The sequence below is a fragment of the Rosa chinensis genome, chromosome 2, assembly GCF_002994745.2.
Source record: "Rosa chinensis cultivar Old Blush chromosome 2, RchiOBHm-V2, whole genome shotgun sequence".
Taxonomy (NCBI): domain Eukaryota; kingdom Viridiplantae; phylum Streptophyta; class Magnoliopsida; order Rosales; family Rosaceae; genus Rosa; species Rosa chinensis.
In genome coordinates, this window is record NC_037089.1 from 13670581 (window position 1) to 13740754 (window position 70174).

Genomic DNA, 70174 nt, shown 5'->3' on the forward strand with positions numbered 1-70174 from the left:
AACAACATCATCATTTGTATCTGATGCATATCCAAGAGGAAAACCCATGTATACTTCTTCAGTTAACTCCCCATGAAGGAAAGCATTTTTTACATCAAATTGATGAAGTAGCTAATTCAGATTAGCTGCAAGTGACAACAATACCCGAACAATATTCATCTTGGATACCGGAGCAAAAGTCTCATCATAGTCAATCCCATATGTTTGAGTGAACCCCTTAGCCATCAACCTCGCCTTATACCTACTTACTGTGCCATCTGCATTATGTTTAACAGTGAAAATCCATCTACAACCAACAATCTTTTTACCACGAGGAAGTGGTACAAGTTCCCAGGTGTGATTCTTTTCTAATGCCTCCATTTCTTCCTCCATTTCCTTGGCCCACTTTGGGTCTCCCAAAGCCTCCTGCACTTTGTTAGAAACAGATACAGAGGATATTTGATTCACAAATGATGCATAAGGTTTAGATAACCTATGGTGTGACACAAAGTTAGCTACTGGATATTTGGCTTTAGCAGTTATGGAAGGTTCATACTTTTTTGTTGGTTGACCACCGGTAGTCCTACTAGGTAACACATATGTAGAAGATACAAACTCTACAGGGTTATCAGGTGAAGATACTGGACATACCTGAGATGGAGCTTCTTGACTAGAAAGTTCAGCATTAGGGGGTGAAGTATCAGATGAGGGGGAAGCTGGAATAGAGTCCTCTTCAGAAATCGACTGGTCGAGAATTTCCTTCGATTGGTCTAGTAAACTTCTGCCCATTTCGCCGGTTTCCTCATTCGACTGGTCGATTTGGAAAATTTGACTAATCAACTTCGGGATGTCAGTACTCTCTTCTTTTGCGTCTTTATTCATCTTCAACTTTCTACCAACAAATATCTCTTCAAAAAACTCATTCTCCCCCTGAAGAGTGGTGTTGTTGGGGGAGAAATAACACATATCTTCATAAAATGACACGTCTATGGTGACATAGAACTTTCGTGTAGGTGGGTGATAACATTTATAGCCTTTTTGATGAGAACCATAACCTACAAAGACGCATTTGAGAGCTCGGGCATCCAACTTTGACCTTTGATTTTTTGGTATATGGACAAAGGCAACACAACCAAAGACACGAGCAGGAAGATTATGGAAGGAAGGAATAGAAACATGGGTTGACAGGACTTCAAAGGGAATGTGCTCCTGAAGAACACTGGAAGGAAGACCATTAATAAGATGTGAGGCAGTCTGAACCGCCTCACCCCAAATAGCAATGCTTGTGCTATGTCTAAAAGATGACGATTTTTACGCTCAGACACATGCACCATTTTGTTCAGGTGTTTAAGGACAAGTGGTTTGATGGATTATACCTTTTTCTTGGAAATATTCCTGAAAATCACGATTAACAAACTCCCCCCCCCCCCCCCCCCCCAATTATCATAACGAAGAACTTTGATATGACCATTGAACTGTGTTTGAATCAATTTTTGAAAGGCTTGAAAAGCAGAAAACACATCATCCTTAGATTTAAGCAATGCTACCCATGATAATCGAGTGCAATCATCAATAAACAAGACAAAATAACGCACTCCAAAAACAGTGGGTTCTCTAGAAGGTCCCCGCACATCAGAGTGAATAATCTCAAAAGGCATAGAACTTTTATTAGAAAGACTCAATGTGTAGTTGACTCTATGGCTTTTCGCCAAAACACAAGTTTCACAATGTAAAGACGACTCATCAATGCCAACAAATAAAGAGGGCATAGCTTTACGCATTACACTGAATGAAGGATGCCCTAAGCGTCTATGCCATAACCAAACTTCATTAAGCTCTCTAGAAGTCAAATTCAAAGCAACTGGGACATTCTTCCTTGGTCTCTCCCCGGCATAAGATTGATCCAGATGAAACAGTCTCCCCCTCATATACCCCTTGCCAATGACTTCCCTGGTCAGAAGATCCTGAAACACCACATACATGGGAAAAAATGTCACATAGCACAAGGATTGAGTATTCAATTGGGGAACTGAGATTAAGTGGTGAGACAAGTCTGGTACATACAATACATCATGCAATACTAAGGTAGGTGTGACTCTTATGGACCCAATACCTAAGACAGGAAATGATTCACTATTGGCATTTGTAACATATGACATATTAGGTGTGGATAAGGTAATGAAATACTTCTTATCATAGGTCATATGATCTGAAGCACCAGAATCAATAATCCAAGTATCTGAACCTACAAAGTTAGAAATTTTTAAAGCCATACCAATCATACCAGTACCTCTAGCAACCATTGAGACTGAGGGAGGGCCATCACTGCCTGTGGTATGATCTTGCCCAGCGACTCCAAAGTACTCTGAACTCTGAACAAGATGAACAGCTGCCTTTCCTCTACCTCCAGGTTCAGTTGGTTTGGGTTTGCTGAAGTATCCAGCAGGGTACCCAATCAACTTATAACAAGTCTCCTTAGTGTGTCCAGTCAGTTTGCAATGTTGACATACAGACCTGCTTGGAGAAGAACCCTGAGTCATGGGATGTAATCCTGATTATGGTGTACTGAAGCCATAAAGTGGACCTTGAGCCTGAGGGGGCTTAGTTTGGATTTTTAGGCTGGAGATTTCAGAATGAGCTACCTTTGTGCTACCTTGCTGAGACTCATCCTTGCGGATGTAGGTAAAAGCCTCAGTAAGGGAAGGAGGCTCTTGCCGACACAACAACTCTCCCTTGGCACTGTCATGTCTAGCATCTAATCCACTCATAAACTAGTGCACACGCTCCAACTCCTTCTCCTTCTAATACCAAGTAATATCCTTAGCATTCTTCAATTTATTTGGTCGCCGTTGATCAATCTCGGCCCAAATATTTTTCAGCTGGGTGTAGAACACTGAAACTGCTTTCCCATCCTGCTTCATCCTTGTTGCCTTGCATAACAATTCATAGATCTGGGAAAAATCAGATTCATTCAGATAGAGATCATTGAGCATCTTCGAAACTTCTGCAGCAGTATCACATCCAATGATCAATTGGATCACCTTATCAGTCATGGCCCTGTACAGAATTGACAGTACAAGTCCATCAACATCTTCCCACTTGACATACTCTTAACTTTCCTCATTCGCCGATGCCTTAATGGTACCAGTGACATGACCCATCTTATGGATTCCACGAAGGTGAGCTGAAATCATCTTCTTCCATGTCCTATAATTCCCAGGTCCATTCAGTTTTGCTCCTCCGAATGAACCTGATGAAGAATCTGGGTTTTGAACTGAGACTTCAACTTTTTGAATACCGGAATTGCTGGTATTCCCTCCTTCTAGAAGTGGAGCATCAGGGCCAGCCATTGGAATACCGACGAAAAAATAATATGCAGCAGAATTGAGACAGAAGGTATGTTTGACAAGTTGAGAGGGATTAATCGACTAGTCAAGAAGTAGCAGTACTTCCTAAGTAAAGAGAAAATAAATCTTTTCCTTGGGTGTTGCCTATCGCGCAACCTTTCGATAACTCCTTTTAATGCGACCAGATACGGAGGGTTAAGATTTTGGTGGAGCAATACTCACTTTTCAACCTTTCGGTTACCTTTCTCTTATTCGATCCTTGGCCTAGACATCGCATTAATTGGATGGACCTAGTGGTGTTGGGGGAGTAAGTTCGACGTTACAAGGATAAAATTCACCTTCTAAAAGATAGAGAACAATCCTAACCTCCGAATTAGAGGAAGGAACAATCTTACCCCAGAATGTGAGGAAAGAAGAATGAAGGAAAAACAAAGAGACAAAGTCCCCTCGGATCTTAGCTCTGATACCAAGTCAAAATATGAAATGGAAAGGAAGAGATATTTGTGAGTGATGAATTTTCTCATATTGATTCAATGGTGTAAATGGAGTTATATATACAAGCCCTACACTACTACATTACACATCTCGATCTCCAAGTAAACTTGTTCTCCAAGTGTACTTGTCCTCCAAGTTTCCTTCTTCTACAAGATTATATGCAAGCAAACTTGTTCTACACAACATGACTCACAAGTCAACATGGACTTAGTGAGAGGTTTTGGAAATACAAACGACATTGGTAATGGAAGTCCTAAGAAAGGGTTTTAGTTTTCTTTCTTTTTTGGTTTGGTGTAGATGGATTGAGGAAAGCTCGTGGTCGTTAAATACAAGTACAAAAGCAGAATGTGAACGATCCTGTAAATGGAGTTATATATACAAGCCCTACACTACTACATTACACATCTCGATCTCCAAGTAAACTTGTTCTCCAAGTGTACTTGTCCTCCAAGTTTCCTTCTTCTACAAGATTATATGCAAGCAAACTTGTTCTACACAACATGACTCACAAGTCAACATGGACTTGGTGAGAGGTTTTGGAAATACAAACGACATTGGTAATGGAAGTCCTAAGAAAGGGTTTTAGTTTTCTTTCTTTTTTGGTTTGGTGTAGATGGATTGAGGAAAGCTCGTGGTCGTTAAATACAAGTACAAAAGCAGAATGTGAACGATCCTGAGGTTTCTCGTAAGTCAACGAGAGTTGAGGAAATTTTGGAGTGCTTATAAGTGATTATTGGTCGATGTTTGCATACCATGGTTTTTCTATCAAAGTAAAGATCAAGGATGAAAATTGGGAGTGCGTACAAAAATACCTAGGTGATTCTTTCATCCTCAAGGCAGTAAAACTAAAATCGATCTTTTTACTATTGTGGATATTAAATAGAAAATTTCCAAATACCGAATGCTTGGAAAGTTTGCTGGAATGCGAGATTACGATACAATATTTTACATCTCATCTTGTTGGTTGTCAGAGGCCAGTGTGATCACAAGATCATATATAATCTTGTTTAAGAATTCATTTAGACGGTTAGCACTATAAGTCTTCTCGATAATATACTATTATTAAGAGAAGATAATTTGCTCTCCGGCCGAAACTGAATTTTTTTACCAATTTAACCCTTATATATTAAAAAACTATGAAATATAATTAATCTATAGGGATAATATAGTAAATTGTAAAATAAAAAACAAAAGAAAAAAAAATAGCAAAAAACGTGGTAGTTGTATGAAAAGTTTCCCCAATATCACAATTGGTCACTGAACTATTACATGTTCGACAATTTGGTCACTCAACTTTAACATACATGTATGCACATCATATCATCTTTATGTATTTCCTCTCATGGAGTCATTAATTCATTTCAACATTAATAGCAATTCATTGTTTAAGATTCCTCCTTCTTTATTTTTTTCGTTTGGAAATATCACTTTAGTCACTCAACTTACACTTCGTCTATCACTTTAGTCACTACCTTTAGATTTACTGTTACAAGTCCTTAATTTGAGACAAAATTTGTCCAATCACTATTTTTTATTTATAAGAAAGGAAAAAAAAATTCTAAATTATCCGTGGTCTTTGAGCTTTTCTAAAAAAAGCCATGGTTGTTATGATCGATTTCCCTCTCTCCCATTTGAATCTCAGAATCTCAATTTGCTTATCAATGAACCATGCTAGCTAGGGCTGCATCACCAATTTCACAAGCCCTAAAACTCCATCTCCAACTCTAACAATGGTGTTCGAGGGGAGGTTCTTCTCCTCCAAGAAATCAGACTCCTCCAACAATATTGATGGCTCCACCAACAACCCCCCATCGCTAGGCTTCTCCTCCCCAAGCAGATCTGATAAGAAGAAATCCAAATCCTCGCCAAAGATGATTCCAAAGTCGAGACTACAAGCTCCGACAACAGTAGCTGTGGAGGATTTGGCAAAAGGGACCCGGTTTAGGGGAGACAAAGGCACTGTGTTGGGGTCTAGTAATTTATCAAGGCCTGTCACTGGTGACGGTAATGCAGGGTTGAAGAAGAAGGAGGCTGCGACGGCGAATCTGAGCAGGACGGGGTTGTCACACTCTCATGGTTTCAGATAGTATGTCAACTGGAAGTGTGCCTTCCAGAGAGTCTCTGATAGAGACCAAAGTCCAAACATGCCTGCGTTGTAAATCTTATCTCATGGTTGATAGTAAATCTTATCAACCATGACTAAACCATTTTTTTCCCCTCTTTTCTGGCCTGTCAATGATTATTTCCAGATCTTGTTCATTGCCTAAATCTGGACATGAGATAATTTTGGTATTTTATTTAACTTCTGTCACCGATGTTAATTTATTCCTTCTTTTTGCACTCACCCTTGGTCGATCACCAAATTTCTTATAGTTATCACCATGGCTGATAATCTGATATGCTTGATTGAGGTGTGTGGTCCACTAATTATTATTGTCATTACATCAATTTTGAATTTGAAATTTGAATACAAAGATGTAATACAAATCGGTTTGGGCCTTCACTTGTGTGCTTCTTTGGTTTTGGGTCTCGGACTTCTTGCTATTAGGCCAAGTTGACTTGGTTGACCCGATGGTCAATCAGTTGACTTTTCGTCCTTTTGTCATAAACCTCATTTTGCTCCAATTTCGCACAACTTCTTCCGAAATCCACAACTCCGCTTATTTACTACAATATAAATAAAAATATATTAATTACATAATAATTACTTTGGAGATTAGCTTAATTTTAATGTTTAGAACGTAATTACGCACATAAAAATGTGTGTAATCAATTCTCTCCACACCCACCAATCGGACCAACTGAGGCTAAAGGCACGTTGGCGACTACAAGACTGATCGAACCCGACCAGTGCCGGAGGTGACCTGACGGCGGAGTTCTGATTAGGTCACCTTTTTGGAGCTTCGCTGGTTTTGCAAGTTGGTGGTGTTGATGGTTTTAGTTCTATGATTAATCATGCTGGCACCAAATGTGGGTCAAGGCATTCAATAGCATAAACCAGGCTTGATGAGTGCAGGACTCTTAAAGAAATTAAGACGGGGTAACACAATCCCCCCTAACAAACGTACCCATAGTGTAGTAGTGTACAAAGAACAACGCATCAATACTTTGTATACAAAGCATCTGCGTTTTTTAGTACCGAAAGCTTTGGCTTGATGTACTATGCTATACCTCTTTATTCAGACTCTGCAACCATGTACGAGTGATGTCCTTAATTATATTGCTTGAATTTTAAATATTCCTTTGGAAAATTTCATCCTCTGATATTTTGATAGCTCAAAATCGATTTTATTTTCATATTTTGGATAAAGGCTCAAGATTGAGCTTTCAATCACATTAAAATTCCAAATATTTACGTAAATATCTCTAAACTTAGTCATTGCAATTGTATAGCTTCTGCAGATGAGGATGAGAGGCTACGCTTGTGTGGGTCTCAAAATTCTCAACCATGTCTGAAAGAACTCAAACTATATTTCCAACCAAATTAAAATAGCCGAAAAAATTCAAGTACACCAGACATCAAAGCGTGAGTATTCTTCAAGTGACGTAATGATGGACAGTACATCTATAGCATAGCTTCATATGTCAATAAATAGGTTATTTGAGTGAAAGTATTACGTGTCCATGGGACCTAATTGAACAGAGAAAAAGGAACGTACACCTTGCTCATTTGTGAAGATGAAAAATCAGGTTCCAAATCGATTGGGATGCTTTTTCCTGTATGTTTTTGGTAGCCGCAAAAGGGCAAAAACAAGTACAAGGAGGTTAACAAGAGCCAAAGTAATGCTCCCAAGTCATACTTTGTTGGCATGAATCAGTTAATTAGGCAGGTGTTTACTTATTGAGAGATGTTAACGTTCGCAATTAGCAAAAATATAGTAAATTAACTTGTGTATGTCTTATCTTCTTCATAATAAAGACATATTGTAAGCATTGGTAAGCCATGCACAAGTCCAACATGAACATTTGTTTAAGAGCTTAATTAAGGAACTGAAGTGACTAAATCAACTCATACATTTCTAGTCAAAACGCAAAAGTTGTTAATGTTAATAATAATAATAATAATAATTACATTAATCTCCAAATTCCTAGTCAAGCACACTAAGCACGTACTAGTACATAGAGGAAGAAAACGATTTACATTAGCTAGGCCGTCACTATCTACAAATTCTAAATTAATAACTAATTAAGTTCACATATACTGGTTCATCCATTCCATGCCATTAATGTAGTTGTTTTGGGGCATGTAGAAAACACCATCATACTCCTCCACCCCAAATTCTCCGAAAAAAGGAGGATCAATATTCGCTTCCATCGACAGCGAGGAGCTCGGGCTGTTGCTCGAACCACCGCCTTCAGCACGCTCTGACAGCCTGTGGATCTCCTTCTCCGCCTCCGAGAGTTGCTCCTTCAGCTTTTCCATCTGCATCATCAAAATGAACTACTGTGTGTTGAGAATATACTCCCAAAAGATCAAAGATATGCTGCTCATATGTCACGTGGACCATTTAAAATCACGTGGTGTTAGCTGAGTGAGTCTGGGCAAGTCCCAACAGGGCCAGCCCCAACCACCTTAAATTACATCAACATTGTACGGAAACGCATATGCATTTTGCTGTCTAAAATGAGGTGGCAAGAAGCTATTGTTTGTTAAAATTTTCCCCACATTAAAAGTGTCTTTTCTTCGAGCCCAGAGCCTCATGCACGTTCATATGTGCTTAAGTGGTGGGTTGTATTGTCCTTTTGTTTTTCTTTCTCAGAGGATAAGGCATATTAGAGCCATTAATAATAGCTAGGTTAAAGTCTCTGTGATATACTTGACAAAAAAAAAAAAAAAAAAGTCTCTGTGATATATTCTTCGATAAGTTACGGATACTTAACTATATCAAGCTCTATATATTATGACGTTTGAAGGATTTAAAAGTAGTGAAAAACTGAGTAAAAAAGAAATGCCCATCAAACCTTACAGAAAAATCATTGACTTTTAACCCACACCCTTGTTAGCCTCAGTTGGTTTTGAATTAAACCTGGAAATTTCCACTTTTGCTTGTTTCCCTTAAAAACTAAACTAAACCAAACCCAATAAAGTCAAAGGTGTAAAACCCACGTTAAGCAAAGGAGTTATCCAAAGTTCCATACAGAGAGAGAGAGAGAGATTAAGCTATGAACCTCGGATTCAAGCTTGCATTTCTCAAGGACGACGTTTTCATGATCCTTCTTCAAGATAGAGTACTCTTCCTCCAGCTTCTTGTTCTTCCATCGAGCCCTTCGGTTCTGAAACCAAACAGCCACTTGACGAGGGTCGAGTCCAAGCTCGGAAGCGAGCCGGTCCTTCTTCTCAGACTCCAGTTTATGCTCGTTGCCGAAATTGAGCTCTAGAAGAGTCACTTGTTCCTCAGTGAGCTTCCTCTTCTTGGCTCCGGCTCCACCAGCTTCTCCGCTCTTGCTCTTCTTACGGCGGCGTCGCGGTTTAGTCGCTGCTCCTGAGAATAAGAGAAAGCGAGTCCACGTTAGATGAAACAAGCATGGGAGTTTCGGATGGAAAAAGATTATGCGCTTTTGGAGTACAAACCTTGCGGGGGTACAATTTGGGTGTAAACATCAGGGTACAACTGAGAGATGAGTAGCATATGATCTTGATCAACTTGGTGGTTAATGGGGGTTGTTGTTGTCATGGTCAGTTACTCTCTCTCACTCTGTCTTTCTCTTCCAAGTTCCAACTCTCTCTTTCTGTACCTCTCACTTTCTCTCAAAAACAGATGAGGCTCAATGGCTTGGGGGGGACAACGCATGGTTCCTTATTTATAGGGGAAAATTTTTCTATTGGTTTTTTTTTTTTAAAGAGAACGGGTGTTACAATAATGCCCCTGCTTTGCAGAAAAGTATAAACATGAGGGTGAAACAGAGTTAATTATTTTAAGTGCACCAATTCCAGTGTATTTTGTATGTCTAAGGTATATGGTGTATAACTTTGTATATTGCAAAAACCAACAAGTTAGAATGGATCAACAAGAGCATAAAATTATGTCATGCGATTAAATTTGTACCATAATCACCCTACTAATGTGATGATGGTGAAGGTTTTTTCTTAGCCATGACCCAATTTGGAACAATATATAAAGTAGGATAGAACACCAAATTCAATTTGATGATTCCCCATTTGGTTAAAATCACTCTGTGGAGAAGTAAGGTTGGGTTAGACTTTCCTAATTCGGTTATTAACAAAACATAGATAGGGTAATTATGGTATGCACTAAAAGCTAAAAACCCCTCGAGCACGCACAAAGTCACAACATTGTAAGCTTGGGATCCAAACCTGACTACCTCGAAGTCAATAAAAAATGAGGTGTGGTTGGCCTCTGGATTTGGACATGAAGCTCACTTTTGTTGTCCAATTAGGTGGTACTCTCCTCTTTCTAAGCCAATTAGCCAAGCCACACTCAATCAAGCTCAACTTTGTTGGCTTTATACTATAGGGCCATGCGTGGCTCGAGATGGGTGAAAATACAAGCATCTCAGTGGTGTTTGAGTTTGCTTAGCAAGTATGTAACAACATAGAAAAAATTTAGAGCCCCTTTCTTTTACCAAGTTTTAAATCATAAAGTATTGTGGTAGGTGTTGATATAAAAATTGAAGAGGTTGGAGGAAATTGAGGGTCACTGGAGATGTCGTCATTGTTGACGTTCTCCCTTGCCACTTTGCCTCAAGGGGAATCCAAATGCTTTCTAGGCCTAAGATAAAACCCTTCGGCGCATGTGAAATGCTCCAATTGTGCATTGTAGCATAGTACCTGACCACTTTGACAGCTTCGGGATTCGAACTTAGGTTTGAGAGCACACTCAACTAGGCAAGAACCATTAGACCACTTGCAGTGGTTGCATAAAACACATAATCCATCTTAAGATATACGCTTATGGAATAGTGGCAAGATCTTAAACTAGGGGCCTTCACATCATAAAACCAATTTTAGATCCCTCTAATTTTTCCTATTTCTTTCGCTTTTCATAATTTTTTTATCTAGATTTTAAGTAAAACCTCCATGTGCTATGTATTTAAGTCACACTTGTGAGGAAATTAAGATTTTTTTTCTATTTTCTTTTTTTCTTTATTGAGTATAAATTTTTCACTTAAAAGTTGAAATTTTATTTTTGACCCCTCTTATTATAAATTTTGGTTACGCCACTAGAAATAAGTGACGCAGAATGACGATTAAAACTTTTGTATGACTGACTGATTATCTATATTGATCCGTAATTAAATGTAGGTTGAACATGCATATATATGTCGGTAAAAAATTCATTTCCAATATCTCACTCAAATAATGTCCTTATAATATTCCTCTAAAGTGAATAATGACAACAATTTAATAGTGTATAAAAAGTAAAATTAAACATGCTAAGAAAAAAAAAAGGGAGGGGAAAAACACTGGAAGAGACAATTTAACAAAGGAAAATTAAAAACGTGATTCAATTTTGTGCCTCTTTTCAGGTTCACTGATTTTAGTTATGTTTGATACTGAACTACAAACAGATAGCACCAACATTTTTCCTTGTCTTCCGGGCAATCAAACAACACAGAGTCGCTTTCTCCTCTCTTACCTTTCTTTAGGGTTTTGCACCTTTATTAGGAAGTAGTACTAGCTAGCTCGAATGGATGAGGAAATGATGCTAGTATGGTCACATATCAAATGCATAATGGGAATACGTGGCAGCTCAACTCCGGGAAAATTCATGTATGTAGTACAAGAAAATTGCCCTATCACTCCAGGCCACTATGTCTGTTCTCGAAAGGTTCTGTTAGTTGGAATCCATGGGAAAGCTTAAAGCAAACTGTCTGGATAAAAAAACATAGAGGTCCTAGCCAGTGTCCTACCACCAAAGGAAGCCTTCTTGATTGATATTTTGTTTGTTCCTCGTTGTCTACTTGATATTTTTGTTTCATGATGAGAACGTACAAATGAAAATATTCATCACTAATTTAAATGTAATAGGAAAATGATTTACATCATTGAGATGATCATCCGTCTAGGTACAAAGATAATTAGGGTTCTATATGATTTTTGTTTAAGCACTCGTTTATTTGAATATGTATTTCATAGGATATCGTTCTCTAACGCATGTATACAATTCTATATATACACACACACACACATGTGAATATATACTATATATGTATTGTAATTTTGAGAAATTAGACACGAAAGAGAGCTCAATCATTTTACTATTTTCACAATCTTATTCATTTTAGCATCGAATTCATAGAGGAAACATTCAAACTACATGGAATGTTGCCTAGTAAAAAAAAAACTACATGGAATGTCTCGATTAATTGATTAAACCCGAAACTAACATTGTAGAGCACATACTTGAACTAATGCTCACTCTCGAGGGTCAGAATATTCACTAAAAGTCTAGAATACATTTACAGAATCTTGAGCTTATGCATCCATTGATATTATAGGCTACTATAACTTTTACGACGGAACATTTCATGATAAATCGAACTCTTTTAACCACAAATTTTTTGAAAATATGATATATTATTGAGTATCACAAAAAGTTAATCTCATTCTAGATATATAGATTATTAGAACTATACTATATGGTTTTGAGTATTCCACATAAGTTTTATATGTAAATTTGAAAAATATAATATATTACAGAGTATTATGAAAAGTCAATCTCGTTCTATATACATAAATTATCATAATTAAATTATATGATATTTAGTATTTCACGTGAATTTAATACGTTCAGAATGTTATAACTTTACCGCGATAAAAGAAAAGAGAGAAAGATGGAGCCGGAAGTGATGGTCCGATATAGTCAAGAAGACAGTGATACCCATCCGTATAGCTCGGCTGAGGGCCACGGCCAATGGCGATGACTTCCATTGCTGCAGCAGCTTTGAACTGAAAGAAAGTGGGTGAAAGGGATTGTTCCAGTCGCACATGGGGAACAATAAGCCCCACTTACGCGTGTCAAAACCCTATTACTTAATTAGGGTTTCATGGGAGGACCACATATTCTATCCATCCACGTGTAGCCTTCTCGTGGATAGAGAAACCTAACTAAAACCTGCCCTCCAATCAGGGATCAGTTGTCCACGTTACCCTCTTCCTATAATTAGCTAGCCGCCATATTATACCACACTAATCTTCTTCACCAGCCGCAACGTGTTAATCACTAATTAATTACAATCATTGACCCTAATTCCTTGCCTTGCTTTCCCACGAGTCTTCATAGACTTATCTTCTTTTACTTCTTAATCAGTTAATCCAATGGAATCGTCACGTCGTCGTCTTTGCCCTAAACGTGAAAGGTTCTTCGTTTTAATTAGGATACAGTGCACCTAGGGTTTCTTTTCTTTCGGGTCAAAACAACCCAGAAAGTGCGAGTCACTTACCCTAAAGTTCGATTTGAGGGTGATACTGTTGCGAGACACGTGTAGGGTTGTTCTGAAGCTGCTCAGACCCCACTGGAAAGGGCTTTGTATGGTAGTTGGAGGAGAAGTAATGGATGAATCAGAAAGTCAAGAGGTTCATCGATTGGGTTTGTTTTTTGTGAATGCTTCTGTTGATGCATGCAGGGTTTTGTTGCTATCTGGTTTTTTAGGGTAAAGTTTTTTGTGTGTTGGCCAACAGAGACGTGACATGTATGACTTAGTCTCATGTGCGTTGCTTAGCAAAGAGTGAAGACTGGGTTTGCAATCATAAAAAAAAAAAGACTGGGTTTGCCAAGAAAGGGTGGGAAACGATAAGCATGCGAACTTCTTTAAGTTTACTAGGGTTAACATTCGGATTAAAGTAAAGAAGAGGTTAGTAAGGATAAGGATGAAAAGCAAGCGATCGATCAAGAATGAAGTAGAAAGAGAGATACAGCAGATTCTTGTGAGCTGGCATGCGCGTGATCTGGAACGGATTCCTTTGTATATATATATGCTAAGCTTTTGAGTTGTTTAAACATGGGTTTGATAAATTAATTGATTGGTTAGTACTAGTAGTCATCAGAGTTTTTAATATTATAGCTAAACAAATGAACAACGGCTACTAAACAAATGGGTGTCATGTTTATTCCGACAAAGCACACCGTTGTTTCCCATCTTCAAACTCTGAGTTGGATGCTAAACAGCTAATCAATTGCATGCCGCAGTGACCAAGATTTTTCAGGTTTTTAATTATGAATTAGGCCAGTCAGATCAAATATATTCCCCTTGTTTAAGGGGAAAGTTCATATAATGATAAATGTGATCGATCTAACCCGCATTTAGAGAGCCATCTTTGATTTACACCTGTCTGAACACAACTTTTAAGTTTATTAATCCCTTCAGAAAAGAATATGCAGTACTGGTCCCTGCCCTCCTGGGTTTAGGAAGCCTCAGTTAGTAGAGACGGATCTTATAGGTATATGATTCATTTTAAAATAAAATCACCAGATGTAACTGTACTAATGCATGTAATGAAGCCTCTGATCGATCTAATGCCTATTTTTTTTATATTATTTTGCATCAATGGCATGCACATTGAGGTTTCCAGCATTTTCTGCTGGATTATTTGATGAACATTAGGGATCATTAACAGAATTTGACGATGGATTGTGACTTGATTATATCAGCTAATGCTGTGGCCCAGAAAAATACTAAAGTTACTTACACTAGGATTTGACAATGTAGGCTTTATTTCCAAAAATTTAGTGATCACTAACACCTATCATTTTCAGATTCAAGATACACTTTAGAATTTTGTCCACTATAAAACTATAAATCATAGACCCTTTGCTAACCCCCAGGCGCCTCTCTTTACCTAGCTAAGCCTATCAATTTCCATTATCTCATCTTCTTAAAATATCTAAAGAACATAGGGTTATGTACACCATGTCTTAGCTAGCCAATTAACTACTAAGCTATTGCTATAGCTTTGCTTAAATGGGATAGGATGTGTTCGATTATATTGATAGTGTCATCAAGATCAAGGTCTCTCTTCTAGCTTGCTCCTCCAAAGTCAAGATTGTTTGTGTTGTATATGCCACACACAGTATTCGTCCATGTTTCCCTCTTCCCATACTAATACCCTAGCCCTCTCTCTCCCTCAAAGTGCGTGCTCAATTGCATTTCCTAATTAAAACTTTAACTTACATGACATAAACAATAACATTGATTTCAACAACCCTTGAATTACGCCTTAATTTAGGCCATTATTAGGTGGATTATGACTTAAGTGGAAATTTATTATCTTAAGAGGCTCTAAACCCATGGTTTGGAGCATTTGGCCAATGGCAGATTGTTACCTAACTTGCATCTTACCCATTGGTGAAAAAGCCATTAGTTAAATACTTATGAAAAGGAAATCCTTAAAGACATTAAAGAGAAAGCTACCTTTAATCTTTGCTATCGGAAGCAAAACCTTTGGCTTTGTCACTTTAATTAGTTTTTAAAGCTCAATTTAGGACCACAGCAGCCACACGTATACAAAACAGCAAGTAGGATTAGTCCCCATACTTAAAAGCAAGAAATCTTCCCAACAGCTCAGTCAGTATCTTTGAGGGGGTTTAATTAATGAGACCAAAAGATTCTAAACTTAATCAACACCTTAATTAATCAAACACCACATAGTTAAACAATGAAGAAACGTCCAGAAACTGTACGAAAATGAATTGATGGAGAAGAGGGCTACGTGGCATTCCTTCATCCCTTCCTTAAGCCTTTTCCTTCACTTTTTTCATGGATTCTAAAGCTGGCTTTTCCTCTCTGCCTTATGAAAGAACTACAGAACTACCTCTGGCTTTTGCACATGGTGTCCACTGGTGTATGTGTATTCTTGCTAGGGCTTTCATTGGTCCTTGCCCCTGATAATCTGAGGGTTTGAAACACGTGTTGCGATGTGGAAGCGGCCGTGTGTACTGTTGGTGCAGCTGGTAGGGATTCTCGGAGCATCAACTTAGTGTTTTCTGGATCACACCTCAGGTGTCTTTAGATACGAAGACAGTGGTATGGAACGACTGCTATACGTACAATGCAATATGTTATTTGATCGGCATATATTATTGCTAATCTTTAACCCTAGAGTTCATCAGTGTCAGTTATGTGTTTCATCATTGATGCATATTAGCATTAACAACGCAATAATTAAGTTGGAGCAAATGGCTCAGATTGAAGTTGTAATCTCACATTCCAAAAACGAAGAGCAATGGATAGTTATGCATTACGAATGAAATCATACACCCGAATATGTTTAAATCTTTTAATAAAACTTATGCTGGTTGTCCAACGTTGGTGCTAAAAGCAGAGAAATCATTAACATGTTGGATATTGAGTAAGTCTGTTGAGGTGCATGTTCGGAGTTGTCAACTGACGCTTCAAGGTACATCAGGTTGAGCTACACTTTGGATTTGGGTCTGTTGTATCAATTCATAAATATAGAGGAAAATAGTTAAACATAGATAACAAGATGATCGGATCATAATATATGAGATGATTTTTAAATACGATGACTCGAATCCCTCCAATATGGCTTGTATAGAGTTGCATATATAATCTCACATGAGAAAACGTCTATTACTATGTCAGGTTTGAACCAACTAACACAATAATAGTTAAAACATTTTTCGCAGAAACACTGTACCAGTTGAATGTGTAAGAGGACTGTGTAACAAGTGAAAGTGTGAAACTTGTAGTGCTCCCGCGCGCCGATACGCATCAGTAGAGAAAGAATAAGGTTTGTTAATTTAACAACTGGTCAGATGAGCACTATTATATATCAATTGTGCTTCTACTGTTCGACATAGAGTCTAATAAAAGCGTTTACTGCATGTTTACACAAGACAGAGATATGAATGGTTATTGGTTCGGAGAGATGGATCGTATCCCTTACTGTTTGCTTTGAAATGTATGAAATTAAGTCTTGATTTGCCAAAAGCCTAAAAAGATAGCTAATTACTTTGCCATTCAAAACGTTGCATCGATCTAATTGTACTTTTTTCTATGTTAAAACCAATAAACTCTAGAGAAAGGTAAAATATAAAACTACAGGCCTGATTGGATGATTTGTACTCGCACCGAATAATTAATTATAGGCAGTTCTAGCAGCTTCCACACTCTATAGTTTGTTATATGTCATTACTATATGGTATCTGGTCGTATATACCTACGAGTTTAGTAATATTATTAGCTAGGTTTTGTCTGAAGAGACGATTAGATAGCCACATGCATGATCCGAAAAACTTGCAATACATAGGAACTCGAATTCGTTCGATCATTACAAACTTCAAACTGTTATAAGATTACAAATCTAATTAGCGTTTATATATGATCGATCATTGTAGAGAAATTTGACAACTAGTTGTCTAAATCAATTATTTAGAGTTTGAAATTCGAGTGCACCACAATTGACTCGAAATGACACCTAAATCAAAGTCATGCACAAGATCGTGTGTAACGAAACTGGAACAATATCCTTAAAAAGGTGAAAGTCTCGTGAATTTCAAAGTTGAAATGCATCTTTGATAAATCAAGGTGAAGTTACTACGTAAACATATAAACTTGAGCTATTGACAAGGACCGCTGAACATGCATGTTTGATATTTATAATCTTCTAATTCTCAGTTAACTGTTCATCGGCTTATGAATGGTACCGGCTGGAGCCGAGCTGACACTGTGAAATTACGGTTTTGCCCTCCATTCTTTGCTTAATTGCGGTTTGCTGTTTGGCCTAGGTATAAAAGGCGCTGAGGTGACAGAAGCGATCCTTTTTCCCTTTCTTCATTCTTGGCTGACCTCTACGTTTCTGTTGTTGATAGAGTGAAAGAGAGGGAGAGAATAGGTGTTGTGTGTTCTAATCATGTTTGTTTTCCTTTTATGGTTTGTTTCAGTGGACGCGACCTTTTTTCTTTCTCTTCGTTTTTGCCTCAGCTCTGCGTTCTTGGGAGAGAGTTGCGGAGAATAGGTTCTGCATGTTGTGATCGTGTTTGTTTTCTTTCCATTTAGAGTTTGTTTGTTCCTTGCATGTGACTGATTTGGGGTTTCGGTGATGCAGGAGCTCATGTTAGCAACGAGATGGAAGACGAAGATTGGAATTATATAGAGGAAACCAGGAGAGTACTTTCTTTGGCGATTTTGTTTTGTTGGCGATTTCGGGTTTGTTGGAAACTCAGGTGCATATGATTTGCTTCAATGGATTAATGTTTTCTACCTGTTGTAATCGGTGTTTGTTTTGTTTTTGTTTTTGTTTTTTTGGCTGGGTTCTTAGCATGTAGAGCAGTAGAGGTATGTAGTTGTTGGGTCATGGGTTTTTTTGTTTTTTTGTTTTTTTGTTTTTCCACCATTTGTTCCATCCAATTGTATTACAAGGTTTCCATTTGCAGATTCTCAAAATCAGTTTCCATGCATTGACAACTACTCTGCAGAAAAGTTGATTTTTTTTTTTTTTTTTTTTTGCTGATTGTTAAACATTTGAAAATTTTGATTTGATTTGAAAATGGTTTTGAAGTTCGAAATGCTTGCTTATATAGGAGGGCGAGAGTGAACACTGGGCAGAAAAGAGTGCCTAAAACTACATGTAAAACCTGATTTTCATCTTTTTATACCTATAGTTATGAATAACTATGATCTGGAGGTAAGGACTAGGAGGTGGGTAAGCTATTGATTCTGCATATTGGCTTCGATTCTACATATTGGATTCCTCTAACTTGCTTATGAATGATCGTATTATATGATTTGGTTTGTGAGTGATGTGGTTGATTTGTGGGGTAATCGTTTATTGTGTAGGTTTTGTTGGATGCTTTACAGAGTATACGATCTTGGGTGAGATTTTTTTTTGGTTGGAAAATTGATATGGGTCTGTTATTGATTAGGATTGGTAATTTTGGTTTAGGGTTTATAGAGTTTGGGATTGTTTTGGGACCTGATCAAATCTGTTTTTGTTTTGGGGTTTTGCTGTTTGTCAAACACAAAGGAAAGCAGCTCTTGCTTGCTTGAAAGAAGGAAAGGGAAAGGAGAGGGGTTGTTGCTTGGTTGAAAGAACAGAGGTGTAAGGTATTTGATCTGATCTGTTGGTTTATTTATTTATTTATTTATTTTACTCTGAGCTTTTGTGATTTATCTTTCAATTTTTTGTTTTCATTGTAGTAACATGATATTATCTGCATTTGCTAGAGATTTGAATGAATGGGAATGGGAGGTGGCAGTATTGCTTTTTCCTCTAATTTTTGGACTGTTGTTCTGTGTTTGCTTGATGTGGTTGTTTTTTTCTTGAGGTATAGTGTGTCATAATTGTTATCTCTTGCTCTTTTTACTTTGCATGGTTATTTATGTTCCAACCTTTTGCTATGTGTTTACACCTGTCCTATTTGCAGGAATAGTGTTGGCTTAAGGGAGTGATTACATAACCTGGATATTTGCTTTTTAGTTTATTTGAAGGGTAGGTGGGTTAGGACAGTGCCTTGCTCATTGTTATTAGTTCTGCATATGCACACATGTGTTATTTGTCATGATTTTTAAAAGAATTAAATACTGTTTAGTCATTAAGCTTTTGACCAAAAAACACTTCAGTCCTTGGCCTTTTAATTTCACACGTTTAGTCTTTGTACTTCAAAATTTCGGACCAATAGGTCATTTCCGTTACTCTCCGTCCAAAAGCACAGTTAAGGAGCTGACGTGGCAATTTTTTGACACCAAAATGTCTATTATGCCCTCAGTTCCTTTTTAATAATTTTTTTTCCTCTTTTTTCTGTTTTCTTTTTTATCTCTTCTTCTTCTTCCTTCTTCCAGCTCCACGAAATCCCCGCCGTCAAGTTCCGCAACTTCAAACTCAATCCGGCATCTCCTCCCCAATCTACATCTACCTTCGCCTCATCGTCTCCGTGTTCATGAGCAGAGTCGTCTCTACTCTCAATCAAAAATTCCAATTGATACATGACAAATAACAATTCAAGACCCATTCATGTATCCCAAAAAACCAGCGAACTCTCTGAAATTAACATAGAAACCTAACACATTCTAAAATCTCGACCTGAGCCATCACCAAAACTTCAAATTAAATTTCCAAAATCAACGAACAAAAACTCCAGAATTGATTAAATAACCTAACTTCTAACCAAGATCAAAGCTTCACCATTCAAATTGAACACATGCAAATCAGACTCACTTGAGTGCTCCTCTTCCAGAACAAAGTCGCTACCCTGGGCCTTAGGATCGATCATGGCCTTGGGGTTGGTCTCAAAATGGCCTTGAGGATGAAGAAGAGAACCCTTTGAAGTTGACCCAGTGCCTCACCGATGGCCGATCCAGCTGCAGCATTTCTGGCCGACTTTGTCGAGAATTGGAGTCATGGGTCTGAACGGTATTTCTCTGGCTTCGGGATTCCAGCTTCGGAAGCAGGGAGGGCGGGATAATCTGATTGTGACAATAAAAAATCAAAGCAAAACCTATCAAACCGATTTGACATAGCCCATCTCCTCCTCTTCATCGCCTACACTTGGGCTCCTCATGTCTACTCCCGGCCGTTGTCAATTTGAGCATTTTCATGTTCTTGAACCAAGCCCAGAAATTTCCTACTCACCCTTCTCACTGCCGCCTCCAAATCCATGCCCCAATCCTCACCGCCATCACCAACGCCACTGCTCCGTCTCCCAAAACCTAGCTCCCCAAAAACAAGATCAAATTCATGTGTTCACTGTTCTGGATGGACTTGCTAGACCCAAGGACGTGGTTCAGACGCTGGTGCAGTCCCCGGCGGGCCAGATCGTAGATGCAGATTTGGAGGTAACATAGATGTAGATTGAGGAAGGGGAGGGAGAGGAGAGAGAGAGAGAGAGAGAGAGAGAGAGAGAGAGAGAGAGAGATGAGGAAGGAAGAGAAATAGAGAAGAGGGGGGTTTAAGAAGAGAGTGAGGAAGTGAGGGCACGACATTGAGGAGTTGTAGGCGAAGAAGGAGAGGTGGAAGAAGAAGAATAGATAAACAGAAAAAGGAAAAAAAATAATTAATAAATAAATAAAAATAAAAAAGTAACTGAGGGCATAATAGACATTTTGGTGTCAAAAAATTGCCACGTCAGCTACTTAACTATGGTTTTGGACGGAGAGTAACGGAAAAGACATATTGGTCTGAAATTTTGAAGTACAAGGACTAAACGTGTGAAATTAAAAGGCCAGGGACTGAAGTGTTTTTTTGTCAAAAGCTCAAGGACTAAACAATATTTAATTCTTTTTAAAAATTATGTTTCAAAATGCGTTAGAGTGCTGAACTTTGGTTGATTTGGTATGCAGGTCTCTGTTTTTTCTTTTGGTTAAAGTGGGGATTTCATTATGTGGGTACATGTGCATTTCTTATTAGTGTTTGATCTTTGGAAAGGAAAAATATAAACGAGGAAGAGAACCTCGATGAACTTCCAGAAATGGATTAGGAAAGGAATCTCATAGCTAATGATTGCACAAAACTTTCTCTTGAATTAGTACTACTTTGTTCACGGGTATTATTCTTTACCTATATTTTCGTATGTGCATGTTGTGACTTAATTTGTAAGTGTCATTCAGGTTCATATACCATAGTAGCTCTTTTATAGTGAAATAGAAAGAAACAGGGAAGTAATAAAAAATGAGTACAAATTTCAATGTGTTATGGTTACCGGTTGCATATATATTATACCTCAAATCAGTAACAGTAATCTACATTTTGGTAACTTACTACCATGCTGAGAGATCATGATCGACAAAGTAATCTAAAGATCCAAGTAGAGATAGAAATTGGCCCTTGCTGATGGACAGAACTCTGAATTTAAGTATTTGGGTCTATTGATATTAGCCAGAGAAGGTTTTATTGGTGATTTAGTGGTAGCATTGGTCAAAGATATCTAGCGCTTGGGCGAGGAGAGGCAGAGCGATTTTGGGGAAAATGGGAGAGGAATTGACAGTGAAAGACTAACGAGTGGCTGAGTTATTCATTTTGGACTAACATAAAGAACAAATAAATATAAAAATGTAATCGTTTATTGTTTGGTCTCCACATTTCGTTTGTGAGGCCTGTGGATTGTGAATTTTGCAAACCGATCTTATTCATATATCTGGGTAAAAGAAATTTGATTAGTAAGAGCTAACTGCGAGTGCCTGTTTTGAAGGATTAAAGTTAGAGATAGAAGTTAAAATGGATTTTGTGTTTATGCTTTTGTTTTGAGTTACCCTTTTAGGCTTTTGTTTTGATCTTTGAATGAGATGTAAAATCAGATTGTGGGATTGATCATAGCTATAGTGTTTTCATAATTTGCTTATTCTTTATGTATATTGTTGCTTTCAAGCATACCTTTGATGTTTCAAAAATTTCCCGTTTTGCACACCTAAACCACTGGAATATTTGTATAAAAGAAGAAGTATCTGAGTAGAAACGGGTAAGAATATGCTTTTGCTAATTTTTTTTTCTTTTAACTGAGAGATTAGTCTGAAAAGATAATGAAGACAAAATTTTAAATCAACAATATACTTTCCATTTAAAAATTTTCATCAATCATGCAATTCAAATTATCCTTATACTTTTTAATATGACCTTGCTTTGTCCTTTCATTGTTGTCGACTTGTCGTTGAGAAGCAAAGGAACAACAATTATCAAAACTGCACAGGCTATCCGATTTAGCTACTTAGATAATCAATAACATATAAAACAAGCTCTATGCTTTTTACAAGTGGTCCTCATAAGTTATAACAAGCTTTTTTACAAAACTATTCACACTGTAGTTGTAGGTTTTTCTTTTAGCATATGTGGTAAATGCGTTGACAAAGTAATAGCTATTTGGTATAGCTATGCATGAATCTCAGAAATAGGAACTTGATTGTTAGTTGTGTTGAAAATATCATACTTGGTGATCAATCTCTCCATATATATAAAGTTTCCTTTGGTTTCCATGCTTCTATATATAAAGTTTTCCACTTATACATTAATAGTTTTTTGTCAATCAGTTTGATTTTTGATATTTGTAGCAAATAGCTTATATAGTAGGGATATGGTTTTCATGCTTCTATGAATAAGTTTGATTTTTTGATATTTATAGCTGATATCTTACAGGTTTACAAGGGAAAGATATATAAAATCTAAAGCAATGACAATTGAAGAACCCTGAAGACATTAGTTTTAGGGTTAAATACTTGTTACTCCTCAAACTTTTGCCTGAAAAACAGTTTAGTCCCTCGCCTTTCAAATTAAACTGGATAGTCTTTATTCTCTCTAATTCTCATATAACAAGTCCAAAATGATCCGAAATGACTATTATGCCCCTCATTTTCTATTTTTTATTTATTTTTTTTCTATTTTTTTTTTATTTTTCTCCCCTTTTTTTATACTCTCTCTCTCTCTCTCTCTCCCTCCCTCCCTCTCTCCCTCTCTCCTGGCCGCACGACATCTCTCTCTCCCTCGACCTCTCTTCTTCTTTTGTTCCTCTGCCATCACCGGAGACCACCACTTCCGGCCACCATCTCACCAAAAACCTAAACTCTCCCTTTCTCTCTTCTCAGCCTCATCCTTCTCTCTCTCCCAATGCAATCACATTTTCAACACTTTCATACACAGTAACAGTAAAAATTGCAATCTACATCATCTTACCTCCCTCTCATTGCACATAGGGATCTGCAACAACACCATGGGATAATCCTCCACATTCTCAGTCCCACCCTCCTCCTCACTGGACGACGTCGTTTTGTACTCCATGGCGGCCTTGGGCTTGACTCGCCGGAACTTGATCCAGAAGCATTCGAGCACCAGAATGACGCGACGAGGGGGAGTCGGCCGGCGAATCGGGCGAGGTGATGCAGCGGTTGGGGGTGCGGACGAGGCTGACGAAGGAATTGGTGACGAAGGCGAAGGAGGCGGCGATTTGTTGGAGATTTAAGAGCCAGAGCCAGGAGAGCTGGCGGGCGCTTCGAGTGCGGTCTTTGCCGACTGTCCGATCGGTGCCGGGGCTGCTGATCTCGACGGTGACCAAGTGATTGGAGGAATCGTCGCCGTTTTCTTGACGGAGGGAGGGAGAGAGAGAGGGCGCCGGGGCTACTGATCTCGACGGTGACCAAGTGACTAGAGGAATCATTGCCGTTTTCTTGACAGAGAGAGGGAGGGATATGGAGGGGGGGGAGAGAGAGAGAGAGAGAGAGAGAAAAAAAAAGGGAGAAAAGTTAAAAAAAATAGAAAAAATAAAAATAATAATAAAAATAGAAAATTGGGGGTAGAATAGTCATTTTATACCTGTTTTGGACATGTTGTGTGAGAATTAGAAAGAATAAGGACTATCTAGTTTAATTTGAAAGGCGAGGGACTAAACTGTTTTTCAGGCAAAAGTTTGAGGAGTAACAAGTATTTAACCCTTAGTTTTAATTATGTGTGGATTGATATTTTTTATATGTAGTATTGTTTTGTCTAAAATTCTATAGATGTACATCAAATTTAAGAACATGATAGATTGATGCCAGTGAGGTGTAACTCGGGTTGTTGTAATCTATGAACAAAAATCAATGTATTTTTGAGAAGCTATTTTAACATTTATATATTTGAACTAAATTTTCTATCTTTCAAAAACTCGCACAGTTCATTCCAAAACCCGCAGCAACGCGTGGGCATGTATGCTAGTAGTATGTACAAAAACAAACATGCTTCAAATGAATTGTTAAGACCAATTGGGTTGCCGGCCCAAAATCTCCCAAACCGGGTTATCAAGTTTGGGCTGGCATTTGTTTACTTGAACCCAATTCTTGTAATTGGGCTTATTCTAATTTCCAACTCAAATTTCAAGCCCAAACCGTCTCCCCCCAGCATAGGGCACTTTATAAACCCCAACTTTGGTAGTTCGCAGCCATTTAGTTCTCCCTTCCTCTCTCTCGTAGATTTGCTTTGGCGACGCATCTTCCTCTGACAGCAAAGGTAAAGAAGAGAGACTGATTATTCGATAATTTACTTTGATTTAGTGATTTGTTTCATAGCTTTGATAATAGGAATCGGTGACTCTTTTGTGATTTTAGTTAGCTCTTGTGCTATACCAGCCCGATTGTCTTTTAGGGTTTGAAATATAGTGTTTCAGATAACCGCCTCTGATGATGATTCAAATATACTTTCGTTCTTCCGAGATTATCGAAGAGGCTTCATTATGCGTACAATGTGAATAATTATACATACACACAATACTGTTTGTTACTTTGTTAATTCTGTTGTTAAGAGCGTCGAATGAGTGGGCTAAGTTATGTTAACTTATACCTTTTATGATGACAGTATCTATAGTTTAAGAATGATATATATTATGTTATCTTGTTATGTATGTTCTTGTAAGTTTTATGCTATGAGATACCCATACTGTCTGTTTCTAAGATGTTATTTATACTCTGGATATGTCGATTTGATTTCTCTGGTTGATGTATTCTTCGGCAGGTTTTGACGTGCAGTTCCTGGATCAAGTCTAGAACACCTTACCTTCAGCTCAGGATGTCCAGCAGGCCAATGGAAGAAGATGTCAGATATACTGCTCTCTAGTTAAATTAGTGCATTTTTATTATGTTTCTCATTGCTTGTCCTATCTTGCCTAAGATTGAGTTAACTGTTATGCTGAAATTGGTTATGTATCGTGTGACATTGAACTTGTGTTAGTCGATAGTGTCTGATAAGCTAAAAAGTTGTGTCATCTGTTTTTGCTGTATTAATATGTTGATTGGTATTACCACTTTGCCTGCCTTCTGCAAACTTTGTCTGTCACAAGTGTAATTCTCATTCTTAAACTGAGCATGGCTTATGTTTCTATGCCTGTGTTTCATTTCTTTTTTCAATTAAAGAATCTCATTGTCTTCATGTATCCTCTGCATACATGTAGGATTTTAACTTGGCTTCGGGGAGTTTCTCAGTCCCATAAGTACTGTAAATGGTATGGTTTCTTTTCTGTTCTTTTTCTAAGCTTCATTACTTGAAAAATGAAAACTTTTTTTTAGTGAAAGAAAAAAAGCCAATTTGCAGAGCAAGGGCGTCCAATATCTGAATATGGCGCAAATTGCATTGAAGGTCGGCAATAATATCTAGTGATTCTCCGTGCCTATCAAATTCTAATTGTTTTGATTATGGCCTCGAACAAGTCGAGACAGTCATTCTTCCTATATCCAACCATCTTTACCAAATAGTTTGGGAGTTTTCTCGCTTCTTTTTGGTTCCTTTCTTTTTCTTGAAAACCTTCTTTTGTTACAAAAAAGAAAATAAAAAGAAGTAGCCAATTTGCAGAGCAAGGGCGTCCAATATTTAAAATATGGCGCAAATTGCATTGAAGGTTGGCAATAATATCAAGCGATTCTCCGTGCCTATCAAATTCTAATTGTTTTGATTATGGCCTCGAACAAGTCGAGACATTCATTCTTCCAATATGTAACCATCTTTTCCAAATAGTTTGGGAGTTTTCGTGCTTCATTTTGGTTCCTTTGTTTTACTTGAAAGCCTTTTTTTGTTTCAACAAAAGGAAAAAAAAAAAAGCCAATTTGCAGAGCAAGGGCGTCCTATATTTAAAATATGGCGCAAATTGCATTGAAGGTTGGCAATAATATCAATTGATTCTCCGTGCCTATCAAATTCCATTGGTTTTGATTATGGCCTCGAACAAGTCGAGACATTCATTCTTCCTGCTAAGTACCAAGTGTTTAAGAGTTTTCTCCCATCAGTTGTGGATTGTATGGTTTTTTATTTTATTTTTTTCAATGAAACAAAAAGAAAAGCCAATTTGCAGAGCAAGGGCGTCCGATAAAATTTGGCGCAAATTGCATTGAAGGTTGGCAATAGTATCAAGTGATTCTCCGTGCCTATCAAATTCTAATTATGTTGATTATGGCCTCGAACAAGTCACAACATTCTTCCTGTGAACGTAACCAGCTAATTGTACTAATCTTCTATTATGTTACATGGTTTGTTCACAAAAAAGAAAAGAAAAGAAATGTGGTCTCACCTGAGTACTTTTATATTTTAAATCCCTAACTTTGTACACCGGTTTTGATGATTGAGCTGTGTTGCTTATTCATTCTTCGACTGCTACAGGGTGCCAGGAATGAAGAAGAGGAGTTCAATACAGGACCACTCTCGATTCTCATGATGAGTGTCAAGAATCATACACAGGTAATGTTTTCTCATAATTTTCTGTCCATTGAAGGCTTCACATATCTAGGGAAAGTATTCTGATTGAAATTGGTTCTCATTGTGCAAGTAGGTCCTCATCAATTGCCGCAACAACAGAAAGCTTTTTGGCACTGTGAGAGCATTTGATCGGCACTGCAACATGGTTCTGGAAAATGTCAAGGAGATGTGGACTGAGGTACTTTTGTTTAATCTCTGTTTCTATTTTTTGTTGTTTTCAGTAGGTTAAATTTCTTGATTTTCAAAGGTCTTTTTTTTTTTTTTCCCTAATATACCTGTCTTTCTTCTGCAGGTTCCAAGGACCGGAAAAGGCAAGAAGAAAGCCCAAGCGGTAAACAAAGACAGGTTCATCAGCAAGATGTTTATCCGTGGAGATTCTGTAATCATCGTTCTCAGGAATCCCAAATGAAATGTTTTGCGGCATCGACAATTCTAATGTTTTGTAGAAGAAATGATAAAAATCGTACTATGATCGGGAATGGAAAACCCATCTTAGAGCAACTTGAAGAGTGCTGTAGTATAACCTTACCTAATTTTAACATTAATCTCTGATGCGAAACTGATTGACAATATTGTAGTAAATCTCAACTTTGCATTTGCGCTCTGACACTTGTTGTCCTCTCAGTCCACCATTAATCGATTTGAATCTTTCGTTGTGTCTGTTGAAGGATTGCAGATGGCAATGTATCATTAGTAAGAGTGACCATTTGAACATTTGTATCATTAGAATCAGTGACCATCTCAAGGAGATGTTGAAACATCAGAGACCATGTCAATGCTTTTTTATGAATTAGGTTCATGTAGGTACAATGTCAACATCAAGTAAACGGTGTCCTCTCTTATTCCTTGGAATGTTCTAGTGGCAAAACGCGGCTTTATTGGCATATTCATTATATCTGATTAATCATCATTAAGTGTTAGGTAGATCGTTAATGATTGATAGGTGGCTAATAGCACAATGTTAAAAGAGTAATCCTCATCATACACAACCACTTTTTATTTTTCTCTTGATCATAAGCGACTACGAGAGTCAAACTCGAGGCCTTTTACGAGTCAAGATTATCATAAAAACAGATTGAAAAAAAAAAAAAAACAAAAAACAAAAAAATTACAACGCAGCTCTAGCCGCCACGTGGTGCCGTGCAAAAATATAATTATAATCAATCATTTTACAGTTCGAAGTTTTTAGAAGTTTGGGAAAAAGAAGTCTGCGCCTGACTGTAAAGAAAACTCAAAAATTCGTGTTTGGATTTTGGCGCAGACCTTATCTTCAATTATTCTTTCAAGATGGGAAAGGGCGGGGGCTGCGTCCCAAGCAAGAAGAAGGTCCCGTCCGGAGTACTCGACGCCGCCGACGACCCCACGCGCGGCTCACGCGACGCGCCTATTCCCGCCGATTCCGCCGCCAATTCCAATGTCGTTCCCGATTCCGGCCAAAACGACGCCATTTCGGAGGCGTCGCATCCGGCGGCGGCGGCGGCGAAATTGAGGATATTTATCGTGTTCTACTCGATGTACGGACACGTGGAGGAGCTGGCGAGGAGGATCAAGAAGGGGGTGGACGGCGTGGAGGGAGTGGAGGGGGTGCTGTACAGGGTGCCGGAGACGCTGACGGCGGAGGTGCTGGAGGCGATGAAGGCGCCGTCCAAGGACGACGGAATTCCGGAGATTTCGGCGGCGGAGTTGGCGGCGGCGGATGGGGTGCTGTTCGGGTTTCCGACGAGGTACGGGTGCATGGCGGCGCAGATGAAGGCGTTTTTCGACTCGACCGGAGGGTTGTGGAAGGAGCAGAGCCTCGCCGGAAAGCCGGCCGGCTTTTTTGTTAGTACTGGGACTCAAGGAGGTGGCCAAGAAACCACAGCGTAAGATTTTGATTCCCGATTGTTTAATGCCATTGACTGTGAATTTATATTTGTTTATTATTTGGTTCTGCATATGATTTTGCAAGCTTGGTTTTTCAATGGATGATAATGTATGAGTATTGCCATGATCTTTAATAGGTTGCTCCTGTTCTGTGTAAGAAAGAAGCCGAATTCGGCTTTTATATAACCATTCATTGTTTTTTTTTTTTTTTGGCCAAATATAACCATTCATTGTTTGAGAGAATGAAGTTTTGATCTATAATTGAAATATTTCATAGGTTACATTTGAAAATGTATAATTCTAGTGCTTCTTCTATTTGATCTTGATTGCTGCAAAGAACTCCTGTCAAACTTTGATCCACAAAGCTCGAGTCTTTAGGGTGACATTCTTTCCAATGTGCATTTGAAGAGATGATTTGTCCTTAGCTTCACGGTGAAGTAAAAACGAATAATTGGGTTTAACTTGTTAATATATGTTAGAGTACATTTTAAGCAAGGCTGAATGTGCTGTTACCACTAGAAAATTGAATATAGTACAAATGCAAGATGCATGTCATGTTCTAAAATACTGAAAGTTTGTCTGTAATGCTTCTTTATTTTTGATAATTGTCTCAAACAGTATGAGATATTTTGTAAATGTGATTCTGCTTATGTCCGTAAGAGTAAAATTACTCCTTTGTGATGCGAAAAGTAGATTTAGTCTTCTGTGCTGTTGCATATTGCAGTTGGACAGCTATCACCCAGTTAGCACACCATGGAATGCTATTTGTTCCCATTGGGTATACTTTTGGAGCTGGCATGTTCAAGATGGACTCAGTACGAGGCGGTTCTCCATATGGTGCTGGTGTTTTTGCTGGCGATGGCTCAAGACGGCCAAGTGAAACAGAGTTGGGGCTTGCAGAGCATCAAGGGAAGTATATGGCAGCAGTAGTCAAGAAGCTTGCCTAAGCTTGATAATGAATTCCTGATTTTAGCATCTTTGTGTGCCATCATTTTACTTGTGTTTTTTCATTTTTTTTTTTCATTCCAAATATATCCCTCATGTGATTGGTCTTGGCACTTTCTCATTCTTCTCATTGCTGGAAGATGTTACAGTTCTTTACAGTGTTGGTTCTTTCTCACATCTTTACTTCGTTATCTGTTCAAAAAGCTGTAAATGGTTAAAAGTGGTTCTGCTTGATTATGGCAAAAATAATTTGGGAATCTGTGGGTTGTGTGTATACTTGATTTCTTAAACGTGTAATTCATACCATTTAAAACTCGATATATGAGAAAATTCCCTGTCTTTCCAGTTTTGCTCAAGCCACTGTTTATGACTTTATTAATCTTTTCTGACAATTTGTGATGATCGATACTGGTTTAGTAGAGGAACCTTTCTTTCCTGTGAAATTGAATACTAATTGATATAAAGATGGTGAAGCTGGGATGAATTTGCGTTATCGATATATCAGGAAATTTATGGACATTATTTATGGTTTAAAAGCAGATAGCTTTTCTTGTGAAGCAACTCTTGGTGTAGACATAGCCAACAATCAACAATGTCCAGAATCCAGATATTTTATGTTTTGGTTTTTCAACGGATTAGTTTTATTGTTTGATGTGTTTAAGTAACTACTGGACCTGATCAAATTTTTTGGCGGTCCTTTGATTCTATCTACTCCAATATTAAGCTGCTTGCTTCGTCCTTTGATTCTATCACCTTTTTCCATATTTTCTGGGAAGCAAATCTTTTGCGGGCGCTATTATTTCATGTGGCTATATATATAATCTCCATTCTCCAAAGTTGTGGTTCAACTGCAGCTACTCAGGCTCTCAATCTGAATCTGAAAAATTTTGGCTGCCTTAAAGGCTTTTTTTTTTTATTGTAATTTTTTTTCTTTTCTCCTCAATCAGAAAAAAAAAAAAAACTACCGTACCGATCTCAGTCTCTTAGAGGCTGATAATATAAAAAGTCCATTTACTTAGATGGAATGCGAGAGAGAATATTGTTTATATTTAATGTTTTGGTTTATCAACTCCACGTAATCATATTCTTATTTTCTAAGATTGTATGCTAGGAAGAACTTAAAAACACGAAATTAGAGGCTCCTTAAATCTTCTTCTTCAAGAGGGAGGGTAGGGAGGGAGTAAGAACGACTCTACTCTGAGTTGTCTTTTCATACCACAAATGACTCTCTCATCTTTTCCTTTCACAATCCAACATACCTTTACAAATTACAATTTCTGTTTTTGTAGACACACCATTTCACCAAAACCATCAACTACGAGCATCTAGCAATGCTAATCATTTTCAAGTTAAATTTTAGCTAAAATAGCTAAAAAGTCATTTTATCTAGCTACTTTAGAAATATATTTGAATCAGTGCTCTTTATTTTAGCTAGTTTTGAATTTATATTATTTTTTAAATGAAGATTAAATAGTTTAAATGTATTTATAAATTACATAAAATTGTTATAAATATTATATAAATGTGGTTGTCCATTGTAAATATTCATTAGTTATGTCCTTATGATGTAAACATTACTCCTATATAAAGGGCTCTAATGAGAATGAAATAGACACTTGTATTTGTTTTTTTATTATATCTCTCTCATATTCTCTAGTTTATAACACGTTATCAGCATGAATTTCCTCTTTTTTTTTTTTCTTCTTCTTCTTCTTTGAACTCCATGATGATCCGCAAGCTTATGGTACAACATAGTTGCTTATGACAAAGGCTAATGATCTATGAGTTTTCTTCTTTCTCTCCTAGATGACTATCAATTTTCTTTATGCGATCAATTACATATATTTATATGTATATTTTATATGATATAATTATTGAAAATTTATATTTCATATACGACAATAAGAACTACATGTTCCATTGCTCAAGACTTGAGTCCTCTGACCGAGTAGTCTTAGAACCTATGGTTCTATAAACATCACATGAATGTTTTTCTCGTGTGTTCCCTATGGGATCCATTGTTCATATTTATGAACTCTTCGAAACCTTTGTTTCGTATATGAATTTTTCATAGAACATACTGTTCTAATAATTATGAATCCTAATATATCTCATCTTTTCTCTTTGTAGAAAGATGACGCATCTAACAAAATTGGACTTTGATCTTCTTAAAATTTCTGGCAAGAACTATTTGATGCTGAAATTCACCTTATGGCTAAAAACCTTGGAAATACCATCAAAGTTGACAATAAGTCATCTGTGCAAGATCACGCCAAGCCTATGATTTTCTTGCGTTATCATCTTGATAAGATCCTAAAAGATGATTACCTTATGGTAAAAGATCCACTTGAAATTTGGCAATCATTAGCTGATTGATTTGCTCACCAGAAAACTATTGTTCTATCTAGAGCACGATATGAATGGACGCATTTTGCGCCTTCAGAACTTTAAATCTGTCTCTGATTTTCAATTCCGCTATACATATGATTACCTCCCAACTAAAATTATGATTTTCAATTCCGCTATACATATGATTTTCAATTCCGCTATACATATAACAAGCTCAAAGTCTCTGGTTTTTTTTGTGGACAATGGAAAACATATTGATGACATGATCAACGGCGGTTTTCTTGACACCAATTAATTTTTAGCCTATGTTTAGGCGCTTATTTTTGACTCTATTTATTTTATTTAGTCATTTTAAGCCTATGTTTTGTCACTGATTAAACATAATTACGTTTCCTTATCTTTATCTGTTTAATCACATTTATTACGTTTAAATTACCTTTATTACAATTCTTTCATAACCGAATTTGTCATGAGAATTTGTTGCAAGAGTTACAATTATCATGATAATATTTTTAATTTCCATTATCTTGTAGTTATTGTTATTAATAACTCATTTTATTATTAATTTTATTACCATGCTCCAGTAATTATTGTTATAAGTAACTCATTTTATTGCCATTATTTGATACTTATCATAGTTATTTATTTTATTCGATCATGATGTCTTATGATTATTTTTGTCATATCTACCTCATATGATTATGTTGTTTGTGAAAAAATAACAAAATTATTTTTCCATCGCTGGGACTTGAACCCAGGTCTTTTTGGGTGAGAACCAAATATCCTAACCAACTACACTACAATGGATTTTCAATTATTTTGTTATAATGTTATATTAATGCATGTATCAATTATTGACTTTAAATGAGTACCGCTCTATTTTTGGCATATGGTACTCACATATTGGTATCAACAATGTTAATTATGTTTCCAACAGAATCGAGGTATGTATTTTCATAAGTTCGATGACTTCATTTTGATTTCCTATTATTATATTATTTGATAATTTGACATAAAGTTGTCAATTTCTAATAAGATCAAAACTACATGTTTCTTGATCCAATTATATGAAGACTTAAAATTCCTCCACTGATTGTTATACAATCAAATAGATCGAAACCTCTTGTTTCTTGATCTCCAATTATGTCAGGACCTTTGTCCATTCTCTTTATGAGTACATGTGAACCTCTGTTCACTCCACTTTTAGAACATGCTTCTAATTGTGAAGACTCAAACCAAATGTTTTGAGTATGAGGCTAGGGCTATGGTTCCTAAATCTATTATTATTCGAGTATATGCTTATGCCCATATGGACTACTGTCCCAGACTCGAAATTTGAGTATATAATTTTGACATTTGTTTTCAATGTCAAACAATAATATGAACCATGTGTTCATTAATAAATTCAATTTGAACCATGAATGTTCATGATAAATATAATGACAAACATAGTTGTCTTGCATGCATATAATGCAACTATGGACATGATCCATTGCAATTGTTGATTATTTTTCACAATTGATGCTTCAAAAAGCTAAGGTAACAATCATCTCAAGAGCTGCAGATCTTGATTGATGACTCCAACTAAGCTCGTATTATGTTACCTATATGGAATACCATTACATATATTGGTGATGAAATTTTCACCTAAATTAATCTGTATTAATCAACTATAAGTATACTACTGTATACTATATTATGAACTAAAATTTTCATTGAGCCAAATAAATTTATTTTGGTGTGACTAATGTGTCATTACTATGTCATGTAGACTCATCTATATACATACTCTACATTGTTGTATAATACAACAACAGTTGCAAACCATCCTAACACGGAAATTATAATTTATCTCATATTTGCGAGTTGTCACTTTAATGGGACAATCCTCCCGCCATTAGGGGGAGCAATATTGTTTATGAAAAACGACATGCATTGGTATGTAATATCTATCCACCATGTCTCATTTTAATTTTGAGAAAAAATCTCAATTCGTTATCTTTTTGACCTAAAATTTGGTTTGGGCTCGCTATCCCCAGTGGATATCATAAATCCAATTTTTTGCACGCATATTTTGCGAATGGTCAAACTAGATAGTCTTCCCGCCATTAGGGGGAGGAAACGCTATTGTAACCGCTTAAATTTATGTGAAATATAGCCACCAAGTCCAATGTTTCAAGCTCCCTATAAGGGAAGATTATACAAGCCCTATAACACTCTTCATGAGGTTATACAAAGATTCACATTCTTGAATTAATTTGTCCTTGAGAGACAACAAATGCTAAAAGAGGCATAGGTACCTGATATGAATAAGCTTATTATAGCTGCATGCATATATTTTGAATGTGTGATCTCTAATTGATGATCATTGATAATATCTCATCTGTTGTAGCTACTAAATATCATCAAGGGTTGTATACTACCACGTTTCATTGTGTCGATAAATTATACTATTGGCCAAATTGGAAAGAGGCAATTCCAATGAATTTGATGAGAGACAACTTTTCTATAAGTACAGTGTTATATTGATGAGAGACTTATGGCATGTTGTCTTGGATAATATGAAGATCTTAAAGGAAAATTACTAAAAGCAAATCCCCAAATGTGTCATTATAAGCATATTGCTTAATCAAATCCTTGACCGATTCATATTGCCAAAGGCAAGTCCATGAATAAAAGAGCTTAAAGCTCACTCATGGAATCAAAAACTCTAAAGTTTCATATATACTCATTCATTTACAGTCAAAGTGACTTATTGTCTCAATGAGTACTATGACAAGACTAATAAATCGAATTTGAATCATGCTTACAATGTTGCAACATATTTTAACTTTCACGAAGTTATGAATTTATCTAGAGCTCATATTGAGCCTATATGAAATTATCAATTACACAAATTGATATTTATGGCTAAGTATGTCATACTTAAATTTCAATGCTCGGATAAAGGTAAATGTATCAATTATTGTTCCTTTATATTGTAATTCTTTAACTAATATCTTTATCTATAATTTGAGCAAATAAAATTGGTTCTACTCTTATCATGTCAGGTAAGATTCATTAAGAATATCATAATTTTATTGGTAATGCCCTAATTTTTGCAGGAATTGCAATTCATGATGAGTCCCCTTTAAGCAAAGCACACATGGTCTCACCTATGTGATCGACACACCATATCTAATATACATGGTGCATGTTTTTTTATTACATACATGACTGAAGCTTGCAACAATCAGATGGAGATTCTCATTAGGGGGAGCATTCAAAATATGCTACCTCGGACATAAGCGCGTTGTATTCTTTTTCTCCTTCGACCATGGTTGTTTTTGTCCCACTGGGTTTTTGTTACCTGGCAAGGTTTTTGACGAGGCAACATTAAGCTCGTCCAACACCATATCATTCAGTGGTGGACATCCAAGGGGGAGTGTTATAAATATTATATAAATGTGGTTGTCCACTGTAAATATTCATTAGTTATGTCCTTGTGATGTAAACATTACTCCTATATAAAAGGGTTCAATGAGAATGAAATAGACACTTCTACCTCCTCCTACATTTTGTTTCTTTATTATATCTCTCTCATATTCTCTAGTTTATAACAAAAATGACTTAAAATGAATGTTCTAAATTATAGAGAGCCTCATCTCGCTCTCTATATGTAGAAGCGAGATAGCTAAAAGTTATAATGCAGAGCCACTTAGGAGTCTAGTGCGGCTGCTAAAATAAATAAAAAGCTATTCCAAAATAACTAAGGAGCCAAAATAGAGAGTCTGCTAAAAATGCTCTAAGTTGTCTTTTCATACCTCAAATGCCTCTCTTACCTTTTCCTTTCACAATCCAAAATACCTTAACTATTTCCTTTTTGCATACACACCTTTTCACCAAAAGCACGGATGTTTTTCTAATTGCATGAGTAGTTTTATGATGAAAGAAATGTGGAGCTTGTGGATTATGAAATTCACAATTCTCTTGACAAAACAACATTTTTAGGAGCTTATTCAATTGACACTTTGATAGACATTAAAAATCTTGATCCGAATTTTTTTAATGATTTTTTGACTTAAGAAATCATAAAAAATAATCAGGTCTACATTTTAAAAGTCTGTCATTTTCAGAATTGCTTAAAAATCATTAGTTGAAGGTGAAAAAAATTTGGTGAGAAAATAAGAATATGCGATTTTGTTAAAAAAAAAAAAGTTATATAATCTACGATTTTGGGTGAAAATCATGATTTTGGAGATTACTCGTAAAAACTTCTACTCTCCAATTAGATTCCTTTCAATCAGTAGGATATGGTTCTCGCATTTGCAAATGATCACAAAATATATTAGTGTGTTATTGAATTTTTTCCTACATTTAAAAACATTGATACAGACCGTGAAATTTGTACATCTTTCACCTAATTACCTAAAATTTTTGTTCTCATCTAATTGCTTTTCTTTTATATATATTTTTCATCTAATATCTTCAAGTGTTAAAATATCATTAGACTTCAACTTTTTAGATTCCTATTCTTGGTAGAATTTTTATATGTTGCGTAAATTCTCTCAGCCAGCTTTGACCTTTTTACCCCAGATATAAAGCAAAAATACCCCAGATATATTTCCGCAACCGTTTTATCTTTAACGTAAATATATGTTGCGTAAATTCTTCGTTATATACTCATTCAGAATATGCCGTCTTTAATTGTATCACGAATAAAGCAAAAGGACATTTTCGGAAACAGCAATATATTCATCGTCACAGTTTTTAACGGATCAAATAACATGCGATTGCTTCTTCTTCTAGTTGAATATATCGATACTATTATCTCACACTCGCTCTCAACGAAACCAAGACTGGAGCAGAGATGGCGGATACTCTGAGCGCTTTGAGGTCTCTAATGGCGTCTCACTCTCCTCCTCTTGACGCCTTGGTTGTTCCTTCCGAAGATTACCATCAGGTCTCTCCCTCTTTAATCTCTACATTGGTTTCTGAAATTCGCGATCTTGCAAATCACTTCCTTTCTTGATTGAATTTTTCGTGCTTGATTCTTGATTATCGAGTAATTAATTCTTGATTTATGCTGTATTGCAGAGTGAGTATGTTTCTGACAGAGACAAAAGGCGTCAATTCGTTTCCGGCTTCACTGGAAGCGCCGGTCAGTTTTCTTGTATTTATATTTACGTTGATGCTATTTGAAGGAGTCGATTGTATTCTGAATGTGTATAAAGCGAAGAATTTTGAATAGTTTTTGTCGAATTCACAAGTTTGTGCTTTTGAATTTTGTTCAGGTTTGGCGCTTATAACCAAGAATGAAGCTCGGTTATGGACAGATGGCCGTTACTTTTTGCAGGCAACGCAGCAGCTTAGTGACCAGTGGCAGCTTATGCGAATGGGGGAAGACCCTACCGTAGATGTCTGGATGGCAGATGTGAGTCACTGCTTCTCTCAGTAACTCCTATAATTAATGTTATCTTATTTTTCGTTGATGTTGTAGAGAAGCGGGAGAAAATTCTATGCTTGAAATGTAAATCAGTAGCTATTAGAATTTTCTTATAACTTGTTTTTGACCTGTTGGAATCATACGTAAACTCATTTGATCTAGTGTTTGCTTAATTTTATCTACGCGTAGCCTGTAAATGATGGCTATCATTAATGCCTAAAGAGCAAGTTTATACATTCATTTTTGTCTGGTTTACTAGTTTTTCTTGGCTAATTAAGTGGATTTCATGATTTGTTTCTGTTAGTATCTCCCTGAAGGTTCAGCCATTGGTATCGACCCTTGGTGTATATCAGTAGACACTGCACAAAAATGGGAGCGTGCTTTTGTCAAGAATCAACAGAAGTTGGTTCAAACTTCCACAAATTTGGTAGATGAAGTTTGGAAAAGTCAGCCCCCTCAGGAAATTAATCCTGTAGTTATTCATCCTTTGGAATTTGCTGGTCGTTCTGTAGCAGATAAGTTGAAGGATTTGAGAAAAAAGCTCGTCCAAGTGAAAGCTCATAGTATAATCATCTCAGCACTTGATGAGGTGAGTTGGTTTGGTCTATTTCTTTATATCTTTGCTCAATCTTTATATTGTGCATTAAGAACCTTCTTGAACATCAGAGATATGATTTTGATTTTGTCATGACTCTGCAGGTTTGCTGGTTGTATAATATTCGCGGGACTGATGTTGATTACAGTCCAGTTGTTCATGCCTTTGCCATAGTTACTCTGAACTCAGCGTTCTTCTATGTGGACAAAAGGAAGGTTTCATCTGAGGTCAGTTAACTCATGTATATATTTTCATCATCTTCTCAAGCAATATTCATATGGTGGTGAATACTGGTTTTAAGTTTGAACTTATCAAGACACTGTAGTAGTAGATGTATTTACTATTGGCCTTCACAAATTATGTATGTGATTACTGAAACCACGGAACAAGGTTATGATGTCCTTAGTTTTGTTATATTTGTCTTCCTTTCCAAGTTTGTACTAGTGTGGACTTGATGGTTCAATCAGTCAAGACTTAGTTGAGAAATTCCTGTGCTGTATAGGTAAACTCATACTTGGAAACGAACGGGATTGAAGTTCGGGACTATAAAGCAGTGAGCGCAGATGTCAGCTTGCTTGCATCTAATCAGCTTAAACCTTCTATTCAAGGCAAGGGAACTGAAACTGGAATAGCAGGAAATGGTACAATCAAAGCAGAAGAAAGTAATAATGACCTCATATGGGCTGACCCGGGTTATTGCTGTTATGCTTTGTATTCAAAGCTAAATCCTGACAAGGTTCTCTTGCAGCCGTCACCTTTGGCCCTTGCAAAAGCTCTAAAGGTAATGCTTACTTTCTACATAATGTAGGAAATAGTCTTCTATTTGTTCTGCCAATGGTTTCTTAAGTTCTTTTTTTTTTTCCTTTGTTTTTCTTTTTCTTATATCATCTGTTTTCTCTTAAATGTTAGAACCCAATTGAGTTGGAAGGGTTAAAGAATGCTCACATTCGAGATGGTGCGGCTGTTGTGCAATATCATGTCTGGTTGGATAAACAGGTAGACTCTGACAGCTTCAGTGTCTTATATTTTGTAAACAGCATGTGAATATACCGTCTCATTTCTAAGTGTGTTTTCCTGATTTTGATGCACTTCCGCAACAATATGAATGCTTGAGCTTGTTTAAAAAATGCAGATGCAGGAGATGTATGGAGCTTCTGGTTTCTTTTTGGAGGATGAAACAGATAAGAAAAAACAGTTGTAAGTTTGTTTTCCTGATTGAATTTCATATCTCTCACGAGGAGGAAGATATTAGTAAGAGATTAATAAGACAAGTTAAAACTTGCAAGTACTAATTTTCATTTTAACAAAAACACATAACATATGCTTTCCATTATAAAGAAACCAGCACAGAATTGAATAACCTGATATGAGGATAGTTGAACAGTAAGCTTTATGCCGTAGATACTAACTGCTTCAGGTAAAAGAAATTGTATCTGTTCTATTGCATGTATGAGCTTTGGAAAGTTTTCTGAGCTTTCTGATACTGATGCATGAATGTTCGGAAAATGTTACTGCTGTATGACTCATTTAATGTTTTATTTGCTGAATATAAGTAAAGTGCATCATATGTTGTCATGTTGATGGAATAAACTATGGCAGGAAAACTGCAAAACTAACTGAGGTGACTGCAAGCGATAAGCTGGAAGGCTTTCGAGCATCAAAAGAGGTAGTTGACACTGATGGCTTTGTTTTGTTTGGATGACTTTATCTCATGATGTACATATGCATTGGAATTTTTTTTTTTTTTAAATAATTGTAATCTTGGTTCTATCTGTAATATGCTTTTAAAATTAATTTAAGTAGGTGGCACCACAACATTTTAGAAGTTGGTTATGAAAATAAAATATGTAGCATAATTTATTAATTACATGTGTACTATATCCCCCCGGTATGTTAGGTTGTTGACATGATTAGCATCTTGTTTTCCGTTATATTTGCAGAACTTTAGAGGATTAAGCTTTCCTACTATCTCCTCCGTTGGTCCAAATGCTGCCATTATCCATTATTCACCACAAGCAGAAACTTGTGCTGAGTTGGATCCAGACCGCATATATCTTTTTGACTCTGGAGCACAGGTTCGAAAACTCATGATATTTATGATTCTACTATACACACTTTGTCATGCTTCAGTTTTGCTAATTGGTGGTATTGATGGCATGGTTGAAGTATCTGGATGGAACAACTGACATAACACGGACAGTTCATTTCGGGAAACCTTCAGCTCATGAGAAAGCATGCTATACGGCAGTAAGTGCTTTTCATTTCTCTTTTAGGACACTTTGTTATTCGGTAGTAGAGGGCCTGATTTCAGTGTCATTTTCCCTACTTTAATATGCTTTTGACTGGCCAACATCTTGTATTAGTTCATTCATGCATTGCTACACATGATTCATTGTCACCGTCTACAGTTCAAAACCAATCAGATATGCATGCTCTAAAAATGGAGTTTCATCCTTTTCTTTCTTGTCTTTTCTTTTTATGAAATGTTAAAGAAACTTCAGATTCACAATGCTCAAGTCTGTTTCACACTTTCACCTTTATCCTGAGTTCTTTATTCAGATTCACAATTATCCCCCAAAAGCCAAAACCTTCATGCCAACTTAGCCCATGGGGTACTGTAAAGTTGCTTAATCCTGTGCAGGTCCTCAAGGGTCACATTGCTCTAGGGAATGCTCGTTTTCCTAATGGAACCAATGGTATTCATGTTCTTAATTTAACTTTTTTTTCCCTAATTTAAATGAGATGTTGTTTCAAGTGTTATCTTATTCACATTTATCGTCCACATGTTTTTTACAGGTCATTCCCTGGACATTCTGGCTCGAGTTCCTTTGTGGAAGGATGGTCTCGATTATCGACATGGTACTGGTCATGGGATTGGATCTTACCTAAATGTTCATGAAGGTAAATAATGAACTACAGTCCTCATTCTTTGCTCTTGAATATATAGTTTGATTTGAGATAACTAACGAGTCTTCCGTTTTTCTATTCATTTGAGTAGGACCTCATTTAATTAGCTTCAGACCTCGAAATGTCCCACTGGAAGATACCATGACTGTAACAGATGGTTAGTGGCACAGTATACATTTCTTTACTGTTTTAGAATAATCTTCTCCCAATAATGAAAAAAAGAAAGAAAGAAGTATTAAAACCGCAAGAAAACATACTATGGAGAATGACAGAAATGCTAATATAGAAGGATTTTTATTTAACGCTCCAAGTATACTGCCCTATTCAATTATGTGCATAACCATTATACTTTTGTGCTGCACTGAAACTGCATTCCTCAGAACCTGGATACTATGAAGATGGGAATTTTGGTATAAGACTGGAGAACGTGCTTATAATCAAGAAAGCTGATACAAAATTCAACTTTGGTGACAAGGGCTACTTGCAATTTGAGCATATAACATGGGTAGGTCGTGATTATTTTGCAACATGATTGTTCTCTTTGACTTTTCTTACTTATATGGTTGGATGTCAGTTTTGTTTGAAACTTTGAATCATATCACTTGTACATACATTGTTATGAACTGAAATTGTGCATGAGTTTGCTTCGTCACACTATCAAATTGAATTAGCTGGCTTAAATTCTTCTCCTTCCATGATGAGTGCACTGTATGGTTTGAATGCTATGCTAAAGGTTTGTATTAAAACTAATTGAGAATTTACCCCTAGTCAGTTTGTCTTTAACTGACCTGATTCTCTGAAATTGCTGTTGTTGGGGTTGAGCTGTGAGGCTTTTTCTATATTTGATATGTTTTGTTCTCTCCAGGCACCCTACCAGAGGAAGTTAATTGACGTGGGTCTTTTAACACCCGAAGAGTTGGAATGGCTGAACACCTACCATGCCAATTGTAGATCTATTCTGGACTCATACTTGGATGAATCTGAGAAGGCATGGCTGAAGAAAGCCACTGAACCCATTAGTGTGTGAGCTGCGTTCTTAAGTCTCTCGGAAGAATATTGTGAGCTTGTTATCTGTTCATATTGAATTAAAGAAAAAATAAAAGTGCAAGCGGTATAGTTGATATGTTATGTATTTTCGAAAATTTCTTGGAAACTGCCTTCATTCTATTGAGATATTTATTTAAACATATAGAAGCATTTCTATATTATGTTACTAAAAGCTGGAAAAAGCTCTCTTATTATACACACCTCTAGCCTCTTGTTTTTAGAACAGTAAGACCTCAAGTAGGCTACTAAAGCAAGAATTGTGTTAATACAGCAAGAATCTGTAAGAAACCCTTGAGTTCACATCCCATCAGTCACTCAAAGAAGACTAGCAACACGAAAAACCGCCTAAACAAGAATTTGATCAGTCCCTACTGTCCGGCACTGCTGTTCGGTATTGATCTTGCATAGCCTTGACAATTCAGACAGCATGTTGAAAGAAGATCCACCCACACAGAGAGCTTTTTCCCCACTTGCTTTCAGTTCTTTAGCTCTTGCTCTCATTGCATCTCCGTCTTTCTGCTCCGTAATCTTCCTCACCAACATCTCAATCTCCTCCCTCCCTGCTAGTGCTTTTGTTGGCAACACTTTAGGTCGAATCGCCACCTTTAGCTCCTCCACCAGCAGTGTAGCAACCATTTTCTGCTCCGCGTATAGTGGCCATGCGATCATTGGCAAGCCATTCAGTATACTCTCCAGCGCTGAGTTCCAACCGCAGTGCGATAGGAACCCTCCAACGGCTGCATGTGTCAAGATTTCCGACTGAGGAGCCCAAGTGGTGACCACTAGACCCTTGTCATGAGTCCGAGCCATGAATCCCTCAGGCAAATACTCTGAAATGTCATTGCCTTGAGCACCTCCTTTGCTTGGTGGCTGCACCACCCATATAAACCTCTGCTTACTAAGCTCTAAACCCCAAGCCATCTCTGTGATCTGTTCAGCCGAAAGAACCCCACCACTGCCAAATGAAATATAGAGCACAGACTCCCTTGGTTGCTTATCCAGCCAATCCAACAACTCATTCCTCGGACCACCACCACCGGACTGCCCTGCCAGTCTAACCATGGGACCGATAGTGTACAGCGGAACCTTAGTTATCTGCTTCCAGTCCGGGTGCTCCCTCATAGCTTCAAGACAAGTCGGTTCCAGATCCTCCCATGTGTTGATCAAGATTCCATCACTCACTGAAGTAATCTCTTTTCCAATTCTTATGAAGGATTCGTATTCCCGATCCTTCCTATTCATCATCGGCTTCACCACATCTTCAGGTCGAACCGGCTTGCAACCCGGGATGTTTAACAATTCCTTTTGATCCAGATATTCTCCTTCTATCTGCTTATCCAGGATTGGCGCATACAAAAGCAAACTTAGCGTCCAAGCAGAGGCTACTGTTACATACTTGAGCATACGGAACTCTTCTGCCACGGTGAGTGCTGCAGTGCCGAAAAGATCAACGATCATGGCGCTAGGCTTGCGCTCCATGGCCGAAATTGCGGATTGGAGAGATGGTCGGACATCACGCATGATGGCTGGGAGGTGTGTGAAAACTGAACCGGCGGCGTTGGTGTCGTGGCCGGAGGGTGCTGGGAGCTCAATGATGCCAAGGAGCTTACGGGACTTGGCGGATTGGATGACCTGTGATAGAGCAGGAGAGGTGTTGGATGAAACGACGAGGACCGTGGCATGGAAGTTGTGATGTGTGGCTAGGCAGGTGGCGACCTCCAACAAGGAGATGAGGTGGCCCATGCCGGGGCTTGGGACTAGCAGCGCATGTGGTTTTGAGCTCATCACCGACATGATATTCAGATATTGTATTGTTTAAACAGTTCTCCAATGGATCAAAGGTTGAGCTGGAAAATTCAATGAAGAGCAATAGATGTTATGCAAATAGGACTTCTGTCCTATAACTTGAGCATATATGCTTTTCCTCCAAGAAAAGAAATAAAAGCATTGCGACAGTGCTAGCTGTGTGAAAGCTCCTGCGAATAAGGTTTGGGCCCACAATGTCCCAATGGGGCAGGCATCTGAGGTTCAGAACTTGACTTGGATCCTCTTCTTCGTGAAGGTAGCTGTGGGAAAGGGAGATAGAAATGGCCTTAGCTATTGTGTCACGCGGTTTTGTTTTGTTCCAGTAAGAGCCTTAAACTTTTAATTAGGGTTTGGACTGTAGGTTTAGGGGTTTTTGGAATTGCATAGTATGATAAATTTGGAATTTTTGGAATTGAATTTGGAGATTTAAAACCTTTGATATTATTCATTTTGACAATATGTCTAAATGTTATGTATCGATCGTTACACATGGATTCGAGCTTGCAAAGTACTAAGCATGTTACTTGCAAGAGTTCAATTTGTATCCTCACTTCTAATAGACAGACTAATGTAGCAACTAGCAAGAAACCGGAAGCCATATAGTTTAAATACACATGTAATCTTACCTAGTCACACAAAACAACAGTAGGCAAAAGTAACAAAACAAGCAAGTCATATAGCCTGGTGGTTGCTGGCTTCACTGGAAGTGCCGGTCAATTTTCTTGATTTATTTATATTTACGGTGATGCTATTTGAAGGAGTTTTAAGCCGATTATAATCTGAATGTGTATATAACGAAGAATTTTGAATGGTTTTTGTCAAATTCACAAGTTTGTGCTTTTGAATTTTGTTCAAGTTTGGCGCTTATAACGAAGAATGAATCTCGGCTATGGACAGATGGCCATTACTTTTTGTAGGCAACACAACAACTTAGTGACCAGTGGCAGCTTATGCGAATGGGGGAAGACCCTGCCGTAGATGTCTGGATGGCAGATGTGAGTCACTACTTCTCTCAGTAACTTGTATAATGTTATCTTATTTTCGTTGATCTTGTAGAGAAGCGAGAGAGTATAGTGTTATCTTATTTTCGTTGAATGTTGTAGAGAAGTGAGAGAATATTCTATGCTAGAAATGCACATTAGTAGCTATTAGAATTTTCCTATAACTTGTTTTTGACCTGTTGGAATAATTTGATCTAGTGTTTGCGCTGTTTTGCTTAATTTTTTTTTACGAGTAGCCTATAAATGATGGCTATCATTAATGCCTAAAGAGCAAGTTTATATATTCGTGTTTGTCTGTTTTACTAGTTTTTCTTGGCTAATTAAGTGGATTTCATGATTTGTTTCTCTCAGTTCCCTGTGTTGGAATTCCCTAGATTCAAATTTGCTCACCACCAATACTTTGGTGGTGTTGGTGGTGATACCACCACTCAATACAAAACTGTCATGTGTTATAAAACACAATTATGGTTAATCATGATGTTTTATTAAAAAATAATTTCAATTAATTCTATATGACTTGACAAGTTTTAATAGGGTGGTGATATCACCACAAAATAAAAGTGGTGAGCAAATTTGAATCCGAATTCCCTCCTCATGCTAGACATCTAATTAATAGGTGTTATAACCCAAGTTGGACTTTGTCTTGGAGAAAAGAAAAAGAAAAGAAAGAGGGAACATTTCAATTCCCTAACAGAAGGCATGCAACAGCTGGAGTTAATTGTGTTGGTTATCTCTTCTCTTCCCAAGGAGACTAGAAGGGTCTTGTGAAAACAAGAAGTCATCAGCTATATGTATTAACCTCCAGTAGTCTGAGCAAGATAGAGAGTGAGTATTCATTGTAAAAGGAGAGAAGAAAGAAAGCAATCATTCTTTTACAATCTGCATAGAGTGTGTATCCAAGAGTGTTTCTCTTGAGAGATTGTCCTATATTGTTCTAGAGAGATTGATGATTGTAATCCCATTTTCATAGTGGAAGTTCTTTGGAGATTGTCCCGTGGTTTTTCCCTTCATATTGAAGGGTTTCCATGTTAAATTCTGGTGTCTCTTTGTTGTTCTTATAGAGTTTTTCTATTGGAACCTCCTAATTTACTCACTTGACCTCCTATGCTTTTTACACCTCCTATCAACTTTGCAGGTACTAAATTTACTCACTAAACCTCACTAAAGTTCCTCAACTAACCTCATTCGTATAATTTGCAAACAAACTATTATGTTTAAAATAAAAAACTTAGTCATTTCAATGATTTAATTACTCTATAAATCATAATTACATATCCATTCCTTAATCAGATAATATAAATCTCTTTTTCAATAAAAGCAAATCAAACACAAGGTATTGAGTTTCAAAAATTAATTTCTAATCAACAAGAAAATAACATGAACTATTATGCGGGTTTTTTTTTTTTTTTTTTTTTTTTTTTTTTTTCTGTTTTAGCTGTGCAAAAAAAAATTAATCATTTTTCTTAATGTTTATTTTATTTTCTCTATTTTTTGTATCTCATGATTAATTATTTAAATATTTATTTAGTTTTCTTTTAATTACTAGTTCATTTTTTATTTTTTACAAATATAATGGATAGACTTAGATTTAGGTCATAATATGATTTATTTTGTTTTCCCTCACTGATATGAGTTCAATATGTATATCATACATTTTTTTGTCACATGATCTTAATCATAGTTTTAATTCTTATTAAATATATATGAATACTTTAATGAGTATGTAGTGAAGTTGGAAAATGAAAATAGATAAGGAGAACAATAAAGAATACAATCTAATGTTATTGAATTGGAAAGTCTAGAGAAAATTAATATAATATTTATTTGGTATAATTATTGTCCTTAGTAGTCATTTGATAGTAGGTTATATATGTCATTTAATAATTCAAAATAGAGTGAGGTCAAGTGAGAAAATTTGGAGGTCCCAATAGAAACACTCATCTCTTCTTATATTTCTCTATTGCTGCATAATCTGCTATCAATCCCAACAGAGTGGTATCAGAGCTGTTAGTTAGCAGGGGCAAAACATGGAGGTCAACACAAACCAGATGGTTAGCTTAAATGGGAGGAATTACATGATCTGGAAAGCAAAGATGGAGGACATACTCTATTGTAAAGATTTATATTCTCCAATTGAAGGTGATAAGCCAAAGACTATGTCTGAAGATGATTGGAAGAAGCTAAACAAAAAAACTAGTGGAGTTATTCGGCAATGCCTCGATGACAATGTCTTTCACCATGTTTCGAAGGAGACCACAACACTTGCACTATGGAGAAAGCTTGAAAGCCTATATGAAAGAAAGACAACAACAAATAAAGCTTTTTTAATTAGAAAGCTTGTCAATCTCATATACAAGGACGACACCTCAATCAATAAACATTTGAATGAGATGCAGAGTATTGTCAATCAGCTTTCCTCAATGAATATGGTTCTCGATGACGAATTGAAAGCATTGCTCCTTCTTAGTTCTCTTCCAGACAGTTGGGAAACATTGGTGGTTTCAGTTAGCAACTCTGCTCCTGAAGGTGTTGTGTCATTGAGTCAAGTGACTATCAACTTGCTGAATGAAGAGGTGAGAAGAAAATCTACAGATTCTTCGTATTCTGAAGCTGTGATTGTAGAAAGGAGGGGAAGAGCTAGAAGCCGGAAGCCACATCATTATCCTCATGGTCATAGGAGATCAAGAAGCAAATCCAAGTTAAGGAAGGATGTCACGTGTTACCACTGCAATGAAAAAGGTCATTATAGAAGGGAATGCAGAAAATTGAAGAGAGAAAAGAAGAAGGAAGAGAAGGGAGATGAGACAGACACTGCTGCAATTTCTTCGAATGGTGATATTATAATATTGTCAGAGTTTCTAGAATGTGAAGAATTAGTTTCCAAATGTGAAAAAGCATGTGATGTCTGAGTCTTTCAAGTGAAGAAACTACATGGGTTGTTGATAGTGGAGCTTCCTTCCATGCTACTCCTCGAAAGGAACCTTTCTCAACCTACAAAGTTGGTGATCTTGGTGTAGTGAGAATGAGAAATAAAGGCATCTCGAAAATAATGGGAATTGGTGATGTGATCTTGCAAACAAATGTAGGCTGCAAACTTGTTCTCAAGGACGTAAGACATGTACCTGACCTCCGCTTGAATTTAATCTCTGCAGGGAAGTTAGATGATGATGGCTACATGCATTTACTTGGCAATGGAAAGTGGAAGCTCACAAAAGGCTCCATGGTAATAGCAAGAGGAAGCAAATGCTGCACACTTTACAAAATGCAAGCTCAATTATTCAGGGGGGAGCTAAACACCACAGAGAATGAAAGTCCCATAGAATTATGGCATAAGCGACTTGGCCATATGAGTGAGAAAGGGCTGCAAATCCTTGCCAAGAAAGAGCTACTTCTTGGAATTAAAGGTACACATTTAAATAAATGTACTCATTGTCTAGTTGGCAAGCAACATAGAGTTTCCTTTCATAAAAATCAGAATACGAAACAAAATGTTTTGGACTTGGTTTATTCTGATGTTTGCGGTCTTATGAAAGTTAAAACATTGGGTGGTGCTTCCTATTTTGTTACTTTCATAGCTGATCATTCAAGAAAGGTGTGGGCATATGCTTTAAAGACAAAAGATCAAGTGTTATCCGTGTTTAAAGTTTTTCATACGACGGTAGAAAGGGAGACCGGTAGAAAATTAAAATGCATTTGCACAGATAATGGTGGTGAGTATATTGGATCTTTTGATGAATATTGTAAAAGCCATGGTATCAGACATGAGCAATCAGTTCCGAGAACTCCACAACATAACGGCATCGCAGAGAGAATGAATCGCACCATTGTTGAAAGAATTAGATGCATGTTGTCTCATTCCAAATTGTCAAGAAGGTTTTGGGGAGAGGTAATGAGGACAACTTTCTATTTGATCAATTTGCACTATCGGCTCCTTTAAATGGTGATGTTCCAAATCACTTGTGGTCTTCAAAGGATGTTTCTTATGAACACTTGAAGACTTTTGGCTGTAGAGCATTTGTGCATGTTCTAAAGGAAGAAAGATGGAAGCTTGAAGACAAAACCAAGCAGTGTGTATTCCTTGGGTATGCAAATGAAAAATTTGGCTACCGATTGTGGGATCCTCTTAACAAGAAGGTAGTTCGCAGTCGGGATGTAGTGTTCTTTGAAGATCAAACAATTAAAGACATTGAGAAGAGTGAATATATGGAGGCAGCTGAGACATATGTAGATAATCTCATTGATCTAGATCATATTATTCCTCCTACAGTTGAATAAGTTAGTGAGGAAGCTGAGCAAGAAGCTGAAGAAGTTCCCAATGGTGATCAAAGAGATGATGTTGAAAACAACCAAGAAATTCCACAAGAAAACCAAGAAGAGCAGCCACCGGTGATTGAACAAGTTGCGCAGTTGAGAAGAAGCACCAGAACACACAAGCTTTCCACAAAATATCCACCTAATGAGTATGTTCTTCCCTTAGATGAAGGTGAACCAGAATGTTTCCAAGATGTCCAAGATGATGTTGACAAAGACAAATGGCTGAAAGCTATGCAAGAAGAGATGGATTCTTTGCACAAGAATCAAACATATGAATTAGTGGAAAGGCCAGAAGAAAAACGAGTCCTCAAGAACAAGTGGATTTTCAAGCTCAAGACATCTAAAAATTCACAACCAAGGTACAAAGTGAGGCTAGTTGTTAACGGCTTTGCTCAAAAGAAAGGTGTTGATTTTGACGAAATATTTTCTCCAGTTGTGAAGATGAATTCCATTCGTGTTGTGTTGGGATTGGCAGCAAGTGTGAACCTGGAGATAGAGCAACTAGACGTCAAAACAACATTTCTTCATGGTGACTAAGAAGAAAACATTTTCATGGAACAACTAGAGGGATTCGAAGTTAATGGCAAGGAGCATATGGTCTGTAAGTTGAAGAAGAGTCTCTATGGACTTAAACATGCTCCTCGCCAATGGTACAAGCAATTTGAGTCATTCATGATGGATAATGGATTCAAAAGGACAATCTCAGATCATTGTGTGTTCATTTGAAAATCTTCTGAAAAAGACTTCATCATGTTATTACTTTATGTTGATGACATGTTGGTTCTAGGTCCAAACTCAAGGAAAATTGAAGAGTTGAAGAAGATGTTGAATGAATCCTTTGATATGAAGGATTTGGGGCATGCAAAGAAAATTCTCGGCATGCAGATGACTCGTGATAGAAAGAAAGGTCAGCTGTGGCTATCTCAAGAAAGTAACATTGAGAAGGTGCTTGAGAGATTCAACATGGACAAAGCAAAATCTGTAAGTGTTCCTCTTGCTGCTCATTTCAAATTAAGTAAGAAACAAAGTCCTTCATATGCAAAAGAGAAGGAAGAAATGGAGAGAGTTCCTTATGCTTCAGTTGTAGGATGTTTAATGTATGCAATAGTATGTACTAGACCGGATATTGGTTATGTAGTAGGTGTGGTGAGCAGATTCCTTGCAAATCCAGGTAGAGAACATTGGACAACAGTTAAATGGATTATGAGGTACCTTAAAGGTACGTCTAAAGTGTGTTTATGTTTTGGCAATGAAATGCCTATTCTTTGAGGCTTTACTGATGCAGATTTGGCTGGAAATATAGACACAATGAGGTCCACATCTAGATATTTATTCACTTTTGCAGGGGGAGCTGTTTCTTGGCAATCAAAATTGCAAAATTGTGTGGTTTTATCTACTACCTAATCATAGTACATTGCCATTGTTGAATGTTGCAAGGAAATGCTATGGTTGAAGAGATATTTCCAAGAGCTTGTCTGCACCAAAGTGAGTTTGTTATCTACTGTGATAATCAGAGTGCCATTCATCTTAGCAAGAATCCTAGTTTTCATTCCAAGTCCAAACATATAGATATCCGGTACCATTGGATTCGAGAGAAATTTAAAAGAAAGTTGCTAATGATAGAAAAGGTTCATACTAATGAGAACAAAGCTGATATGTTGACAAAGTCGCTTCCCAAAGGTAAGCATGAGAACTGCACATTCTTAGCAGGTCTACATTCTTGAGAATGAGTCAGGAAGGGGGAGATTGTTGGAATTCCTTCCTCATGCTAGACAACTAATTAATAAGTGTTATAACCCAAGTTGGACTTTGTCTTGGAGAAAAGAAAAAGAAAAGAAAGAGGGAACATTTCAATTCCCTAATAGAAGGCATGCAGCAGCTGGAGTTAATTGTGTTGGTTATCTCTTCTCTTCCTAAGGAGACTAGAAGGGTCTTGTGAAACGAAGAAGTGATCAGCTATATGTATTAACCTCTAGTAGTCTTAGCAAGATAGAGAGTGAGTATTTATTGTAAAAGGAGAGAAGAAAGAAAGCAATCATTCTTTTATAATCTGCATAGAGTGTGTGTATCCAAGAGTGTTTCTCTTCAGAGATTTTCCTCTAGTGTTCTAGAGACATTGGTGATTATAATCCCATTTTCATAGTGGAAGTTCTTCGGAGATTGTCCTGTGGTTTTTCCCTTCACATTGAAGGGTTTCCATGTTAAATTCTGGTGTCTCTTTGTTGTTCTTATATTTCTATATTGATGCATAATCTGCTATCAATCTCAACACCCTGAAGGTTCAGCCATTGGTATCAGCCCTTGGTGTATATTGGTAGACACCGCACAGAATTGGGAGCGCGCTTTTGTCAAGAATCAACAGAAGTTGGTTCAAACTTCCACAAATTTGGTAGATGAAGTTTGGAAAAGTCTGCCCCCTCAGGAAATTAGTCCTGTATTTATTCATCCTTTGGAATTTGCTGGTCGTTTTGTAGCAGATAAGTTAAAGGATGTGAGAAAAAAGCTCTTCCAAGTGAAAGCTCATAGTATAATCATTTTAGCACTTGATGAGGTGAGTTGGTTTGGTCTATTTCTTTATTTCTTTCTCAATCTTGATATTGTGCATTAATAGGCTCCTTGAACATCAGAGATATGATTTTGATTTTGTCATGACTCTGCAGGTTTGCTGGTTGTATAATATTCGCAGGACTGATGTTGATTACAGTCTAGTTGTTCATGCCTTTGCCATAGTTACTCTGAACTCAGCTTTCTTCTATGTAGACAAAAGGAAGGTTTCATCTGAGGTCAGTTAACTCATATGTATCTATTTTCATCATCTTCTCAAGCAACATTCATATGATGGTGAATACTGGTTTTAAGTCTGTACTTATCAAGACACTGGTAATAATAGATGTATTTACTATTGGCCTTCACAAATTATGTATGTGATTACTGAAACCATGGAACAAGGTTATGATGTCCTTATTTTTGTTATATTTGTCTTCCTTTCCAAGTTTGTACTAGTGTGAACTTGATGGTTCAATCAGTCAAGACTTAGTTGAGAAATTTATGTGCTGTGTAGGTAAACTCATACTTGGAAACGAACGGGATTGAAGTTTGGGACTATAAAGCAGTGAGCGCAGATGTCAGCTTGCTTGCATCTAATCAGCTTAAACCTTCTATTCAAGGCAAGGGAACGGAAACTGCATTAGCAGGAAATGGTACAATCAAAGCAGAAGAAAGTAACAATGACCTCATATGGGCTAACCTGGGTTATTGCTATTATGCTTTGTATTCAAAGCTAAATCCTGACAAGGTTCTCTTCCAGCAGTCATCTTTGGCCCTTGCAAAAGCTCTAAAGGTAATGCTTACTTTCTACATAATGTAGGAAATATTCTTCAATTTGTTCTGCCCATGGTTTCTTAAGTTCCTTTTTCTTCTTTTTCTTATATCATCTGTTTTCCCTTAAATGTTAGAACCCAATTGAGTTGGAAGGGTTAAAGAATGCTCACATTCGAGATGGTACTGTTGTTGTGCAATATCATGTCTGGTTGGATAAACAGGTAGACTACCTTCGGTATCTTATATTTTTAAGGATTAATTTCAATTTACCCGCCTGAGGTTTGGGGGTGTCATCATTTCACTCCATCGACTCTTAATTTCACTTTTTTAGCTCCTGAACTTTCCAATTTTTGTCTTCCGTGCCCAATGTCTCATTTTCCATCAAAATTGGACGTTAAGTCCTATAATGGGGCCAACTTTGAGGGCTAAAATGGTCATTTCAAGGTAAAGAAAATAGGATTAATTTCAGTTTACCCCCCCTGAGATTTGGGGGTGTCATCATTTCACCCCCTCGACACTCAATTTCACTTTTTTACCCAGGTTTCTCCCTTCTCTCTCTCTGTGTTAAATCCATCTCTCTATCAGCGCCAAATGTTTTGTCCCGTCCTCCCCGACGTCCCTATGGTACGGGTTTGGGATTTAACGTCGGATTTGGATGAAGGAATGACCATTTTAGCCCTCAACGTTCGGATTTAACGTCCAATTTGGACCAGTGACTAAAATATCTAATATTAAATAAGACTTTTGAAAATGTTTATTTAATCAATTATCTACTATATTTCAAAAGAAATTGTTGAATAAAAATTATAACATATTGACTTATAGTAATTTAAGATGAATTAGTGTATGCTGACATTTCATAAAATTTAACTCAATACTCTTAATATTTTTTTATACTAGATAGAAAAGTAGGTATGATTAATTCAATTCAATAAAGAGAGTATATAAACCAAACACTTAGTAATATTAAATAATAGTAGACCTAATTTTCAGTGAATAAGAGTATTAAGAGATATATTTAGTGCCAAGCATGTAGCTACAGAAGATGAATTGTGTGATGAAAATATTCTTATTTTCAAAGTAACAAAAATTATTTTGGATTGAGAATTGTTGGTAAAAATTTTTTTATTGTAAATTGGTTATTGATTAGATATTTCTCTTAATTTCCAGACTTTGAAGTAATATATATTACTTTAGCTATTGTGTGTATATATATAATAAAATGTACAATATATTAGCAAAAGCTATTATTGCAGCGGCAGTGGACAAGTCCCTTTGATTCTCGATGAGCATTCAAGGTTCAAAACTTCTTGACTGCCTGTGGTTGTATTTTGTTTACAATTTCAAATGTTAGTGGCAAGTGGGCTCCAGAATGTAAGACATTTTGCGCGCGTGGGCTCCATTCTGTCTGGAATTTCACGAAATTATCATTAATGTCAATGATTTAAGGAAATATCGCAATATTTAGAAAATATCGCCGAAATTTAGACAGTTAGTAAAGATAATATCGGACCCTTAAAGAAACAAAAATTTTGCCTATTTTTTCGATTCTTTAGTCCTTAATTTGGACAGAGCATCAGAGATTGGACATGAAAGACAAAAATTAGAAAGCTTAGGGGGTAAAAAAGTGAAATTGAGGTCGAGGGGGGTGAAATGATAACACTCCTAAACCTCAGGGGGGTAAACTGAAATTAATTCTATTTTTTTTTGTCTTGAAATAACCATTTTAGCCCTCAAAGTGGGCCCCATTATCGGACTTAACGTCCAATTTTGAAGGAAAATGAGACATTAGGCACGGAAGACAAAAATTGGAAAGTTCAGGGGGTAAAAAAGTGAAATTGAGAGTCCGGGGGGGTGAAATGATGAAACCCCCAAACCTCAAGGGAGTAAACTAAAATTAATCCTATTTTTAAAACAGGATGTGAATATACCGTCTCATTTTCTAAGTGTGTTTTCCTGATTTTGATGCACTTGTGCAACAATATGAATGCTTGGGCTTGTTTAAAAAATGCAAATGCAGGAGATGTATGGAGCTTCTGGTTTCTTTTTGGAGGAGGAAACAGATAAGAAAAAACAGTCGCAAGTTTGTTTTCTTGATTGAATTTCATAACTCTCACGAGGAGGAAGATGTTAGTAAGAGATTAATAAGAAAAGTTAAAACTTGCAAGTACTAATTTTTATTTTAACAAAAACACATGACATATGTGGGGATGAGGTGCTCCATGCCAGGGCTTGGGACTAGCAACGCATGTGGTTTTGTGCTCATCTCCACCATGAAATTCAGTTTGGAACTCCTGAATCAAATGTTAGTTGGGAACTTGGGATTTCAATAAGGAGCGAAGCAATAGAGCATGTGCTTTTCTTGTTTTAATTGGGGTGGAAGCAGAGCACATGTACTTTTCATTCGAGAAAAATTAAGCTAAGCGTAAACTAGATTGATTGTTGTGACAATGATAGAGAGTCTCAGATTTGGGCAACCAGCATGGCCACAGTGAGGAACTATTCTGGGAGGCTTATGATATTTGACTTGGATCCTTTTTCAATCGTTGAATTGTAGGTGCGAAAGGGAGACGAGAAATGGTCTCAAAAACAAAAGGGAAGAAATATGAAACAAAGTGTGCCTAGGGAAGTTTTGGGTGTGGCTGTCGTGCCGTGAGGTTTTGGTCTGGTCCATCAAATTTACCATAACATGTTAACCTTGAGAACGGTAGTGACGGATTGATGGGAGAACGACGGTGGGATCGAGTGGTGGTGGTGATTGAGGAACGGAGAGAGGACCATGATTGTAATATATAACAATAAATGTGGTTTTGAGCTTATCTCATGATTTAAACAGTTAACAATAGAGCAAAACATTCATTCCATAAGATGATAAGCAAACCGAGATTATCTGTTATGATTGACTAGCTGTTCATTTTACCATTTCTTGCAAAGAGGAACAGATATATAGTTATCACTAACTATTCAGTCTCTAGCTAAAAAGACAGCAACCAATTACCTTCAAGGATCGAGCCCCTCTGCATTGAGAAGCCTGCAATTTTGGTGTAGTTCATTAAATCCTGATCTCTAGGATCATCCAATGGTTATGTGAAAGCCACATTAGCTAACATTAGATTGTTAGTTGCCTTCCTTCCTAAAACAACGTTAGGCTGTCGTTAGTCCGTTAACTCCCCCATAAAATTCAAGAATCCATTGTTTTTTTAGAAAATTATATAGTAGCACATGCCTAAAGATGTAAACACAGAAAACCCACTTTCAAAAACATTTATACAAGATAAGGACATGAGCCCAGACCCAAAAGTCAAATGATGCAAATTTGACTCCCAATTTTAATGGAAAATGACCAAAATGCTCGAGTTTCATCACAATTTAAGGGCATTGCCTCTATGAGAGAGAGAGAGAGAGACCGCATTCTATAGTTGTTGTTCTTATTCCTTCTTCTTAGTTTCAGTCTCTCAATTCCCAATTCCCCTTCACGAAGATCTCCAATTTCTAGGGTTTCCGCCACTGACAGATCCACCGCTCCCTCTCTTAGATCTTTTTTGATCTACTTCAACCATGGAGGCGATTGTCAGACTCCATGTGCCAAGGCTAGGCCATCCCAGCCACGACAACAGTGATGTGAGCTTGCAGAGAAAGGAATCAAAGACTGCGAGTAGTTGCTATGAGAATGCCAAGCGTACAACCACTACAAGCATGGCATACTTGCCCCAAACCATTGTCTTGTGTGAGCTTTGCCAAGACGTGTTCGAGGCTCAAGTCCCTACATGTCCTTTTGATAGCGGATTGGTTTCAAAATGGCGGCCGAAAGACCGAGTAAGCTTCAGTATTTTCTGGTTTTGATGTTGGAAATTGGATTGTATAGTGATGAATGATTGTTAATTATGAGATCACTGACCTGAAATTCCTTATTCCAGTTAGCTCATGGCTCATCTTTCGCTTTGTTTAGTGGTTTATTGTAGATAAAAGCCAATTAATTTGAATTTATAGTGATATGAAAGGTTGATTAATTATACTTTTTCATCATCGATGTTAATTTGTTAAGAGTATAAAGTTAGGTAATTTGTTATTGTGTGTTAAGAAGTTTTAACATTCCCTTGCTAATTTTGGTTCTACTGATTTTGTGATTTCCATGTCCCCTGATTGATCAATGGTACTACCAATACCTTTGGTAGTTCCGTAGACCACAAAAGCTTGTCAATCTCTACTTAGTGTTGATAATTTGGTATCATCACATTGGTAGACAAAATTCAATTTAGTTATCTACAAATGTAAAAGTAACAAAAAGAGAATGCCAAAATGTTTAGATCACGAGGTTCAGAAAAGTGACTAACCGAACATGTTATTGCCAACAAGGAGTAAGAACACTAAGTGCCACCTTGTTTGCAACTTTGGTGTCAGTGATACCATGCTTGAACTCCTGGTTTTGTGGTAAAATCTTCTTTCTCCTGTCTTCTTGAAAGCCTAAGGTTCTTTAAATTTGCAGTAAGGGTGAAAAATAGTATCTTTAAGTTCAGTTTTAAAGAGATGATGGAATATTCTTGAAAGAGTTTGATAACTCTTAAATGTATGACAGGAAGATATAGTACTATGGTTGGAAAACTTTGATGGGGCAAAGATTTGGCCTTTTGAATTTCCTACTGTTGATACCAATTTCTTCAGTTTCTATTACTGAGACTGAGAGATTTATAAAGTTAGGTAATTTGTTTGTTGTGTGTTAAGAAGTTTTAACATTCTCTCTGCTAATTTTGGTTTCACTTATTTTAGTTTTAACATTGTGCATGTTTGCACCAAATATCCCAATTGCTACTTCATTTGGCAAACTAAAAACTATTATTCAGCTCTTGGATACCACATGCAGTGCCTGATGCAATTTTCTATGGACAAGATGATCTGATGAACTTTATGCTACTGTGTGTAGGTGCAAAATGGTGATTGTTAGGTCCATAATTACCTAGTAATTATTCCCCTAATCTTGCACTTTTGCTTAACTTTTATGTTTATTTATATCTATTTATTATGTTTTCCTTATCATGCTAGGAAACAATGGAGAAGCATGGAAATGCCCTAAAAACTCAACTTTAGCACATTTTCCTACTCTGGCTAGGAGAAAGCGAGCTAGATAAAGAAGGAGGGGTGGAAGCTTGACCAAATGAATTCCAAATGAGCTGAAATTTCCAGATCCATTCTAGATATCCTAAGGATCATTTCTTATGAAGATATCAAGAGCTAGTTCGGAGTGGAAGGACTTCAAAAGATCCGTGCAAGTTTCTGCACTAGAAGATAAAAACTGCAAAACTGAACCTGTACGGATTCCTGCAGCTTTTCCGGGAAAACCACGATGAATTAAGCTCTCAAATTTGATCAAGATGATCTACACTCATGAAGGAACATTTGGTATGAATAAGTCAAGGCTAATTCCGAACTCTTGGTGGAGATTCAATTGAAGGAAGAAAGGAGAAGAAAGTGCGCAAACAGACATAAAATGGGTCAACGGTGGTCAACACCGGATTTCGGACATTTCTGGCCGAGTTGGCTGGCCGAAAGTATGTGTGGAGGACAAGGAAGAGCTGATTAGGGTTAGAGACTTTAGGTGGGAAGACTTTAGGTCTAGGTTATTTTGAAATTTAAAATTTGAAAGATGACAAATGGTCTCATTCTTACACCTTACACCTTTGTCTACCATTTATTACCTTGTTCCCTTACACAATGACCCTTCTACCCTTACTTTTTCTCATCCATCAAAATATCTATGGGCTTTCTAGGTCATTTCTATATGGAGTCAAAGACTAGATCCATAATTTGTGCTTATACATTTGTCAATCACATCTAGCCCTTCATTCCTTTTGATCTCCACTCTTGATTTGGATTGCCTTGACCTTTAAATAGTCATTCCTTTCTCCCAAAACCGTGCACCCCTGTGACTCTCTCACTTTGCAACATCAAAATTTCTCTTTTCTCTAGTTCTAGCATAGTTTCTCTCTAGTTTTTCATAGCTAGTTCATAGTTCTTTGATTTTGTATAAGAGAGAGGTGTGTAGCCACTTGGGTTTCACCAAAACCGAAGTTTCTACACACTTTGATCAATCAGTTCTCTTGTTTCTCACACATTCAAGCCTTGTTCTTACTTTGTTCTTGAGATTTTGTGGATTTGTATAGTGATTTGGGTTCTAGAAACCGAAATCCCTATACTTTGAAGCATTTCTCTTCTCATATAGCATCTAGGAGACAAGCGAGACATCTTATGCTATAGGTTTGGCTCCAATAGAACCAAGGAAGACATCTTGGAGACAAGGGAGACATCTTGTTCTCCACTCTTTGCTCTCTTTTATTTGTTATTTATGATGTTTATGACTTGTAGTTGTGTAAATATGAGTTGTGAGTAGTAGAATTTGGGCCAAACTTGTGCACAAAACAATGTAATCTTTATGTTCTTTGATGTTTATGCATGTTTTGAATCTTATCCTAAGTGTGTTCATAGATTTATGACCTAGAAGCATCTTTTAGGAAGTTAATGAATCGGAAACATGAACTTGATAAACTCTTGATTCCGTGAGCATGTGTAGCTAAATAGGTGGTGGCTTAGCTTATTCCTACGGGAAGAACTAAGTTGCTTGAATTTCTTACCTTGAAATTAAAGCATGATGTTGTGAGTTTAGGTTCCGGAAGAATTTAGGCTCACGGCACCGTAAGCCATTTAGGATCCGGAAGATTTGAATGGTAAAAAAGTTGTGTAATTTAGCTTTGCTTTGGAAGAGATTGTTAAATTGCATGACTAGTTGGTTTCTTGGTAGCTTCATCAAAGCACTAAGGGGAAATTTATCAAAACATATTATTACATTAAATATGGGTTATATTTTGTGCATGAGTAAGATTAGGTGCGATGCCTAAGTCTCTATTATTCTCATTGATTTAGTCTCTATATTTTTATTTGTTTATTTTATTTTATGTATATTAATTTTTTTTATCAAAATTAAAATCAACCAAGCCGATCACTACCACAATTGTTAATACCATCCTCATGATCTTTAGCTTCCAAAGGGCTAAGGTTGTGAACTTTTAAAAAGGTAGACTTTACATGTGTTTTCTAGGTTTCTTTTCACGGTAATCTACTTAGGGTAGAATTACTCAATCCCTTGGTGATAGGAGCATAATTATGCGATATTAATAACGTTAATCTCTATACTTTCTTCATTAGTTTAGTTTATTTTCTAGTTATTTACTTTGTTTATTTGTTTTATAGGTATCTTGGAGCAAAGAAGAAAAAAAGAAGTAAAAGAGGGATTGAAAGGCAAAATTGGCAAATCTGTCTGTGCAGATAAGTTAACTTCGACAGATCACTGAGACCGGCTCATAATGATCCGGAAGACGATCTTTATATTGATGGAAAGCTTCAAATGTCTATTTTACAGATGTTTTTACGGCTCGTCATTATCATTTTTCTAGAAGAAGTTATGGCCAATTTAGTACAAGAAGGTCGGGCTGCGCTTGAATCTGAGGTTGGACGGGAATTTATGTTTCAAGGCCCAAATCACACCAAGAAGCCTGAGGACGAGTTTGTGCTTCATATTCCGACTTATGATGGACAAATGGCACAATGTAAATGGTTAGAATAAGTCATCAAGTTCAAGAGCCAATAGGAAAACTCCACCTAAGCACGTGAACCCTAATTCTTTTAGGTTTTGGATTTCCTACACAATAAGAAAGATGAAGGCAACCTCTAAGCATATAAAAAAGGAGATCAATCTGCAGCAACTCTGGCTCTCTCTTCCTCCCTTTTTCATTATTTTATGTTTTTGATTCCAATTATGTGTAACTAAATTTCTAGTAGTTAGGGGGCAGTTGAAGCCCCTAGACATGATCCTTAACATGCTTTGACATTCAATTTGTTTTCCAATTAATAAGGTTGAGGTTTTGTTTACCGATTTCTCATTGATGAATTCTATGTTTGTATGCTTTGGAGTCCTACTTAGTTTGCATGCTAGGGTTCTAATACTTTGATTATTTGATGCCTGAATCAATAGTTGGATTCCTCAAATTGTCTAGAGAAGTAATTGGTAGTTTTCACTAGCAAGTAAACAAAACCCTAGGTTTAGCAAGGCTCTAAGTTATTTGCGATGCCTAGTGATTGCTCAAACTCTTTAAAACTTAATGATCTCTTCATGTTTAATCTAATAAACATACCTTTAGGTTGCATTGCTTGGAAATAGTCTAGGTGTAGAGCACTTCCTGCCTAGCGTACAAAGTAAAAAAGGGTAATAGGTTGTGTTCAAGCGTACCGAGCCAATCTGAGCGTCTTCAACTAAGTTAATTGGAAGTAAATTAGACAAAGTGTGTTGTATGTGATTGTTAGAGGTGGATACTTCTTCCCTAGCTAGTTTCATCATTTTGATCTCAACCATTCTCAAATTAGCTTTTCTATGTTTTACGCTCTGTTATATGTTTTCTCGTATTTATTTAATATAGTAAACGAACTCCAAAAATCACCAAATTTTGTGTGCTAAACGTATTGTGTGTCTAGTACGTCTATGTGATTTTTCATATTTTTCTGGATTGTTTTGGTTAGATTCTTAGTTTGTTTTTCGACTACTGTTCAGTAGGAACCGCAGTCACATTTAGTGACTTTTGTTGAAGCTTTTAGTTTAACTTAATCCTCTGCGGGAGACCCTTATTTCCCTATATTACAATTGACATATTTGCAAGAGAATAAAAAAAATCAATAGGTTTAATTTTAGCTATCACTTGGGTACGATACTCTTTACTTTTTCCCTTTACTCAAACTTGACCTCCTATACTTGGGAGTAGGAGACATCATACACCAAATTTGCACTTATTTTATACTCAATGATGTCCCCAATAGTGATCTTGCTACTGGTTTGGTAATCTTGCTGTGGGAATAATGCTATTTTCTATGTTTTTAATTTTATTCATGGATTGACAGATCTAATTGCTACTGCTCCTGCTCCTGTTATTGCAAATGAAGCTGCTACTGAACCAAAGACACGTTCAGCAATAAAGAAGAAAAAGAATGCTACTACTGCTACTGCTACTGCAACTGAAGCTTCTACTGAAACAAAGACATGTTCAGCAATAAAGAAGAAAAAGAATCCTGCTACTGCTCCTGCTATTGCAAATGAAGCTGCTACTGAATCAAGGACACGTTCAGCAATAAAGAAGAAAAAGAATCCTGCTACTGCTACTGCAAATGAAGCTGCTACTGAACCAAAGACACGTTCAACAATAAAGAAGAAAAAGAATCCTGCTACTGCTACTACTCTTGCTGAACCAAGGACACGTTTACCAATAATGAAGAAAAAAAATCCTGCTACTGCTCCTGCTATTGCAAATGAAGCTGCTACTGAACCAAAGACACATTCAGCAATAAAAAAGAAAAAGAAGTTTGACGAAGAGCTCTGAGATTCTCTCTCTTAGCAATGTGTAAAAGAAAGATTTTTTTTTTTTTGGCTTTTGAGAAGTTTGCTCCTACTCCTGTTACTGTTACTGCTTCTACTATTGCTACTGTTACTGCTCCTGCTACTGCAAATGAAGCTGCTACGAGGGCAGTAGCAGGATTGGACGAGTGCAGTAGCAGAATTGGACGAGTATGAGTGCAGCAAGTGTAGTAGCATGATTGAACTAGTGTTGTAGCATGATTAGGCGATGACGAGTGCAGTAGCAGAACATGAGTACTAGTGCAGTAGCATAATTGGACGAGTATGAGTGCAGTAGCAGGATTAGGAGATGAAGAGTGCAATAGCAGAAAATGAGTACAAGTGCAGTAGCAGAACTGGACGAGTATGAGTGTAGCGAGTGCAGTAGCAGGATTAGGTGATGACTAGTGCAGTAGCATAACACGAGTAGCAGAACTGGATGAGTATGAGTGTACAAGTGTAGTAGCAGAACTGGACGAGTATGAGTGCAGTAGCAGGATTGGACGAGTGTGGTAGCAAGTAGGGCTGGGGATGGGACGGGACGGGACGAAATTCTGGTGATCCCGGTCCCGGACCCGGAAATAAAACTCGGGACGGGACGGGACGGTATGGCACTTTTTGAGAATTGATCCCGACCATCCCGAACCCGAACGGGACCGGGCCGGGATCGGGACGGGACCGGGACATCCCGAAAGAAAGGAAAAAAAAAAAAAAAGGTCTCCTGCAATTTCCCTAATTTCTGCAATTCCTGCAATTTCTGAACTCCAAATCATGCCAAATCAATCCACTCGTATATTAACTTCACCAAATCAATCAATAACAAATCAATACACCAGAATAGTAGCCACATCAGTTTCAAATCAATACACCAAATCAATAAATACCAAATCAATGCACCAGATTAATAGCTACAGTAATTTAAATCAGTGCACCGAATCAATCAATACCAATTTAATACACCAGAATGGTACTCATCCATCTCCTTCTTCCCACGACCCAAACCCCCAAATCCAACTTCAGAATGCAGACGGAGATGAACCTTCGATCATGAGAGCCACCCCTAGGACCCATGACCCAACCCATGGAGATCGCTCCGGCACCGCAATAGTCCGCAGATCAGGACAACTCGAATGACACCTCGTCGCCAGACACTGTCAAAACAACGCATGTCCTCGATTTTTAGAACAGAGCTTATCACAGCCCAAAACCCAGTTTCCAATTTCGATTCTTTACAAAAACCCAGCTCGATTTCACAAAAAAGCAGACGAATAATAATCAAAGAAGCTGAAAGAGTGGTACCTGATCAAAGAGCAGAGCAGTCTTGCTTTTAGATCCGATCGGAACAACAAAGCAAGAGGACGAATTGATGAATGATGAATTGGGGATCTAGGGTTCTAAGCTTGGAACGGTGAGTGTCTGAGTGATACTGTGAGAGACTGAGAGTGTGAGTATAGATCGCGTGAAGGAATGAAGGGATCAAAATTGAGATCGGCCTATCCGGTGTGCTCGAGTTCATGTTAGGACTATAGACTCAAAAATCAACCAATCAAATGCTATATAAATAGAAAAGTAAGAAAAATAGAATAAATGAAATTAAAACGGGACGGGACGGGTCTTTTCGGGATTCCAAGTTTCCAAACCGAAGCCCGTCCCGTTAAAACGGGACGGGTCGGGACGGGACCAAATAGTTAATTTTCAGGATTTCAAACCGTCCCGTCCCGCCAGTTTTCGGTACGAGACCGGTTCGGGTTCGGGATTTCGGGTTCAAGTGCCCACCCCTAGTAGCAAGATTAGGCGATGATGAATGGACAAGTATGAGTGTAGTAGCAGGATTAGACGATGAGATGAGAGTAGTAGGAGAGTGAGGTTTTGTGAAGTAACCTAAAGGGATTATTCTCAAGGAAAAAAAAAGTAACATAAATGGATTTTTCTCAGAAAAAAAAAAGTATCATAAACGGATTAGGGTGGTTCTAGTTGGACCTCCAAATTCGATATTTGGACCTCCATCTTTTTTCATTTATTAATAGATTTTGTCAAGTCATATAAAAAGGCAAACAAGGACTAACAGAGAAAAAAAATTGCTTTTTTATTTCTTCCGGAATTTCCTTATATTACCATATAATTTTATAATTTACCTAAAATAATAATTTCTATACATGGCCCATCATTTAATACAAAAATAAATTTAAAACAATCTGATTTGGAATTTTCTTAAACTAAATTCATTGAATATTATGATATAATTATTACTTGATCTTCCAACCCAAAACCCTTGAAATCCTTCTTTTAGTAGATTCAAAAATGATTCCAGCAACATATCAAGATCGAGAACCTCTAATTAATTTTGGTGGAGGAGAGACCTATTCATAAGAGAGCAATATCATGTGATTTTGATTCATTCTTCTTCTCGTGGTTGAAGATAGAGATAAAAAGTAAAGTAACAGATTGTTGTATCTCATGTTCAAGGGTGTTTTAGTAAAAATAAGGAGGTCTACTTAGCTTTTCAAGTATTCTAAAAAGTAAATTAGAGGTATACTAAGTATGGGAGATCCAAATAGCAAATTTAAAGGTCCAACTAGAACCACCCAATGGATTATTCTCAGGAAAAAAAAAAGTAATATAAAAGGATTATTCTCAGAAAAAAAAAAGAGAAATTTTATTCACACATTACTAAATAATGGATACACATCTCTTACTAAATACACAACCTATTAACTTTAAAATAAATATTTTACTAGAAACACAACCCCAAACTTCCTAAACTATCCTCATTCACAATACACAATATATTTTCATTAAATACATATCTTTTTTTTTTTTGCTGAAATAAATTGAGATAAATATCTGGTAGACTACCTATTTTTTTTCCTTATACAAGAGAAACTACCTATTGCATTGTTGCAGTTGAAAAAAAAAAAACAATACCCAAAGAATGGCATATTACACTAGAAGACTCAACACCAATTCCTCAATGGCTCAATGTGAGAGCGAGTTTCAGTAAATCACATGGTCATCACTAAAGTTGATACAACTGCACCAAAAGAATGTTTTAATTGCTTTTCACTTGTTGGGTTGAACATACTTAGATGCCTTATCTAAGAGTAGTCTACCAGATATTTATCTCAATTTATTTCAGCCAAAGGGGAATTGCTTGTCATTGAGGACTTGACCAAGACAATATTCAGATGCCAATTGTTGAGATTTGTGAACTACTGATGATGAAGTTGGAGTGAAACAAAACAATACATCACAAGAGTTTTTGAGGAATTTTTCAACGGTTTTCACTTGCTCTTATTTGTCCATATCATTTGGACAATTAATACATTTTTGAAACTAGATTGATAAGAAGGCTCGATCCCATGCATGCTAAATTATTGAGAATCAAATTCATGATATTCATCTGCGGTAGACCTAGAAACAAAAACAAAAAACAAAAAAAATTGCATATGTTTCTTAATTCCAACTATGTTTCTTTATTGTTAATATTTAATTTATCCATAAAATGTGATGTTGGGTGTGTGAAAAAAGAAATGTGTATTTAGTATTTAGAGGTGTGTGAATAAAATTTCTAAAAAAAAAGTAACATAAATGGATTATTCTCAGAAAAAAAAAGGGATTGAAAGTCAAAAGAAGTAGTTAATGGTAAAAAAAGTAAATTAACTCATGTCATGTGGCAAGTGGAGAGTAGATTGTCCTTAGTTATAAGATTTAATCTTTATAAAGAGATTAGAAGTCAGAAGAAGTAGTTAAGGGCAAAAAAATAAATAAACTCATGACATGTGGCAACTGGAGAGCACATTGTCCTTATTTGTAAGATTTAGTCTTTATATGTTTAATTCAATCTTTAGATGATGTATTTGTTAAATCATCTTTTGTCAATAACTTATATGTAATTTGTTATTGTTTTTTCCCCCTGAAAGATGAACTGGGTTCAGAATCCTTGATGAAGAACAAATGCTAAGGGCTTGTCCGGTAACGTTTTTAAAAATGATTTTTCAAAAACCGATTTTGAAAATAAAAACGAGAAAACAAGATTGGATTTTTGAGATCAGAAAATGTGTCAAGTAACTTATTCCGAAAACAATTTTCAAAAACGAGAGAAGATTGCGACTAGAGATGAGAGAAAGACCTAAGAAGAAGATAGAGACATGAGAATATGGAAGAAGAGAGCACATTCTTTTTTTTCTTTGTTTTGGAAAATATATCTCCATGTTTTCTAAAATATGAGAATGAAAAGGTGAAAACGTCTATTTGTCGTTTTCCTGTTTTACGAGTAAAATAAAAAATTATTTTCAAAAATTATTTTCTGCATTTTTGAAAACAGACCAACGAACGCATTTTCAAGCCATTTTCATTTTATAAAATGAAAAAGATGACTTGAAAACCTTACCGAACGCCACCTAAAACTCTCTGTCCTCTAGTCCTTTCTTTATCTCTTCCCCAATTTCTGTCACGAAAAGAATTTCAAATTTGAATTGCAAGATGATCTTGCTTTTATCCCTAAAACTATATCGGGCATCATTAAGACTTAAGAGGGCTCTTGAAATTAAAATTTGCTTGGTGTTTTCTTTGTCCAGAAAGATAAGTTTTTAATAATTAAGACTTTGATATGTTAAAAGTAGAAGAAGAGAGGGAAAAGTAGAAGAAGAGAGGGAAAAAAAAAAAAAAAACTCAACTGGGGTAAATTCCTTTCATATAATGATGATTGCGAATTTGATTGCAGTATATCTTGGAAAATAGCTGGAAAGCAAGGCCTCTAGGTTCCCTTTCTCTTACTAGTTTATCATTACTTGAAAGATGTTCATGGATAGTTTCATTTTGTATCTTCATCTCCCCTCTCTACCCAGAAAGTGGTTGATTGAGAGAATGTTCAATTTTTAAATTTTTTTTTTTTCTGGAGTTAACGACGGTTAAGAAAGAAATACATACGCTAGATAATATTGGCAGACGTGGCTCTTTCCAAAGACATTAGATTACTTGGGAGAAGGAGATTTTATTAACTTCACCAAAACTGCAGACTTCTCATTGCAGACGAGCTCGATCCTTCACTCACTATCCAATTTAGACTATCCTTTATATGCAATAACAATTCACCATTTTGTTGTAGAGAATTGGAAAAATGTATTGTATTCATCTCACCATGAGGTTTATATAGGGTTATATCATGTATACAAAAAGCAATAAATAATAGCTATACTAATCAATCGCACATTACAAGTATGTCAATCGCATACATTACGAGTCTGTCAATCGCTTACATTACAAGTCTGTCAATCGCATACATTAAGCAATACCTATTACATGAATAGTCATTATCATTCACAACACTCCCCCTTGGATATTCCATGTCAATAGTTTTGCCTCTGCTATGCGCTTCTAAGTTGCCTCGTTAAAAACCTTGCCAAGTAATAAAAATCTTGTGGGAAAAAACAACTTTGGTTGAAGGAGAAAAAGAGCACAACGCGCGTGAATGTGGAGTAGTCGACATCCTTCAACACTCCCTCTTGTGCCGCTCAAACTCGATGATGACGCTTTGATCGTTGCCTCACTAAAAACCTTGCTAGGTAACAAAAACCCTGTGGGACAAAAATAACCTTAGTTGAAGGGAAAAAAGAGCACAACACGTCATTCACTCTTCGAGATCGAACATGTAGACATCATACCTCCCCCTGATGTCAAGGTCTCCCCTTGATTTCTACAATTATGGGAGTTCGGATAACTTTCTTAATCTGATGCTCTTCTCATGTTTCTCGAAGGTGGATTTAGGTAACGATTTAGTAAACAAGTCCGCTACATTATCCTCTGAATGGATTTGATTTATTTCAATATTTAGAAGTGTTTGTTGTTGCTGATTGTAAAAGAACTTAGGCGATATATGTTTGGTGTTGTCGTCCTTGATGAAACCTAACTTCATTTGCTCAATACAAGCTGCATTATCTTCATAAATGCATATAGGTTCATCTATGGTAGACTTCAAACCACAAGTTCCTCGAATGTGTCTAACTACATACCTTAGCCATATGCATTCTCACACGGCTTCATGTAGAGCGATAATCTCTGCATGATTTGAAGAAGTATCAACAAGGGTCTGCTTTGTAGACCTCCAAGATATCGCAGTGTTTCCCATGGTAAAGACATAACCAGTTTGGGAGCGACCTTTGTGAGGGTCAGAGAGATACCCTGCATCAGCAAAACCCATCAAGACATCGTTGTCATTTTGATGGAAGGGAGGAGGAGCACGGAAGGTGGCGTTTTGCCTTGTGGAGTCCGATCCCACACTTCCGTTATTTCTTTTCTCTTTGTAGGGATAGAACAAGCCCATATCAATTGTACCTCTCAAGTATCAAAAGATTGTCTTTATGCTAGTCCAATGACGGAATGTTGGAGCATAATTGTGTTAAGAATGAGATGTCCGGTCTTGTGCATTGAGGTAAGTACAATAATGCGCCTATTTCACTTAGATAGGGCACTTCAGCCTCTAATAAGTCTTCGTCCTCATCCCTTGGATGAAACGGATCTTTTTCAGGCTCAAGACTATGACCGATCATGGGAGTACTCACAGGCTTTGCTTTATCTTCATTAAAGTGCCTTAATAATTTTTGAGTATATGCTGACTGATGGATCATAATCCCATCACTACGGTGCTCGAGTTCTAGTCCGAGGCAAAACCTTGTTTTCCCAAGATCTTTTATCTCAAATTCGGATTTCCAGTACTTAACAATTTCCTTTAACTCATCTAGAGTTCCAATTAGGTTCATGTCATTGACATAAACTGCTACAATTGCAAATCCAGAACTTGTCCTCTTTATAAACACGCATGGGCATATTTCATTGTTGACATATCCCTTCCCAATCAAGTAGTCACTTAGACGGTTATACCACATCCGTCTAGATTATTTCAATCCATATATTGAGCGTCTCAATCTTATTGAACACGCGCTCCGTGTTTTAGAGCCACTTGACTTGGGTAATTGAAATTGGAACCTTCATATACATCTTTGAATCTAGATCTCCATAGAGATATGCTGTAACCACATCCATAAGCTGCATGTCAAGTTTTTCGGAAACTACCAAACTGACAAGGTAGCGGAACGTTATAACATCCATTACGGGAGAATATGTCTCCTCATAGTCAATTCCAAGGTGTTGTGATAAACCTTGAGCCACAAGGCGGGCTTTGTATCTAACAACCTCATTTTTCTCATTACGCTTTCTAACAAAGACCCATTTATGGCCAACAGGCTTTATACTTGGGGGTGTCAGCGTTATAGGCCCAAATACATGTCTCTTTGTTAGTGAATGCAATTCAACCTGGATCTCATCTTTCCATTTAGGCTACTTTGCTCTTTGTTGACATTCTTCAACGGAGCGAGGTTTGATATCATCGTGTTCTATAATTCCTTGAGCAATAGAATATGCAAACACATCATCAAGGATAATAGAATCTCGATTCAACGCTTTATGTACACTAGTATAATTCATGGAGTTCTCCCTATTCCCTGGAATTGGTTCTAACATTGGAGCGTCCCCCAATGATGTCTCTTGGACATAACCATAATCCGGAATATCTTCATGAGACGGGTTATTTATGTCAATGATTAATGGATCTTTCTGTGCCAAACTTGCTTTCTTTCTCGGGCGAGAATCCATCGAACCTTTGGGCCTCTCATGTTTCTTTACTGGGAGCCCGGCCTGAGCCACATTGCCATAACTATTAGTAGTGGCGGCGCCATGCCTAATACCCCTAGGGGTGGCGCCATGTCCATGATTTTTAGAAACATCAATCCTTGCAGGCACGTTTGCAGCAGGTATATGTGATCTTGTCACTTTAACGATATCAGAAAACGCATCAGGCATAGAGTCCAATCTGCTATGTTCTGAAGATCGAGAATTCTCAGCACTTTAATTTCGGACTGTGCGGTTGGGGACAGACCATGACAATTCCTGTCGTTCCTATTAAACATTATTGTTCCTATCTCCCCCTAACGACAGGAAGACTGTCTCATCAAAGTGACAATCAGCAAATCTAGCGCTAAATAGATCGCCTGTCAAGGGTTCTAAATAGCGGATAATGGTTGGAGAGTCATATCCAACATAAATGTCTAATTGTCTTTGAGGACCCATTTTGGTGCGCTGTGGTGGCGCAATTGGCACATAAACTGTACACCCAAATATGCGTAAGTGTGAGACATCAGGCTCATATCTAGTAACCATATGGGACGAAGAAAAGG

At 37.0% G+C, this 70174-nt stretch overlaps 6 protein-coding genes, 5 non-coding genes and 1 pseudogene across 12 annotated transcripts; 8 read left to right on the plus strand and 4 right to left on the minus strand.

The window, feature by feature from the left end:
* Positions 1-1746: 1746 nt before the first annotated feature.
* On the minus strand, positions 1747-3032 carry LOC112183731. Its single transcript, XM_040513265.1, has 3 exons — positions 2788-3032; positions 2255-2493; positions 1747-1943 (listed from the first exon to the last, which is right to left on the minus strand). Exons 1-3 carry the CDS (start codon positions 3030-3032, stop codon positions 1819-1821), a joined length of 609 nt encoding a protein of 202 aa, XP_040369199.1. The 3' UTR covers positions 1747-1818.
* A 4826-nt stretch (positions 3033-7858) lies between these two features.
* LOC112188638 (homeobox-leucine zipper protein ATHB-40) lies at positions 7859-9606 on the minus strand. The gene is made up of 3 exons (XM_024327795.2): positions 9394-9606; positions 8991-9304; positions 7859-8244 (listed from the first exon to the last, which is right to left on the minus strand). The coding sequence occupies exons 1-3, from the start codon at positions 9494-9496 to the stop codon at positions 8014-8016; spliced, it is 648 nt and encodes a 215-aa protein (XP_024183563.1). The 5' UTR covers positions 9497-9606; the 3' UTR covers positions 7859-8013.
* A 15031-nt stretch (positions 9607-24637) lies between these two features.
* Positions 24638-27596, plus strand: LOC112187432 (probable small nuclear ribonucleoprotein Sm D2). Of its 2 annotated transcripts, XM_024326211.2 has the most exons (6): positions 24638-24708; positions 25210-25290; positions 25646-25696; positions 26845-26922; positions 27014-27118; positions 27233-27596. In XM_024326211.2, exons 3-6 carry the CDS (start codon positions 25694-25696, stop codon positions 27347-27349), a joined length of 303 nt encoding a protein of 100 aa, XP_024181979.1. In that variant the 5' UTR covers positions 24638-24708; positions 25210-25290; positions 25646-25693; the 3' UTR covers positions 27350-27596. The 2 variants fall into 2 exon arrangements, with proteins under 2 accessions (XP_024181979.1, XP_024181978.1); XM_024326210.2 differs by lacking the exon at positions 25646-25696.
* LOC112191059 lies at positions 25785-25911 on the plus strand. Its single transcript, XR_002932774.1, has one exon. It is a non-coding gene; the product is annotated as a small nucleolar RNA snoR86 (small nucleolar RNA).
* Positions 26043-26170, plus strand: LOC112191057. Its single transcript, XR_002932772.1, has one exon. It is a non-coding gene; the product is annotated as a small nucleolar RNA snoR86 (small nucleolar RNA).
* On the plus strand, positions 26300-26427 carry LOC112191058. The gene has a single exon (XR_002932773.1). It is a non-coding gene; the product is annotated as a small nucleolar RNA snoR86 (small nucleolar RNA).
* LOC112191054 lies at positions 26539-26662 on the plus strand. The gene has a single exon (XR_002932770.1). It is a non-coding gene; the product is annotated as a small nucleolar RNA snoR86 (small nucleolar RNA).
* A 515-nt stretch (positions 27597-28111) lies between the features above and the next one.
* LOC112187431 (probable NAD(P)H dehydrogenase (quinone) FQR1-like 2) lies at positions 28112-30100 on the plus strand. The gene is made up of 2 exons (XM_024326209.2): positions 28112-28802; positions 29528-30100. Exons 1-2 carry the CDS (start codon positions 28228-28230, stop codon positions 29748-29750), a joined length of 798 nt encoding a protein of 265 aa, XP_024181977.1. The 5' UTR covers positions 28112-28227; the 3' UTR covers positions 29751-30100.
* A 2730-nt stretch (positions 30101-32830) lies between these two features.
* TRNAE-CUC lies at positions 32831-32904 on the minus strand. The gene has a single exon. It is a non-coding gene; the product is annotated as a tRNA-Glu (tRNA).
* A 3956-nt stretch (positions 32905-36860) lies between these two features.
* LOC112186485 (aminopeptidase P1) lies at positions 36861-42211 on the plus strand. Its single transcript, XM_024324932.2, has 16 exons — positions 36861-37039; positions 37174-37237; positions 37371-37510; positions 37827-38111; positions 38222-38344; positions 38620-38898; positions 39027-39113; positions 39250-39314; positions 39717-39783; positions 40058-40192; positions 40284-40364; positions 40759-40813; positions 40914-41018; positions 41116-41181; positions 41405-41529; positions 41890-42211. Exons 1-16 carry the CDS (start codon positions 36947-36949, stop codon positions 42049-42051), a joined length of 1932 nt encoding a protein of 643 aa, XP_024180700.1. The 5' UTR covers positions 36861-36946; the 3' UTR covers positions 42052-42211.
* Positions 42212-42219: 8 nt separating this feature from the next.
* On the minus strand, positions 42220-43938 carry LOC112186486 (anthocyanidin 3-O-glucosyltransferase 5). The gene has a single exon (XM_024324933.2). It carries the CDS (start codon positions 43863-43865, stop codon positions 42417-42419), a length of 1449 nt encoding a protein of 482 aa, XP_024180701.1. The 5' UTR covers positions 43866-43938; the 3' UTR covers positions 42220-42416.
* A 141-nt stretch (positions 43939-44079) lies between these two features.
* On the plus strand, positions 44080-55169 carry LOC112183732 (annotated as a pseudogene).
* The last annotated feature ends 15005 nt before the right edge of the window (positions 55170-70174 follow it).

Excerpts from the sequence above, each read along its gene's own strand:
- LOC112183731 (XM_040513265.1), bottom strand. The coding sequence starts at position 3,032 with ATGACTGATAAGGTGATCCAATTGATCATTGGATGTGATACTGCTGCA. Across the intron at positions 2,494-2,787 it reads AATGCTAAGGATATTACTTG|GTCTGTATGTCAACATTGCA; the intron begins GTATTAGAAGGA and ends TTCTCCAAGCAG. Across the intron at positions 1,944-2,254 it reads TAGAGGTACTGGTATGATTG|GATCTTCTGACCAGGGAAGT; the intron begins GTATGGCTTTAA and ends GTGGTGTTTCAG.
- LOC112188638 (XM_024327795.2), bottom strand. The coding sequence starts at position 9,496 with ATGACAACAACAACCCCCATTAACCACCAAGTTGATCAAGATCATATG. Across the intron at positions 9,305-9,393 it reads CCAAATTGTACCCCCGCAAG|GAGCAGCGACTAAACCGCGA; the intron begins GTTTGTACTCCA and ends TCTTATTCTCAG. Across the intron at positions 8,245-8,990 it reads AATGCAAGCTTGAATCCGAG|ATGGAAAAGCTGAAGGAGCA; the intron begins GTTCATAGCTTA and ends TTGATGATGCAG.
- LOC112187432 (XM_024326210.2), top strand. The coding sequence starts at position 25,264 with ATGTCCAGCAGGCCAATGGAAGAAGAT. Across the intron at positions 26,923-27,013 it reads GTGTCAAGAATCATACACAG|GTCCTCATCAATTGCCGCAA; the intron begins GTAATGTTTTCT and ends TTGTGCAAGTAG. Across the intron at positions 27,119-27,232 it reads TCAAGGAGATGTGGACTGAG|GTTCCAAGGACCGGAAAAGG; the intron begins GTACTTTTGTTT and ends TTTCTTCTGCAG.
- LOC112187431 (XM_024326209.2), top strand. The coding sequence starts at position 28,228 with ATGGGAAAGGGCGGGGGCTGCGTCCCAAGCAAGAAGAAGGTCCCGTCC. Across the intron at positions 28,803-29,527 it reads GGTGGCCAAGAAACCACAGC|TTGGACAGCTATCACCCAGT; the intron begins GTAAGATTTTGA and ends TGCATATTGCAG.
- LOC112186485 (XM_024324932.2), top strand. The coding sequence starts at position 36,947 with ATGGCGGATACTCTGAGCGCTTTGAGGTCTCTAATGGCGTCTCACTCT. Across the intron at positions 39,114-39,249 it reads ATGTCTGGTTGGATAAACAG|ATGCAGGAGATGTATGGAGC; the intron begins GTAGACTCTGAC and ends TAAAAAATGCAG. Across the intron at positions 41,019-41,115 it reads TTACCTAAATGTTCATGAAG|GACCTCATTTAATTAGCTTC; the intron begins GTAAATAATGAA and ends TCATTTGAGTAG.
- LOC112186486 (XM_024324933.2), bottom strand. The coding sequence starts at position 43,865 with ATGTCGGTGATGAGCTCAAAACCACATGCGCTGCTAGTCCCAAGCCCC.